Source organism: Antennarius striatus, chromosome 14 (genome assembly GCF_040054535.1).
Source record: "Antennarius striatus isolate MH-2024 chromosome 14, ASM4005453v1, whole genome shotgun sequence".
Classification (NCBI taxonomy): domain Eukaryota; kingdom Metazoa; phylum Chordata; class Actinopteri; order Lophiiformes; family Antennariidae; genus Antennarius; species Antennarius striatus.
Genome location: NC_090789.1, coordinates 17,696,627 through 17,755,658, shown reverse-complemented (window position 1 = coordinate 17,755,658; position 59,032 = coordinate 17,696,627). Strand labels below are relative to the sequence as shown.

General features: G+C 42.0%; 2 protein-coding genes across 4 annotated transcripts; one reads left to right on the top strand and one right to left on the bottom strand.

Annotated features, from left to right (window-relative positions):
* The first annotated feature begins 2,959 nt into the window (after positions 1-2,959).
* On the top strand, positions 2,960-39,070 carry nfatc1 (nuclear factor of activated T cells 1). 2 transcript variants are annotated; one of them, XM_068333886.1, is made up of 11 exons: positions 2,960-3,429; positions 5,225-6,272; positions 6,563-6,722; positions 11,793-11,995; positions 14,520-14,692; positions 16,763-16,903; positions 25,433-25,488; positions 28,440-28,572; positions 31,427-32,026; positions 36,262-36,349; positions 38,916-39,070. In XM_068333886.1, the coding sequence occupies exons 1-11, from the start codon at positions 3,411-3,413 to the stop codon at positions 38,920-38,922; spliced, it is 2,628 nt and encodes an 875-aa protein (XP_068189987.1). In that variant the 5' UTR covers positions 2,960-3,410; the 3' UTR covers positions 38,923-39,070. The 2 variants fall into 2 exon arrangements, with proteins under 2 accessions (XP_068189987.1, XP_068189988.1); XM_068333887.1 differs by lacking the exon at positions 36,262-36,349 and having other exon boundaries at positions 2,965-3,429.
* Positions 39,071-51,075: 12,005 nt separating this feature from the next.
* slc52a3-2a (solute carrier family 52 member 3-2a) lies at positions 51,076-57,441 on the bottom strand. Of its 2 annotated transcripts, none has more exons than XM_068333853.1 (4): positions 57,308-57,441; positions 52,214-53,243; positions 51,867-51,990; positions 51,076-51,753 (listed from the first exon to the last, which is right to left on the bottom strand). In XM_068333853.1, exons 2-4 carry the CDS (start codon positions 53,224-53,226, stop codon positions 51,544-51,546), a joined length of 1,347 nt encoding a protein of 448 aa, XP_068189954.1. In that variant the 5' UTR covers positions 53,227-53,243; positions 57,308-57,441; the 3' UTR covers positions 51,076-51,543. The 2 variants fall into 2 exon arrangements, with proteins under 2 accessions (XP_068189954.1, XP_068189955.1); XM_068333854.1 differs by lacking the exon at positions 57,308-57,441 and adding an exon at positions 55,034-55,079.
* Between the last annotated feature and the right edge of the window lie 1,591 nt (positions 57,442-59,032).

Genomic DNA, 59,032 nt, shown 5'->3' with positions numbered 1-59,032 from the left:
AGTCTCCCTGAACAGTCCAGGGATTACGATTATCACACATCATCTGCTGCACTGGACAATCATCTTGATCAAAACCAACAGGTAGACGTGAAAACCAGTCCTTTGTGTTGTGGCTGTGGACACCTCCGGCCTTCCGGTCCGTGTTACGAAGGTGTCCTCTAACCAGCACCAGGCTTAGCTGGAAAAACTCCCCATCAGCACCGTCCTGACGTAGACGGGTCCACGAGTCAATCAGCAGCGCAGCTATTTATTAACTGCTGGCGGCTAGAAGTGTTTACTGCAGCACATGTGTCAGTTACACATAACTGTGATGTCCTCCCCTACACCCCCACCCCCCTCAACCCCCCATCAAGCCCCATGAGAGATTTCCATGAGGTCAAAGAAACAAGTGGGAGGACTGGGAGGCCGCTGAGCCACATCCCCATGATGAAACGGAGAGCTGGGATTTCTCAAGTGTCCTCGCTCTTTTTGGCGGGAAGCTTTGCCAAAATACGAGCCCGTTGGTTTAATTTAAATGTGGGACATGCATGTGATGCATTCTGGGGCTCCGTGGGGACAAATGGGTTGATCCCTCCGATATGGAAATAAAGGGAAAGACCACGTAAATTCTCTTGTAATTTGTCCCGTCATACAGATCTGAAACAGTTCATTCTGTAGCTTTTGCATTTCAGATGACTCCTTTGCACATTTGTTGGTGTTTTGCAGGTTCCACAATTTCTAAAAAAAGAGTTAAACCATCAGTTAAACCAGCCTAGACAGCCGCTGTTATCAAATAAAAAGAGAAACTCAGTTCATGCAGGACGCTTTTTAAGGTGTGGCTCTTTGAATGTTGGGTTTTTTTTTTCATTCAAGCTCAAGTATTTTTAAATCTAAATGTCAACAGGGGATGATTCTTACTGACTTACTCACATACTCACCTCCCCCCCCACCTCCATTATCACTATGAGGTTGCATTTTGTGTTTTAAGGAGTGTCTATTGGATAAATTGCCATAAAATTTAGTGCAGAGTTTCCTTAAAGATGAATTGTTGTAACTTGGGTGAACTTCTTACTTTTCATCCAGTCTGCAGGGAGCTCCTCGTTTACAACTTATTGACCTACTTCAACAATTTTTTCCAAATTTATTCACTGTTTGAAGCTACATGGAGGTGAATCCTGGAGAACCCCCACCACCACCACCACCACCAACCTATCGTTTCCAAGTTGTATTATTGTTGGCATCGCCGTTGGACAGACAAGGAGATCGCTAAAGTTAGCTTCCAGAAACAGAAACTGGTTGTTTGAAACACATCATGTTTGTTTCGTTTGTTGCTGACCTCTTTGCAGCCCCTATTTTTTTTATTTTTTTTTCCAGGCTGTCAGTGTTAATTATCAGTGGTGTTAAGAACATGGTTACCCCTAGCAACTGGGCTACAGTTTGGACCAGGAAGTAACCGCTAGAGTCCAAAACTAATTCTGATAAAGCAGAAGTTGGTTGGATGGTGGGTTACTTTGATTTAGTCTTTATAATTATATATTATAATAAAAAAAGAAAAAGAAAAGATCAACAAACTAGACTTCGACACAACAAATACTGTTCCTGTCTTGACAAAAATCTCTTCCTGACATGGTGGTATATCAGATACAGAATTGATTCATGGTGATTCACCAATCAGCAGGCATCAGCATGGCAGTAAAACCAGGGGAGGGGTGAAAACACACCGAGGTGTTTGATGCCATACATGGATTTGCTGCTAGTGTGAGACCTCTCACATTAAAAATGTAGTAACTAATCATTTAAAAAAATACATTTAAGTCGACGAGTCGACGACTATTGTCACCACAGAAACCGTGTCTGTGCTGCCAGCTGCTGAAAGATCCGCGCCTGCCAAACATAGCAACAAGACAGAGACCAAATAAGTCTCCAGCAACCGCAGAGAGCAGCGCATGAAAAACCCTCTGAAGGCTCTCAGCTCAGCATGTCAAATGACTGGGTATGAGAGCTGATTTTTTTTAATTTTTTTATATAGCACTTCTATGCAAGTATGTATAATTATGTGCTTTTTGCCCCACAGATATGCAGCCTGTCAGGTGGAAGTGGAAAAGCAATTATTTTTATTTGTAAGAGCTTTCAGAACCCCGTGACACGCTGCACACATCTAAAGAGAGACTCATGTTTTACATGCGGGCGTGGGATGTGTCATGATTGTGTTACATGCTACATGCTAAATGCTACATGCTCTGGCACATTAGCTTCAGCTCACAATCTGGAAAACCCAGAAGCCTTTAGCTCATGGGGGAGGGGGGCATATAGATACCCGTACTAATGCAAATGACATGTAAAATCCATAATAATTCCATTTAACTATACAGTTTAAAAAAATTTAAAGGGCCGGATTACAATGCCTAAAGGGCCGGACACGGCCCGCGGGCCGTAGCTCGCCCATGCCTGCTTTAGCTGATCATCCTGCTGGAGGCTGATGATGAACGGCTCTTCCAGGGTGAAAACGGCAGCAGTTGAAGGTGAAGTGCTCAGGAGGATTAGTCTGCTCGTTACTCTTTCTTTAGGAGTGTCCACGTGTTGTGTTGCTGATGACTCCTCTTTAAATGATGCCAATGGAAACACAGACAGTAGAAGAAAAAATAGACGGAAAGATTAATGCTGGTCCTGCTCATTAAGTCAGTCATGGATCATGTGGGACAGAAGCTTTTATTTAACATCTGTCTTCTAACTAATCAGAGCGCTCAGCGCCACCGGAACTCCATTTCTTTCCCCGTTCAGATGGATGTTGACCCTCCATCCCGCCGGGTCGGCTTTAACAAGCGCTGGATAAAAAATGCTTTCCAATCACTGGAGGTTTGCGTTTGGCTGTCCTATGGACAAGCTTATTTTATCCAGGCGCCACTGCCAACTTTTCTGATTGGCCTTCCACACGGCTGGAAACCCCGGCGAGGATCTCCTTTGGACTCATCTGGTGGTCGGCTGTGCGTCAGAGCGCGGAGGGGCGGCGCGTCGCCGCCGCCGAGGTGATTCCCGAGTTTAAAAAGCGCACAAGTCCTGTGCGCGCTGGAGAAGTGCGTCACGGAGACCCAGCAGCTCCAGGATCCCCCAGCATCTCAACGCAGCGACCAAAATAGCTTCCAAAAGAGATCACGACTCGGTCTCGATACTGCTCCGCGCGTTTTGAGACGATTTTCTCATTTTTGGATGCGACTTTGACCCCCTTTTAGAAGTGGCAGCTGTTTCTCCCAGCGCAGCCTTATTTGACACTTGTTTCTCATTGTCGTTGTTTATCTGTGGTCAAACAGCGAGAGAGGATCCAGAGCAACAGCTGGGGACTACACAAACTCCGCTATATGGAGACGGAATTACTCCCATCTGCTCCTGCACTCAGAGTTTGAGCTCAGACGTTTCTCTCTGCGCAAAAGATCATGAAATCAGCTGAAGAGGGTATGTATGACTCTACTCCTGGTGGAAACTCTTCCTTCTTGTGATTTGTTCAAATTTACCCTCAGTGTTGATTCAGTAAACGACTTATAGTCGATTCAAGTCGTTGCCGCACTTTCCTCCAGATGAATGTCTCTATTCATCGCTGGAGCAGTCAGGCTGACGGCAGTGGCGGAGGTAGACTCTGGGAGGCCCGGGTCCTGCCCCATCACCTACCCCCCCACAAACCCCACCGCCCCACCGCCTGAAATACACAGACATCATCAGTGGACTGTGTCAAAACAAAACTAATATAATAAAAAACTAATATAATTATAACAAAAAATACTAACTAATATAATAATAACTTATATAATAATTGGACACAGGACCTATAAAATGTAGTGTATATATATGTATATGCTTGTATATGTGTATGTGTGGGAGTGTGTCTATGTGTATGTATGTGTTGGTCAATGTACTGTACAGTATATACAGTATATATACTGTATATATATGTGTGTGTGTATGTACTGTATGTATACACACACACACACACACGTGTGTGTGTGTATATATATGTATATTATATACATATATTTACAAATATGTACCGTATATATGTATATGTATATATGTACATATGTGTCTTGCCCCAGTCAGTAACACCACTAAGTCATTGAGGGTTTTCGGAGTGGGACGCTCCCCGCTGCTTTGGGCTAGCTGGGTGTGCCTCTGCATTTGTGAGCCTCTTACAGTGAGGAAGAGTAGCCGAAACTGAACCTGGGCTAACAACTGACATGGCATTGTGGGTAATTTTGATGCCAGTGCTCAACCGTGCCATTTGATGGTGTAGGACCCCTCAGGCTACCTGTCAGGATATCTGTTAATTCACAGCAGGCTAATTATAGAACATTTCATTGGTAGTGTGTCACACACCACAACCAGCTATAAATGCAAACATCATTTTCTTTTATTACAAGCAGTCATATGGTGTAGCACTGATGTCATGGTCTTTACAACGGGGCCCCTAACTCTTGTTAATTTACTGCAGACAGGAGCCGTGGTGATTGTCTGACTGCAACTGTCTGTCCCTAAAAGCCGCCTCCATCAGAATCAATGCTCTTCACTGTGGTTACTTTCAGCCATAGAACCACAACTCCCGTTCCCATGCCCCCCGCCCCCCCGTCCCCGTCCTCCTCCTCTGGCCCAGATTGTGACCTCAGCCTTTTGCCACAACATGTGCAGCTTCATGCTAACCAGCAGGAGGATGAAGCTGGGAAACCATGAGCCTCACCAGGCTGGGCGCAGTGTGCCCAGCATGCAAATAAACCAATCATGTCCCATCTTGTGTTTATTTTCAATGGCTGTTATAATATGGGACTGGCCAACAAAAGCATCAGCGTGTGTTTTCATAACATTACAGTTTATGGGCGGCAGCATATGCATTAAGTGGTTTAAATCTGGCCTCTTGAAATGGAAAAAAAAAAATCGAAGCTATTTTTAGACTCCTCCTGTATTCTTCCTTCTCACCTTCCTTGTAAATAAACTGAGCAGATACCTGATTCATAGATGTTTTATATTGATGGCTTTAGTGTGTTTTGGGGATCCCCGTCATGTGAGGCACACATTTGAACTCTTCTAGCTTCTGCATCAGGAAATATCTGAGGCCTGAATCTGGTAAGCAAGCTGTTCTTTCGCCATTATAGGCAACAGCTCTCAGAAGACTCCGCTTGGCAGCTGTCTCCGTGTCGGTGAGGGAGCCAGCGAATGTGTGTTTGATTATCATGGTAACAAACTCTCTCTGTTTGCCTTCCAGATGCATATGGCTACACGCCAAATGTCAGTCTCTCCCTTCCACTGGGTAACCCCTGTCTTCCCTCCCAGTACCACAGCCTCCAGTCCAGCCCCACTATATCTGTTTCTGGTACTGAACCTCACGCTTACGACACTCAGGATGACTTGAGAGCGGCCGCATACTTTTCGTCCTCAAGCATCCGCCCGAGCGGAGCCCCGACCCTGGAGAGCCCTCGCATTGAGATCACAGCCTATGGTCAGTTTCCTGAAGATGAGGTAGAGGAGGACAACCTTCCTGTGGCCAAGCGGGTCAACTCCATCGTGACGTTGACCCTCCCCAGTGCAGACGGCTATCGTGATCCCAGCTGCCTGAGTCCGACCAGCAGCCTATCATCTCGTAGCTGCCACTCTGACGCCTCCTCCTACGAGTCAAGCTTTTCCTACAACTACGACAACTCGCCACAGAACTCCCCCTGGCAGTCACCCTCCGTGTCCCCCAAGGGGTCCACCCTCACGCTTCCAGGTGACGGCTGCACCTCTGGCGGTTCCCCTCGTCACTCCCCTTCCACTTCCCCTCGCACTGGTCAGACAGAAGACATCTGGATTGGTCAGCGTGGGTCCAGGCCCAACTCCCCTTGCGGCGCAAAGCGGAAGTACAGTCTCAACGGCAGCGTGTCGACACATAAACCCTTCCCGTACTCGCCCACCCACTCCCCCGGACTGTCCCCGCAGACGTCCCCTCGCCTCAGTATTACCGACGAGACGTGGCTGCCCAACACCAACCAGTACACCAACTCGGCCATCCTGGCGGCCATCAATGCGTTGACCACAGATGGAGTGGCTGACATTGGAGAAGGAATCCCCTTGAAGGCCCGTAAGACCAGCCAGGAGCTCAGCCCCACCGTTGGGCTGAAGGTGGAGCCTGGAGGGGAGGAGCTGAGTCCAGGGGAGTTCTGTCTGGATGATCAACCGTCGAACCGCCTGCCGCTAAAGAAAGAGGGCTACTGTGGCGGCTTTCTTGATGTTCCACAACACCCATACTCCTGGTCCAAACCCAAACAGTACGTCAGGTAAGCAACTGGTCTAGAGCTGAACATCTGTTCAAAGCCTTCAAAAGTGGATTTCTAAGTGTACAAAGTATATAAAAATAATAAAGAGTCTCTTTTCCACTTGTTTTAGAGTAGTATTTGAAAAGTTGATTAAAGTCACAGATTTGCTGAGTATTCTGTGACAGTAGTACAAGTTTATCATAGCTCTGACGTATGACATTCTGCACATTCTACCTTGATTATTGTAACTAAACCAAGCCGTCCTTCTACCTCGTTGAGTTTACATGTCGTACATGTTTTCCCACCGACAGCCCGTCCCTGCCAGCCCTGGACTGGCAGCTGCCATCCAGCTCTGGACCATACAGCCTGCAGATAGACGTCCAACCCAAGTCCCACCATCGAGCCCACTATGAGACGGAGGGCAGCAGGGGGGCGGTGAAGGCCCTGGCTGGAGGACACCCAGTCGTCCAGGTTTGATAAACTTTTGATTCTCATGGGGTTTTTTGTCTTCATAAAAGCCAGTATCAAACTGTGATGTCCAAACATGGGTGGGACATCTGTCTGGCTATGTTCTAGGAGGATATTACTGAGATATTTCAAAAGAATAGTGACTTTTTAACAATCATCATTTTCTTACTCCATTGCCCCATTGACTTTCATTGCAACACCCCCTCCCCTCCTCAGAGGCTTAAACCATATGTTGAGAACCACTGAGCTGGACTGAGTAGTTTCCTGTGATGATTACACACATGGTGTAACCATTAGACTCCTTTTCACTGTTGCTTCTCACCTCTGCACCTCTGTGTTTTCTACCTCTTATGTTGCAACAGACCGGTGCGACATGCTTGTCATGACGCTCCTGATATGTGAGTCAAAGTTGTCACATTTCTGAATGGAATACCAAAGATATGCTTGTAGACAGACCAGTCCACTCAGCCAGTTCCTGTCCAGACAAGGTGACTCAGACTTTTCCATTACAGTACAGACAGTTACCCAGCGATGCTGCGTGGCCAGTAAGAGCTTAGTCATGAGCTTTAACCGCAGTAGCTCTGGTGGTCGAGGCCAAAGAAAAAAATTTGGACAACTGCAGATATGTTTTGGTTAGGAACCCGTCTGGTCCCCGACTGTTACCCCACACCACCGACCTCAGTCTCTGAACAAATAAAGGAGCTGGATCAGGCAGTGGCGAGCCAGGCTGTGGCTGTAACTGATACCTTTGATATTTTATTATCTCCTCCCACCAACAAAGATAGACACGATTTAGCAACCGTCCAACCGCCTGCCGTCACTAAAGGAGTTATAATATTATATTATAATATGATACAATATTTTTTCATTAAACTTTGTTCACCCGTTAACCATAAAAAAGTAACTGGCAGTATTTAGGGACTTCTGTCATTTTTATTTTCATTGTTTCCATGGTTACAAGTCGGGTTTAGGCTAATATTGGGAGGGAGTTTTGTTTCCAGAGAAGATCTCAGATACTGAAGAGAGGACTTTTTGAGGAAGTTTTATCTTTTGTATTTTTTTTTTTTCTATGGTTACCAGTTGGATTTTGGCTCATTCTGAGCAAGTCTGCTTCTGCCCCATAGGGTCAGGGGCATAACTCAGAAGCTATTTTTTTTGTTTCATTTTCTTTTCCGTGAATTAATATATATATATATATATATATATATATATATATATATATATATATATATATATCCAACTCAAGTTGGACAAAAAATTTCGTAAAATTTCATACAAATATATACTGTATATATATATATATATATATATATATATATATATATATATATATATATATATATATATATATATATATATATATATACAGTATATATTTGTATGAAATTTTACGAAATTTTTTGTCCAACTTGAGTCTCAAACCGGCAACTTCTGGTCTTAGACTCAGTGGACTGAGCTACTGTCACCCAAAGAACATGGAATGTTCTTTGTATCATTTGTGATATTTTGGAGATTTTAAGTATTTTCTTTTTCTCCTTTTTGGATTTGTAAAATGTAAAATTTCTTACATATTCAGAGATACAATTAACACAAATTTATTGATTCAGCATCAACTTTTCTTAAAGTAAATTTTTTTAACAATATAAAAACACTGTTGGCAAAATACGAGTATTTCTTGCTTTTAATTTTCTATTTCATAATAATATATTTCTTTTAATTGAATTAATATTCTTTCATGAAGAGACAAACCCAAGAAAATGAAAAACTTTTATGTTTTTTTTCAAATGTTTTTGTTTTTGTCTCTCCATGAAATAATATTCATAATATCAAAATACACATATTTTTATTAAATAAATTTTTTATTAATTATTACTAGTTTTTGTGTTAAAACAAATAGATCTTTTATGGGTCCAGCTTTCACATGACAAAACAATCTCTGTTCTTCTCGTGAGTCTTTTATGGTTTTGTATAACTGTTGGATTTAAACACATAGGACAGATAACACAAACGTTGTATTCATGTCCAGCAGCGGAATAACACATGTTTGAGAGACAAAAACACGTTGTACTCTTGGTTGAGCCGTGTGTGTTTGTCCGTGTGAAGGTGCTAATGATTTAAGAAGGGTCCGAGTTCACCCCAGCTGAAAAAGAGGCTGTGTGTTCTCTTCAATCCAAACCTCCTCTCCCCCCCCACCAGCCTTTCCGGGAGCTACCACCCCAACCACACAGACTTCCCTTTGTTTGGGAAAGTTCCCGTGTGTACGGATGACATCATCGCGAGCTACGTCCTGCAGAGGCGGGAGAGGCTAAACCACACACGTTTCTGGCGGGCGGTGATGGAGATGTCAGAAAGGGCATCTCTGTGACTTCCTGATTACATGTTACCCTTGGCGGTGCAGGCCCTCCGGGGCTCGTCCCGTCACTTCTCTGCCTCAAACCCTGGCCAGACGTTGCTGAGTTTATTCTGGATGACGCTTTTCTGTGGTGGATTTTTTTTTCTTTTTTTTCTGCATGTCCAGCATCCAACACAGCTAAGCTGGCTATTTTCTGTCCTTTTTAATGCCATAGCTGCTGCCTGTCTCAACCACACCCGCTCTTACACCAGCAGCAGACTGAAGTATGCCCCCTTCTGCAGTGCTGTGTGCAGTCCCAGGGTTTAATGCCCAGGGTTTCATGCTGTTCTCCGGCCGAGAGGAAATACCGTTATTCAAGTCTGTGAGATCATCGTTTTCCTCCCCCTGTCTTAAATCCTCTTGCTTCGAAACAATTGAAAAGGTTTTCAAAAGTACATTTTAGTTCTTCTTTGAGAGTCATGCCCCTTTTTTTGGCGTTTGTATTTGTGCCACCATGCATTTTACGAAAATATCATGCAAACTAAAGCACGATAGTGTGTGTGTTTGTATATGATCAACCTTTCACAATCGGAATGGAGATGGTGTCTTCCTCACTCCTCTCTCCTCCTCTTCGGTGCCTTGAGCAGCCGGAGTCTCTGCATTCCTGCAGTGGGTGATAGTATGTAGGGAGGGGTGGTTGCATTGCCAGTGTCAAAGTGTTAGGGTGGAGCTGCAGGAGGTTTACATGAAATTGTATCACCGTGATTTTAGTGCATCAACAAATCATGACCGTTGTCTGTTGCAGCTGCTCCATAAAACAGACGATTCACATCCCAGAGTGAAAAAGAGACGTTCCTTGATTCAGCATCGCCTCTTCAACACTTCAGTTTACACAAACATTAGTTTTAAAGTTTTGGAAATAACAGAAAAGATTGAAATTGTTCAATCTGACATGATCAAATTTCATTTTTGTAGTGTTTCTTTTTTCTTTTTTTTTTGCCAGGACTTGATAATAATTCAAAGCAGCTAATCAGTGGCTGTAATCACGGCTTGAAGGTAACTGCGAGCGGGCTACCGCACTTCATCACACTCCTTCCTGCTGCCTAAATAAACAGCATTGCTAGGCAGCAATCCATTTCCTTTCACAAATACACAGGCCTTCTGGAGCTCTTAGCCCTGACAGGGAGCCTCCTCCAAATCACATGTTCCTCACCGCCGGTCCGAGCCTCTCCCTCTCCTCCTTGCCTCAAATGCCCTTCATGTCATATATAACTGAAGACTGTGCTCTTCATTTTGACATTTCACTGTGGTTTCAGGCGATAGCCATATCCTCAGTGGTGTATCAGCAGGTGGAGGTCAGTGTCTGCCTGTATTACACAGGTCTCTGAAAGGTGATGTCTACTATAGCTGTCCAGTTTTTGTATTTTAACTCAAAATGTCTCATCTTTTCTTTACGTAACTTTTCTATATTTTAAATCAAGCACTTAATCACATCAGCAGACATTTCAAAGTGCTTTAACAGACAGAGAAACCCAACAGGATTCTCCAGAGCAAGCATAAGTGACAGCAGCAGGGAAAAAAACTCCTTCATTGAGGAAGAAACTCCAGGCAGAACCCAGATCCATATTTTTTCTATATCCTTTGACTAAGGATAAATACTAATTCCATCAGATGTGCTATTAGCTCTCTTCAAGTGCAGTATAATTGCTAAAGGAAAACAGAAATGATGTAAACATAACTGTAAAAAAAACCCATTAATTTAAAATACTGAAAGATTGGAACATGCTCTGCCAAAAATATAAGGATAATGGGAAAAAGCAATGACTTGAATGAAATGAATGAGATACTATTTAATTGAAGGTGCTGCAAAATTTACAGAAACTTGTATTTTTTTAAATGTTAGGTCAGGCCTGTTGTACCTCACATATTGGTTCATGGATTTATGAGATTTTCCCTAGTCCATATAATCTCCACATTTAATTTGGTACATTTCAATTTTGGGCTCCGGGATTTTTTTTTGTTGAGTTTCCTTTTGTTCGACCTCAAAAAGCTGAGTATCCTGCTCTAATCCCTCTGTGGCACAGAGTATGGAGAACATACATAACTCTCAGTGTGTCAGAAGTAGCCGCTGTTTTCGGATTTCACCCCGCTGGTCGGGCTTCATGCCTGCCGTGTGGGTAGCTGAGGTCATGTTGTCACGAGGCCTCTTGTCAAGCAACACCTATGGAGGTCTGGGAGTACTTTAGAAGTCTGGGTTGAGCCCACAAGCTACACCACCAAGCACTTCTGTGCCTTTCCGGCTCCGTCATGCAGGATCATTTTACTGATAAAAATAAGAGCAGGATCACTACTGTGAGTTTGTCTTAACCCTGGATGTCGGGGGCTTGGACTTGACATGACCTTGATTTTTCTTTTGAAACTCGAGCTTAATCTCATCACAAGGCAAATGCAGCGTTCACAAATCACCAGGCTGTAGATGGTTTTTACTTCTGTCTGGCGGCGGCTGCTCCCGAGATTCAGCTACTTGTCGGATCAACGTCTTGGCAGGTTTGACAAAGGCTGATGAAGGAAGTGTGAACGGGCCATTGGTAGTAAATTAACCAAGATAAAAAGGACGATTATGTCATCTTAAATTGGTACTTTGTTTAAAAAAAACTGACTCTCTGAAGGATTATTCCTATTTTAACAGCATAAATTGGATGAGACGTGGTCTTAAACACAACTTCGTCTTTCTCTCTCAGCTTCATGGCTACATGGAGAGCGAGCCTCTGACTCTGCAGCTGTTCATTGGCACCGCTGACGACCGGCTGCTCAGACCCCACGCCTTCTACCAGGTCCACCGTATCACCGGGAAGACCGTGTCCACTCCGAGCCACGAGGCCCTGCACAACAACACCAAGGTCCTGGAGATCCCACTGCTGCCGGAGAACAACATGCGGGCCATGTGAGTACCAGGGGTCAAAATGTCAGGAAGTTTACGACGGGCTCAATCTGCAGTTAATCCTAAACCTTCTGGCTAAAATCCAAGTTAAACCTTAAAAAAAATTAAGGCTTTGCTCTGATGTCATTTATGGATCATTCCTGAATTGATATCGAACAGCCTGAGACTTGGATTGGCCTCAAAAGATGAAGAGCTGAAGGTTCGGAGTTGCAAAATCTGGTAATTTTGGCAAAGTCAGCATCAAACCTGACATTTTCTGAGGCAAAGTCTCAGTCAGATTTCAACAAGTTTTGTGGATATAAATGGAGCCCAGGACAAGTCTCCAGTTCTTTCATCAGAGTGAAGTCATGTGTTATTTGAAGCAAATCCAACCTTGAAACTACTGTATTCAAACAAGTAACAGTTCTTTTTTTGCTTACTAATTTTTAACTAAATCCGGAAAAAAAACTGCATAACTGGTTGCAGCTGGACTAGTTAAACCCAGGCCTAATCAGTACCAGCTCTTTTCAATCAAATCATCACTCAAACAGGCCAAAGGCATAAAATTGACTTAGGTCTCAGTAGCAGAACATGATGATGAAAAACTAAAGGAAGAAATGGAGAAGAAAGTCACCCGTGACAGACGGGTCATGAAGCCATTTGTAAGTCTTTAGGATCCTCTACAAACGGAGAAAACTTGGAACAATAGTGAATATTAGCAGAAGTGGCATTACCTCTAAAAATTCCTCCACAAGCACAGAAAAAACCCAAAGAGGCGACTCAGTAAACTGCAGATCTCAGTTCAATACATTTTTGGGGTTCCACGACTCCAAAGACACTGAGATAACATCACAGGAGACCCAGAAGAACGTTCAGGCTTTGTAACATCACCCCTTGATGCTCCTCAGAGCTTTTGAGAGAGTATTCTACGGACTGATGGGTCTAAAGTTAAACCGTTTGAAGCCATCACATCTGGTGTAAACACGGCATACCACTAGAAGGACATTATACCTACAGTCAAACAGGAAGGATGTGTAAGATGTTGGGATGTTCTTTGGGACCTGGATGACTTTCCATAATTAGAAAGAAATGAATTCTGATCACAAAGTGTATTCTGAAGCAGAAATCGTGTCGTGTCTGGTCCTGCAGCAGGACAGTGGTCCCAAGAGAACGTCCATCGTTGAGCTTCTTAAAGCCCAGTTTGGACCTGAACCCACTGAGATGCTGTTGGGGGGACCTGAAAAACAACCTCATCCGCAGAGATTCTCTAATATTTGCTTGTTAAAGCTGCACAAACCAGTGACATTTTGAAAATGTGTTATTTCTGTTTGCCTCTGTTTATAGTGTCAAGTAAATTTAGACTTCTTGTATGTAGCAAAATGTATTTGCTACACACAATCCATCAATGACTAGCAGAGAGCTACAAAGCTGCGTGTTGAGTTCACATGTAAGATTACTTCATCACCGTGATTGTTTTGGTCTAAGAAACATTAAGATTCTAGCAATTAAATGTTAAACAGTTCGGAAACTATGCACAGCATTCTGTGCGTCTTTGGGGTGTGTATGGGTTGTGTGTTGCCCTCTGCACACATTTATAAGCGTCAGAGATCAGATTACTGGGGAAGCTGTGGGCTGCTAACTGGGACCCGGGGTCTGCAACTTGCTTACCTCAGCACTTTCTCAGCGTTTTAATGGATGTAGCACACAAGCTACCCTTATACAACAACATCACCTCAGGATATGGTTTCTCTTCTCATCACGTGGAGGAGAATACAGGCCTTGGACATCTATTCATCGAGCGCTTTAGCTCTCTTTTTTTTTTAGCATTAAAGAGGTGACTTCTCTTATTGGGATTGCGATTTCTCCTATAAAACTTCTTCTCGGTTCCTGAACAGACGTCTCAGTATGTGGTTTTTCACTCGTCTGCGTGGGCGGAGAGCGGAGCAGCTGGGGTTCTCAGCATCAACACCTGATTACTTCGCCAGCGAAGCAGACCCTGGTGTCTGCCGAGAAGAATGTTAGGGAGTGTTCAAAATGTGTGTAAAAGTTGACATTAACTAGGCTTTGAGGAATGCGGCATCAAGTAGCACGGCAATGGAAATGCCAGAAACCGTTTGGAGAGGCTAGAAGTATTAGAGGTATCAAAAAGTGTGTGGGGAGGGGGGGGTTTATTAGGCGTCTAATGAAGACTGAGACTGTAAAAAGAAATCTTATAGAAAACATGTAGATGTGAGATTCGTGGAAGCGTTTTTCTGGAGCCATCTGCCACAGATCCTAACAAACATATAATGAATGTTCCCAGCCAAGAGTTGGAGCACTGAGGTGTGAAGGTCCTGCTGGGGGGGTCATGATGATCTGTTGACACGAGCGCAGCCTCCGTTGACGGACACTAGAAATCACGTCTGATCTGGCTGCAGCGCTGCATGAATCACAGCCTGATTAACTGTGAGAGCAGATGTCACCGGTGCTCACGCTGATGTGCTTTTTAGACAGGCAGACTTTGGCACAACTAACTAACTAACTTCATCCCGTGTTTCCACAAACACAGAATTGACTGCGCAGGCATCTTAAAGCTGCGCAATTCAGACATCGAGCTCAGGAAGGGGGAGACCGACATCGGACGCAAGAACACGCGTGTGCGGATGGTTTTCCGAGTCCACATCAACCAGGCCACGGGGAGAACGGTGTCCCTGCAGGCTGCATCCAACCCAATCGAGTGCTGTGAGTGCATCTTCTCATGTTCGCTTTTTTTCCTTAACCTCTACAGCTCATCCTAAATACAGTATTTTCCGTGCGACAAGACGCACCTACAAGCTTTTATTTTTCTCAAAAACCAACAGTGAGCCTTATAGTCCAGTGAGCCTTATAGTCCAGTGAGCCTTATAGTCCAGTGAGCCTTATAGTCCAGTGAGCCTTATAGTCCAGTGAGCCTTATAGTCCAGTGAGCCTTATAGTCCAGTGAACCTTATAGTCCAGTGAGCCTTATAGTCCAGTGAGCCTTATAGTCCAGTGAGCCTTATAGTCCAGAAACTATTGTAATGATAAAAAGCTCATATTGATCAGGTCTGTAATGTAGACCACATCACTGGTGGGCTCAACATCCTTAAGGGGTCTGATGATATATTGGATGGTTTGTTTGCCTTTTTTTGTCTTAATTTTTTTGTAATTATGCTGCTGGACATATTTCCATTTTAGTGTGTATTTATTTTTCCTTATTTTTCCTTTGGCATAAAGTCAGAAATTGAATTTCTGGAGTGCTTTTTTTTGCAGAGTTAAGGAATTCCCATTATTTGCTAATTTGCAAAGTGCAGGTATACTAATACACAACAGGGGATTACAGATGAAAACTAGCCTTCTGCTAATTCTGGCTTTTTTAACCATGTATAATCATGGGTTTTTATGAAATTACATTGATCCCTCAGATAAACTAAACTAAACTAAATTAAATAAAAACTAAACTAAACTAAACTAAACTAAACTAAACTAAACTAAACTAAACTAAACTAAACTACATAAAGGGGGAGGACATGATAAGGGGGTAATCCCTTCTTGACATTAACCTGTTTACATCGTCATTTTGAACATGACAACATGAGTGAACATCTCTCACAGAATAGCTCCATAATTTAAGGCTTCTACTATTTATTCAAATCAGTCTAAAGGGTTAAGAGGAGAGCTGGTAGGTAACATTCCATTCAAAAAAGCTGCTTCCTGAATCAATCAGTGGGGAAAATACTTGTCTCTGGTTCAGACTTCACAAATTAACATTGTTGTGTTTTTTCTGGACGAGAACGGTTTGAAGACTTGTTGCTGTTTTTTTTTTTTTTTGCCAGATTAGAGACAAAACATGAAGTGTTTAAAAGATAATCATTGGATTAATCAATAACGATATTAATCATATGAGGCAGGTTCTGGTTCATGTGACTGAGATTAAAAAAGGCTGCAGTTGATAAATTCCATTGACTCTCTCGTCTGCACTGGATCTGACCTTTCACTGGTCTGGGATAAACTCAACCAGTTCATGCTGTTCTGGTGCTGAGAGCTGCCAGGAGATGAAGTCTTCTGAGCTAAAATGAAAGACAGTAGTTAAACCCTGATTTCAGCATCTTGAAATAGAGCTTTTGTTACTTTCTGAACAATCGCCACAGAACAATTGTTTCTGACCAAAATATAATTGTGTGCATGTGTGTGTGTGTGTGCATGTGTGTGTGCGTGTGTGTGTGTGTGTGTGTGTGTGTGTGAGGCTAAACGACAGCCAGACTGAGGAAGAAGAACAGAGAGATGTCGAAAGTAATGAAAGATTTCCAGGAGAGAATTAGTTTTATCAAAATCAGAAAGCAGGAGCATCAAATTACTAAAAGATGATAATCCAAATATTTCTGTTACGCAGTCGATCAAAGTATACAGTAATTACCGAAATCTTTCACCAGAGACATCGAGTTCAGACTGAAAAGATGTGCAAATATTTCATAAGAAGGAGTATTATTTCTGAAAAGCAGAGAGCGAGCTAGGAATGAGACGTTAAGTCAGAAGGTAAGGAAGAGCAGTGCAAAAATAAATATTTGAAACAGATCATCCTCAGTAATTTTTAGGATAACACAAATAAACTCAAAGCAGTGCTTCCCTCTTCTTTCGGTTTGACTCTGACGTAAAGAGCAGGAGGTTAGCGGCTCCGTGAAAGTCGTCTAGGTAGTGATTCAGCTTTGGTCTGGATGCTCAGGTCTGCATGGGGAGTAGGTGTGTATTAGCTGAAACGATGAGGCCGATTCCTCTTCTCCTCCTCCCACACAGCCCAGAGATCGGCCCAGGAGCTGCCACTGGTGGATAAGCAGAGCCTGGAGACGTGTCCCGCCTCCGGAGGGGAGAGGATGCTCCTCGACGGACACAACTTCCAGCACGACTCCAAGGTGGTGTTCGTGGAAAAGGCTCAAGGTAAAAAAAAAAAAAGGAGTGCTGGAATTAGCTTTCTGTACAGCTGTGTGTGTATATACGTGTGTGTTTGTGTGTGTGTGTGTGTGTGTGTGTGTGTGTGTGTGTGTGTGTGTGTGTGTGTCTCCCTCTCTCCGCTGTTGGAGAAACCCCAGGACTGCAGCCCTCCTCTCTCTCTCTCTCTCTGAAATCTCCCCCCGCCGCCAAAATATCCTCCATGCTGCCAGAGTGCCACATGTGGTGCACATTAATGTGCTGTATTTTTAACCCAGCAGATTTACATTTGCAGAAGTTTCCATTGCCTGTTCAGCAGAGGAATGAATCACAAAATGCAGTGTGTGCGGCATGTGTGTGTGTGTGTGTTTGTGGTGTGTGTGTGTGTGTGTGTGTGTGTGTGTGTGTGTGTGTGTGTGTGTGCCATGCCTCAGTATTTGTTTCTCTTTTTCTTACTTTAAGCTGTTTGGGTTTGGAGGGAGAGACGACTGCTCCCAGATGTCGATACCAGGAGGTTTACAAACAGCAATTTCCTTGATTAGCGCCCCCCCCCCCAACCCAAAAAAAAAAAAAAAGCAACGTGAGGCAGAGTTTGGGGCCAAGGCTGAGCCGCGTAAACACGTGCAATCCTATCAGGCCGTGACTCATTCAAGAGCACAGGGAAGCCTTTTCATTGTTCCACCTGTGAAGGGAAGAATTCAAGGCCGTCCGGGATAACATGTTAGAGTAGTTGTTTATGGAGTTCTAGGGGTGATTAGAGTCGAGACGTCTTCCCCTTTGATTCACCTGATCTCTTCCTGAGAGGACGGCGGACCGAGGGTTTCAGTTTATGTGTGGCAGATCATTAGCTTAACCAGCTAACCATGTGTTTATTCGAGCTTACCCGACATCCTGTTTGGATTTTTATTTTTTTTTTGGAAGCTTTTTGTTGCTTTTGCAGCGATCTTCATTTTTCAGCATTGATTCCTAATGAAGTATTTTACATTTTAGTCTCGTTTTATTCAATGGAGAGGTTGGGATTTAGTCTTTCCTCTGAGATATTAGGTTATTATTCACATTTCACTGAATCTAGTTGAGCCAAAACCAATAATTTTTGTCGTTTTCCTTCTTATTTTCACTGATTTCACATCAGATTTCTCTGATCTTTATCTGATGAAAAGCATCTGACCCTGTTATCCAGTCTGATCACTGAACTTTGTCTTCATGTCAATCAACTCTTTAGAATAGCTGTTGTTTACAAAGTTAATACAATGAAGTAATAAACTGTCAAATAGTTTTACTCTGACATTTACCTCTTGATTCTAAGAGTTTTCACCTTTCTGCCAAGTAAAAACTCATAATTACCTTTTTTCTTCTTATTTTTCTGATAAACTGGAGGATTTATGATTAAATTATTGAAATGATTTATGATTATTCTTATCGGATCTGTTGTCTGAGCTCATAAAAAGGGCAGAGATACAGATTGTGTTATGATAGTAATGCACAGCTGTAGGGGAAACTAGCCAGCAGCATGTAAAGGAGGTGACTTTAGATTAAAACATCCACTAGCAAAATGCAGCACCAATATTAATACTAAACATCACATATAGTAGCACTGAGAACATTTTATTTAACAAAGAATACTTTTACTTTCATACTTCAAGTGACTTTAGCAGATAGTGCTAACAAACATTGATTTAACACTTAATATTTAATACTCACCCTTAAAAGATTTACCAGACACTAGAACACCCTCATAAGACAGCTGAAAAAAAGTATGAATTTAACAAATAATTTGTGGAGGATAAGGTAAAATAATTACTCAAATCAGAATGAAGAACTTTAGACACCTCAAACTATTAGAATTATTTTCTTACCATTAGTGACGTGCAGTAAAAGAAGCAGAAGAGCATGGAATTAATCTGAATAAAACAAATGTCATTGTTCCCCCTTCATGCTCTCATTTTCAAAGATCTGAAAAATAATTCTGTACTAAAAAATCTTCTCATAAATTTCATAAAGATCCTTTAAACTTCATCTGTTGAAAAATAGAAGAAGTGAGTTTGAAGTGGAGTTTTTATCCTGTTTAATTAGTTACCAAAACTCTTCCTTAACTCCGTTCCCTAAAATAAACCACCAAATGAGTTAACATCTAACTTGTTGACCGGAGCTGAGTCACATCAGGACACAAGAACGTCTTCTCCGGGTCAGAATCTTCTCTGACTCCTTCTCATCTCCAAACCCGTCTGACTTTAGGACCATGTGTGGCCCCTGGACCGGTGCTGATGGGTGGGTGTGCTCCCCTTGTTTTGGATGAGGGTTTCCCCACGTCTGGCACCAGCATTCAGATTCCTGGGCAATCCTACCATGGAAACACCCTTGAGCCAGGCTTCCACAACACTGCTCTCCCTCTCCTTCCCTCTCTCCTTCCACCGTTTCATCCCAGATCCTTCTTTTCCACTCGCTCTCAGTTCATTAACTCGTCTCCCCACGGATTCTTACTGGGTCCTCTTTACAGCTGCTCTCTGTATAAATAGATGCAGCAGAGACATTGATTATCTCTGGGGCTACATGGCGTCATTGGTGAAATAACATACAGTACAATCAGGCTGAACAACAGATGCAATACAACTAATCTGACTGGAACTCCTCTCCGCTGTCACTCCTCTCATAGAACTTTAATACTCTTTTATTGATATTTTACACAAAGCAAAGCTCTGAGAAACAGTTTTAATGATCAAACTCATAAATCTTAAGTTGTTGGTTTTGTTGCCATAAAGAGGCTCAGCATTTTATTTTACCAATGGACAATTTTCCTGTAAATTTTCCAATTAAGAAGACTCAAAAGATCCTTCTCTGAGTTGTGGTTTCAGAACATGTGGGTATCGACATGCTGTGTGTGTGCTTGCATCCTGTACTTATAAGGCCTGTGTGTGTTTTTCCCCTATAATTATAAGCAGAAGATGTTGCCAACACTCTAGTTTCATTTGTTTTGGTTTTTATTTTATTGTCCAATGGTCTACTTTGCTGACAAATGTGTTTCTTTGGGAAAACAACACATACATACATGTGTTTAAGCATTCAGTTTCACATTTGTCTCTCTGAGCGTGTGGTAGTCGCTGCCCGTGACTCACGCAGTAGGAAATCCCTGGTTTCCCCCCCATGGAGCTGTCCTCTGTCACCTGTTCCTCAGTCAACATCTGAAAACAGTAACGGCTCCATCACGCCTTCCTGCCCCTCCTGTCTCCATGCCTCTGCTGAAGCCATCAAGATAGCATCGCTTCACTTTGTTTCTCCTGACGACAGCCAATCAGTCAAAGCCGATTACTGTACGGCCTGGAATCTAAACTCCAACTCACCTTGCTGTCGTTTTCCTCGGCATGCCCTGAAGATGCCATCTCTGATAAATCACAGTTGCTCCATTTGGGAAATTAAGTTCCTCCGACCGCCATTCACCTGTGTTTTCTTTGTGTGTGTGTGTGAGTGAGTGTGTGTGTGCTTTAGTGTTCTCATTAAAGGCAGAGTGCTGTGTAAAGAGTAAACCTAAAAACTCTTGCTGGTCAGGAAGTGAATAGCGGTGAGACCACAAGACTAGAGAACCATCTAAGTGACTGTTGGAGTTCTTTTCCATGTTTTTGGGGAATGAAAACACAAACTTTTGAAAACCAGTTCCAGAATGGAATCATTTCAGAAACTTGCCATTATAAATAAGCAAAACACACAACTCTTCTAAAAACGACAATGACACAGCCAGTACAATTTGCTCAAACAAACAACTCTCTGGACAGCGCACAACAAAACGCGATGCCAGACGGTTATGTTGCGGACTTTGCTGAATTTTTTAAATCGTTGCTATGCTATAATCTTACTCTGTGGAGTTGATTTGAAAAGGTGGCGCCGCCACCTACTGCTCTGGCATGCATACTGCAGTGTTTTCAAATGTTGCTGATCTGTGTGGAAAACAACAATGGAACAATTATCTCTAAAATACTCTTTTCAGCCCAATGGTTGTTGTGTACATGGGGTGAGGTACCACTGAAGTCTGATATTATTGTTTTATCGTGGAATTTCCACAGTTTCCCGCTAGTTTTGGAATCTTTTATGAAGTTTTCATTTGGGATCTAGTTTGGTCACGTACAATGATATAATTATGAAGGAAGCCTGCAGTTTTTAGTTGTTTTATTACTAATACACACCTTCTAGATGCAGGAAATATTAGTGTAGAGATAGTCTATAGAGTAGATTTAGAGTTGGGATCAGGGTTAAGGTTAGGATTAGGGTTAGGGTTAGGAATAGGATTAGAATTAGGGCTAGGGTTAGGGTTAGAGTTAAGGTTAGGTTTAGGATTAGGGTTAGAGATATGGTTAGGGTAAGGATTAGGATTAGGATTAGTGTTAGGATTAGGATTAAGATTAGGGTTAGGGTTAGGTTCGTAGACAGTCACCTTGTAAGAAAAAGAAAATGTTTTCATTTAAATTTCATCCCGCTGTGGCTGAAGATAATTCTCTCAGTCCTTTCACTCCCATCTCCTGAAGGCTCCTTCGTGAACATCCTCTTGGTGAATCGCAGATCATTTCAGTACAATGGATGAGTAGCTGTTTGTAGAAGGGCTGTGCCAACACTGTATAATAACCGTTATACTACATTTTCCAACATTATACAGTCCATTGTGTACTGATTTTCTCTGTGGCCATGTTTTGTGACCGACCTCTTCCTCATTTGGTTACTTTCAACGTGGTTGATGTTAGTTGAATTTGATAGCAAGACCATGAAGAAAACTTTCACAGTGCGAGAGTCCTTTAGTGAAAAGCGCACTTTCACATCTGGCCTGTTACACTGGACAGTTTCCTGGTTTTGCTGCATTCAGTTTCAGTCAGAACGACCATGTTTCTGATCCACAACACTCTCCTGAAGTCGCTGCGCGTCGTTCAACCCTCTCCTCCACCAGCCAACAAGCGTTCTTATCTGGACGAGCTTTACACGCATGATGTGTTCAATTATTCTCATCCAGAGCAGCTCATGTAAGAGGACCTGAAAAGTGAATCGTGAGGATTATCTGCCAGATGGTGTCTGGAGTTACCTGCAGAAAATTACAGATAACCAGACGATAATGTAGCAGCATAAGGAATGATTTCAGCATGAATCACGACGTAGCGGCGTTAGCTGTGGTTTGGTTTTTGAGGGAGGGGGCTTGGTCAACGGCCCCTTCATCGAACAATGACTTCCACTTGAGGCCGTTAAGCGGTTTGGCTGCCTTTGACGCTTCAGAGAACAATAAATGTGTTCATAAACAAGCCCATTACAGCCGCATAAACAGTAGGGATTATGTTTTCAGAAATTACAGCGTATGATTCTTAAAAATCACAGGCCTGTACGGCAAACCATATCTCATCCAGATGACAGGCGCCATGTCGATGATGAATACTCCGCCACTCCCAATTTATCAGCTAAGGCCGCCGCCCCACCCCTGACTACAGTGACCTGCGTTCAACTTCCAAATTTCACGTGTTTGCAGGGCAGCAGGAAGGAAGAAGTCTCAGTAATCAGTCGGAGGACAAGGGAAGTCTTTCAGCGTGCCACATGGACCCGGGTAGAGCATGTGTTTGTATTTACTGTACGCTATGAGGACTTGGGCAGATGCCACCCTGCTGTTTCACTCTGGGCACCGACGTTTCACTCCACCCAGCTCCAAATTAAGGAGCACAAGGAGCTGCTTGATTCCCCTTTAGAAACCCAACATGACAAATAACTGTATTGTATATTGTGAGTTCCCCTCGCATGCCAGGACTCTGTACAGCGCTCCACCACTGTGCCATTGACTGATCTGTGTTATGTCTGTTCAGAGAATGTAATGATTTGTGTAAACCATCAGTAACGAATTGTGAATCGTAAGACCTTCTGCGAGGCTGGGCTGCAGCCAAGGCGAGCAGAGCTCTGGACGTTGTGAGACTTGGAGAGGGTACTGGGTTTATATGGTTGGGGTGGTTTGGGAGAGAGTTGTTTCACTTAGATAATATTGGACATCAGCCAGCACAGTGGGCCAGAGAGTTAGAAACCATATTGTGCCTGTTGTAATTTGGTAGGAGGGGGGGGGGTGGGATCTGGAGAGAAGCGGCTGCTCAGGTTTTTTCATTGGATCAGTGCAGGCGTTGTGCAGATGTTGCAGTAGAACTCTGGAACATTCTGCGGTTATCAATTACATTCTGTGGTTATCAATTACATTCTGTGGTTATCAATTATGCAGTTCACTCTTTTCAAATGAAGGCATCCCACGCATTTAACTTTGCAAGCTTTTTTTTTTTTTTTTTTCATCCTAAGAAGTTTCCTGGCAATAAGTTGCTGGACACAGACAACAAAGTGCTAAATTGACTTCTTCTATTTTTGCACTGATGTGAAAAATGTTATGAGTGAGAGTCAAGAGACAAGAGAAAGCATACGGGGGGGATGGGGGGGTGAGATCTGAAAAACATGTTAACCTCCTGTGGATCAACAGCGACTGCAAAGGCTTCCCTTCTGGAGAGTGAAGAGAGGAGAACAGAGAGGTGGAAAAAGGACAAGAGATGGACAGATTGATGTTTCAGTCAAACAAACATTTTTTAGACAAGAGCTTCTTTCACTGAGAAAGAAATCCTCCCATTGGCCGAGCCGAAGTTCCATTTTTTTTTTGCTTTTGAAAATTTTTTTTTTCTTTTCTCAGATGTCAGAATATAAATCATAAACCTTCTAGATGGTACACACTGAAAAGGTTGTTTTTATGCTTTGCCAGATTTTTGCACCTCGCTGGGCAGCCGTCATTTTTCTTGCTGCTTTGCCCAGAAAATGCCATACTTTTATTTTCACTCAGTTTTATGTTTGTTTAATCAGAAATTTCCACTTTTTAATTTTCTTCTGGGATTTTTTTTTTTGACGTTGCATAATCGGGCCTATCTATCGCATGGAATCAAGGCTTCCAAAGTCCATTTAAGATTCTCAGCTGAAACCCTTTTGTCTTTCTTCAGTGTTAGTCCATAAATAAGAAAAAGATTGTTTCTTCAGTAGCACTGAATTTACCAGGTTCCCTTTCAACCACTACTTAGTAAAATCAATCATTCTATCTGAAAGGTTTTTGGTTTTTTTAAAAGAAAACTAGAAAAAAATCCAGATTTTAAAAATAAATTACAAAAAATAGAAATATCTTTTCATCACGTCTGCACAAACTGGCAGCACAGAAGTTCTTCAGGCATGGGAAGAATTACTGTAGATAATAAACTGTGTATAAATAATGTGAAACACATTTCAATGACGACTGGGGAGGGACAACATGGTTTTTTACTCCAGATTTATCTATTTGATGTGCAGAAAATGCTGCCAAACAATATGGATGATGAGACCATAAATCATAAATTCCATTTAATTATCAACAGGTGTTAGGATAAAAGTCACCAAATTAAATGTTCTCCAGAAAGAAGCGTTATTATTGGTTTGCTGGCATATTGACAGTCTCTTCTGGCTCTGGGAGCAGATTTCTTTTTGGGTGAAGCATCACAGAGTTAACGTCTCCCTGGAGACCAGCAGCCAATGGTTCGATCCTGCCGACGGACGAGGAGAGAAAGGAAAGGGAGAGTGAGATCACCGGCGCGGTCAAGCGGTTTTTGGTGTCTTCTCAGACGTAATAGGAGCTGTCTGAGCACCGCCTCCATCTTTGCCACCTCACAACTCCAACTGCTACCCAATCCATCCACACAGCACCGCCTGCTCCAGTCGAGCGCTCCGTTTATCAAGCTGCTGACAGCCTGTTGGGCAACGCGGCGCTCAGTCCGAAAGATTTACCACAGCTGACCTTTGTCTTTTCCACGTCAAGTCATTCTCATGGTCATTAAATATCATTTCAGGGGCTTGTTAATGAGACAGAAGTCTAAAAAAAAATAGCAGATGTTTTCATTCGGTGTCTCATAAGTTGGTAAAATAAAGTTTTACTCCCATCTCATTTGGCAAAATCACACTCACTTTCTTGCAGGCTTGTGTTTTCCAGCAGCTCACATGATGCATTCCTTTTATTGCTTAATGAGAAAGCCCCTCTTTATTGTGGAGAAAAAAAACACATGCCCAGAAAAAATAAATAAATAAAAAATACAGATACTTTTAACAATCGTTGTATAGGAATAACAGAAGGATCCCTATGAGAACACAAGGAGTTAGAAGTTTCCAGTTGTTTTGTATTAATGAGCCGACCAGCTGCTTCGGCGTGTTGGGATTCCTTCGCTGCGCTATAGAGTTAAAGCTTCTCTCATCCACCAAAGATGTCGCTCATGTCTCTGGTATGACCTGAGGTTTTTGAGGATTGCATCAGATTTCACCGTCCTCCTCTGTCTCAGGGTTTTCTCAGACTGAGGATATGAGCTCATTAGAGGCAGGTCAGACTGCATGATGTGTCTTATTCTCACCTCTCCGTGGCTGTTCTTAATCACACTTAGAATTTCACTCCTTCCATTTCTTTATTTGTGTTGAGGCCTAAATAAGTGGATTATTTTCTAATTTGTCATTTAAAGGAGTTTTCCTTTTTTTCCCCTTCCCACTTAGATGGTCACCACCTCTGGGAGTCCGAGGCCAAGGTTGATAGAGACGCCTCCAAGACTGTAAGTGATACATGTGACGCTGTTGTTCCGACCAATCCGGTTTGAGTTTGGGATTAAAACAGCTGTTCTCTCTCATTTGATGTGGAAAAATCATTTTCAACCATTACTCGAAAAGTCTAAACCAAATCTGCTGAGAGTAATGAATAAAATATCTATTTACCCTTTACATTACATTACTTTAAATACAATTTGTGTATTTCCACTGATATGTCCATCTATGAATTTTTTTATTTCTACCCAGTAAGTATAAATCTTTTTTGTTGGTAGCCTCACAAACAAAATTCCAATTATCTTACATCAGAATGGATTTCTAAAAAACATGCACGCCGTGTCCAGGAGAAACCACCTGCATGGCTAGATTTCATTAGAAATAAAAGATAAAATATGTTTTGTTGTAAATTCTAAACTTATAATTTTTACCTTTCATCCTTTATATTCTTTTATCCTCACTCCAGAACTCTTATTGCATTCTTTTGGAATGGATTTAAGTTATTTTCTTTTTATACTACAGGCATAAAAGATGAACTCAAACACAACTGTGAAACATCCAGGTCATGTGGACAGTACCCATGATCCTTTGCTGTTTGTCTCACCTCTTTCACTCCAGGTTTCTTTGTTTCGCTCTCCAGCTGCCGTACTAAAAATGTTAAGACGTCGGACATTTGATCGTAATTGACTCGTCTTTGAGAAGATAAATGAATGGATGAATGGATGGATGGATGAATGAATGACTGAATGAATGATGAATAAATGATTGAATGAATGAATGATGAATGAATGATTGAATGAATGATGAATGAATGATGAATGAATGATGAATGAATGAATGATGAATGAATGATTAAATGAATGAATGAATGATGAATGAATGATGAACAAATGATCAATTGAATGAATGATGACTAAATGATTGAATGAATGATTGATGAATGAATGATTGATTGAATGAATGAATGAATGAATGATGAATGAATGATTAAATGAATGAATAATGAATGAATGATGAATGAATGAATGAATGAATGAATGAATGAATGAATGAATGAATGAGGGGAGACAGCAGTGAAATGTCTGTAAAGTTCAGCCTCGGTCGGTGTGAGTTTGTTCTTGGCAGTGTGTGAGATCGTAGGTCGAGATGGATGGGGGGGATTAAAGGGGGTCCATGTGAGGCACAGCACCTGCTCCCACTGTCTTCCTATTGCACAGCACACACACACACACACACACACACACACACACACACACACACACACACACACACACACACACACACACACACACCTACTGCATCTGCTGGGACACATCTGTCTGCTTGAATAGACAGTGGTGTCCCTCCTCCCCCAGCCCAGTCTGCTGGACTCGTCCCATTTTAAACACAGACGTTGCCTTGAACATCTTTAACCTCTGCCGTTCCACCCCGACGCAGAACAAAGCACAAACTCCAGAATACCTCTCTGCCTCCGTCACCTGCACAGACTGACCTCCCCAGGAGAGAAACGCATGAAGGAGAAGAGGAATGAAGTAGTCAAGAATTACTGACAATTATATGAGATTTCTTATATAAACGTAGACAAATGGTCTGGAAAGACTAACTTGAGGAGTCCAGAAAACTCTTCTTCATTTTCATTTTGTCACTTTTTTTCCTCCTCCCTCCACACGAGAGAAATAACGCTTGTCAGGTAAAAATAACAGCACCGGTTTTCATCTTTTTTACGTAAACCCAGGACTGATTTGATCCTCAGCGGGTTTGAAGCGACTTCACAACACATGTGCCAGTAAAACTTTCAAAACTTATGTGAATGATGTCACTTGTGCGTGTTGTGCATGTTTTTGGATTCAAAATTAAGCCTGTTTCTTATCAGTATGTGTAAATTGGCAACAGCAGAACAAGTGAAAACTGTTTCCAGAGTTCCTATCAGCTAATTCTCTGAAGGACAGACGGATGGTGATGAATAAGAGACGGCGAGAAGCCTCATCTGGCTTCACTTGACTTTACGACTGCTGTGATTTAATATAACGTGTGTCTGCTTGCTCCTGTACGCGTCGGGGCCAGCCGGCCTCCAAAAACAGTTTGAGATGACTTCCTCCCCAGCTGCTAAACAGCCCTTTGTGTCTTTCTTTATCAATCTGTATCTATATCTATCTATTATATAGAACACTCATATATATGTGTGTGTGTGTTCATAACCACACAAACAATCACAAACACCGATATCGTTCTCTCCTATCAACACGACAAGTAACTCCTCTGGAGAAGTAAATTATCTGGAGAATCCTGACTTCATGAATTCCCGTTTTGAGTTATTGACTGTGCAAATAATTACAACTCTATATAACCTTCACGGTCCTTCTGAGGCTGCCTTCCTCAGGATTACAACCAGATTTTTCAGATTTTATCCTACGCCCAGGAAAACACTCACGATTTAAAGCCGCGGATTCAAAAGCATGAAGAAGTAATGTTTCTCCGTCTTGAGCCGCACACACGTCTCAAGGGTAAACGCGTGTGTAATGTTTAGATTATGGCCAACACAAGCGTGTGTCCCAGACATGTGACTTCATTCATCCATGAGAGAATAAAAGTGATGAATAGAGCACACTTTGGTGCTCTGAAAGTGTTGCAGTTTGTTTTTGACTCATATTCTTTTCAGGGTGGTATTGTATGTGAAGGTGTCTCAGCATTCCTTCAGCTTCATGTCATTGTGCAAATAAATTTAGGATGCATGCAGATACAGTAGGTTTGTCAGTGCACAGGGTCAAACGCAAACACACATCGAAACAAAAACACACATTCTTAATCACAATCAAGTTCAAGTTACCAATTCACCTGAATTGTATGTTTTTAGAAGTGTGAAGAAGCCAGAGAACATGCAAATTCTGCACAGAAAGGTCGCTGGTGGAATTGATCATAGATGAATGATGTGATTTCAATGAAATCCTTTTTGTGTTTGCAGAATTCGCTCCTGGTTGAGATCCCCCCCTATCGGAACCAAAGACTCTCCACTCCAGTCCACGTCAACTTCTACGTCTGCAACGGCAAGAGGAAAAGAAGCCAGTACCAGCGCTTCACCTACGTCCCCGCCAGCGGTAAGTCATCCCGCTAACGCTCTGAGGATTGATTTGTGTTTGAAGAAATCTGTCTGTTAAAGAAAAAAGATGGAGTTTTGGCCAGTTTTTGTTAATACTGTTATGTACAAACAGTTTTCAAAAGAGGCTGGTTGGAACTGGACTGCAAACCAGTCAGAACACTAAATAAATGCTACACAAAACTGTTATAAAAAAGCTAAAATATGTCAGACCTGATCAGTTCATAAAGTTAAAAAAGCATACAGTGCTTAATTTTGAACAAAAGAGAATCCTATGAAATGTGGTCTTTTTGGAATAGCTTACCCTGAATGCTACAATAGCAGCCAGCATCCTGGTGGCCATTACATCATCACCATAGCAACACACAACAGCAACACAAATGGATTGATCACTTACTAATCAATAAGAAATGCAAATTCAACCAGTGTAATTTTGTGTGCTATTATTATTAATTATTATTATTATTATTATTATTATTATTATTAATAATAATAATAATTAGTATTGTTATTAGTAGTATTATTATTATTAATAATAATAATACTAATAATAGTAATAATAATAATAATAATAATTATTATTAGTATTGTTATTAGTATTATTATTATTAATAATAATAATAATGAAGCATGTGACCAAGGAACCTAAGATAGACCAAGGACAGATCCTGTCCCAATGAACTGGTTGATGAAATGACACCAGTTGAAAACAAAGACGTCATACTGGATTGTTCCATCCTGGATGATTTATAGAATAGGGTATAAACTAGTTACAATTTAATCAGATGTTCTAATTTAAGTCAACAGACTCAATGTCTTCCCATGAAGATATTTTTCTTTTATTTTTAGTTTTGTAAAAAAAGGGGGAAAAAAACAATTGTTTTGGATAGTTTTCATGCTGTCACCCTTTTATTATTTCACTTAACGAAGGCACTTTTTATTTTTTACGAGTTCTTCAAAGACTTTGATTCCTGCTCATTACCGCTGAGCCTTCGGCGCATCCACACATATTTTGTCTGTCCTGTCACCGCCACGGCTCTTCACCGCCCTCTTCTTCATCATTTTCACCAGACCAGACTAACTACAAACATTTTTTTAAACTCAAATCTTACCAAAACAGGAGAAAAAAATATTTTGTTTTCTTTTTTCAGTCCAGTGGTTTTCTAGGGAGGAACAAAGAAACACTATTATTCCACCCATCTATAAAATCTTTTCTTCTCCGTACCTGTATCTACATGAATGCTGCACTGACTGGATACACATGGGTGGAGAAAGGGGGCCTGGGAAAAGTGTGTTATTTAAATAGAGAAGCTATTGCCAAGCTAAATATAAACAGTGACCCACCAACTGAAATCTAAAAAACCGCTGCTAATTACGCTGCGGGCTTGGAGAGAAAATCCAGTGGGTAGTTCAAAGCTGGGATTCAAATGAACAACCCGGCCCTGTGCGTGGGTGACGGAGCGCCCCGCTGTGAAAGTGGAGCATTGTCCAGAATACAGAGAGTGTAAGGGAGGGGGGGGAGACACCAGGTGACAGCTAGTCTGGTCAGCGTCTCCTACTGGGGGGGGATCTGTCATGTGGACAATATGAGCCAACACTCCCCGAGAGAACAAGGGAAAGCAATAAATAATAATAATTTAAAAAAAAAAAATCTATTAAATTGGCAAAGTTGAAAAATAATATGATTCTTTTTATTTATTTATTTTTATTTGTCTATTTCTGCAGCAGCAGGTGTTAGGGTTGAGGTTAAAACAAGGATATTTTTGAATGTGTCGCACAAAATGCTGATTTTCAGGACACACACACACACACATTCACCCATTTTTAAGTCTTTCCTCCAACACACACACACACACACACACACACACACACACACACACACACACACACACACACACACACACACACACACACTTCCTGTCAACAAGACAAAAATAGACTTTGATGAAGTTCCTCTTTTACACATGTTGAGAGCGGATGCTTCAGTCGATGACCTCTTTGTTCAGTCTCTCATATTTAGGCCTGTAAAGATGAAAAATATCATCTATCAAATATCAATTATTATTTTCATATTAAAAAATGATAACATAAATCACTAAAGGATGGGTAGAGGACAAAGTATTATAAGTATTATAAGCACATACTTTGTGTTATGATGTAAAACTGCTTTAGAAAAGAAGAAGAAGAAGAATAGATCTTGTTTAATGTCACAAGGAAGACGTTTGGGTTCAGAACCGGGATGTCGAAGCACAAGTTATTCAAGATGGATAATGTGTTTGCAGTTGCAGAATGTGAGCCCACATTTTAGAACTCAGCATCATGCTGCTGCGATGCTGCTGACGGAGACACAAATCCGGCCCCATTTGATCTCAGCTTTGGTCCTGAAGTCGCCATGTTGTCTGTTTCTGCTCTCACATTCAAACCTCTTCTCTTTGTCTCAGTAAGTGACTGTAATTCATTTTAAATAACCGAACCCTGCTGAGTATGAAGCGGCGGCGCGGGTCAAAAGCACATATTAAGTGAGTATTAGCACCAAAAACAGGATCCAAAGAAAATTGTCGAAGCAGCTGGATGTTTCTGGTGTTGATGACTCATCCCTTTTTTCCTCCTTTTTTTTTTTTTTTGACTTTTGTGAATATTTTCGTCGGGGTGGGAGAGAGCTCCGGCTCAGACACAGAGTCTCATTGATGAGAGTGTTTGTTTGGCAGCGGGTATCCTAGCCACAAACCACACACACACACACACACACACACACACACACACACACACACACACACACACACACACACACACACACACACACACACACACACACACGAAATATATATTCATTGAGCCTTTTTGCCTTCTTTCAGTTCCAACCATAAAGATGGAGCCTCGGGACGACTACGACGCTCCGCTGGGGTGCACCCAGCATGCATCTGTTCTGCCCATGCAACCAAAGCCATATTTCCCCCCGCAGGTCATGACCCCCATGATGACCTCCGATCTCAGGCCGTGCATGGTAGGCGGGGCTTACTCCATCAGCCAGCAAAGATTGGCAGCCAAGTCCTCCTCCTCTCCGAGCACCAGCCCCAAACTGCACGACTTGGCCCCGTTCACCAAGTGCCTCCCCGCCAGCGCGGGGGCCCAACTCTCCCCGAACCCCCATGTCTCCATCATCCAGGAAACGCCCGTCCACTACCAGCCTCCAACCCTCAACCCGCCCAACGGCTCCTCCTCCTCCACGCCGACCTCGCAGCCGTCCACCCCCACCGACGGCCCTTTCTCTCCCATCCACTGCGTCACACCAGCGCCGCCGGTCGGTGATAGAGCCAGCCCGGGGGCCCAGCAGCAGCAGCCCAAGGGGTCTGAGAGGGGGCGGGTCACCCTTCAGGTAGACGGCAGCCCCCCAATGCTCGCTGTCAGCATCAAACAAGAACCACAGGAGCTGGACCAGATGTACCTGGATGATGGTGAGTTCCAGTGCTCATTTCACAAAATGCAGTATTTTCTGCACTAAAAGGTGCACATAAAAACCTTTAATATTCACAAAAACTGAAAGTGCACCTTATGAATGAAAAGTTTTTAAAAGGTGCGCCTTATAGTCCAGTGCGCCTTATAGTGCAGAAAATACTGTAATGTTTCCCTTAATTTAATAATCCAGACAAATAAATAGGAAACAAATGACCCAAGACGTGTGTGTGTGTGTGTGTGTGTGTGTGTGTGTGTGTGTGTGTGTGTGTGTGTGTGTGTGTGTGTGTGTGTGTGTGTGTGTGTGTGTGTGTGTGTGTGTGTGTGTGTACGTGTGGATTTCTGATCTGATCATTGATCAGTCGGACCAGAAGACTTTTACAATCAGCTTCATCCTACAAAATAAATCTTCAAACATTCCAAGGAAACAAGATATTTTGATATAGAGTGGTACCTCTACTTACGAAATTAATTGGTTCCGGAAGAAATTTCATGCAAACGCCCTAATCCGTTCCAAGCCCCCCAAAATTCAGACATAAATGTTTTATGAAGCATAAAAATGCATCAAAACATGTAACAAATACATGTTACAATTAGATTATTACACAATAAATGAGAGTTGTGCATAATGTAAAAAACAAAGAATAGCGTAAAGAATAAAAATGATGGTCATTTACCTTTTAACTGCTGTCCTCATTGTTTTTTGCCCTCTTTGGTTCATGCCCTCTTGCCCCACCATGAACAACAGAGTGAATTCCAGTCCTCCTTCTGAACTTCTCCAACCACCCACGCAACGCCTTAAACTCCTTAAACTTCCTTTTGTTTTAATAACGTGGTGATTGTAGATGCATTACGGCCATATTCTTTGGTGAGATCAACCAAACGCATCCCTTTTTCAGGCTTTTCTATGATCTCTTGTTTTGTTTGTACGGACAAAAAAACTCTTTTCTTCGTCTTTTCTGTTCCTCTTTTCTCCGTCACTTTCTTGGGGTCCATAGTGAATACTCTAAAAGTTAAATATATTTGTGTAAAACTATCAGAACACCTCATGGGTCGAGGGCTGAATGACAAGAACGCAGCATAGACACCTATCTAGCTACACACAGAGGTCCCTCTTAGCCAATGGGATGCCAGGATACAAGGTAATAGCCAATGGCAGAGCAGCTATGAGAATGTTGCATTCAGGAACCTGTGGAAGCTGCGAGTATCAGCCCACACTGTATTTTTACCTTACGTAAGTCGAAATTTCTTTCGTAACTAGTGGCAATATTTTCCTGTTGAGGCGGTTCGTAAGTAGAAAATTTTGTAAGTAGAGGTGTTCGTAAGTAGAGGTACCGCTGTAAGGCTCAACATTTAGGTTGAGTGGTTTCACTTTCATTTTGCTGAAACAAGTGGAAACAGTCACCAGTTTATCCTGTACAAAATATAAGTGAAGGAATTACATAGTTTTCTGCAGAGTTCTATGTATTTCGCCAAAAAGCTAACAAGTACTCAATGAAGGTCAAACATATTTTATGTCGTTCCTGGTTTTTTTCCCGTAATTTAAAATCCATAAAGTTTCCCTCTAATCAGAGCTGGTTTACCTCTGTAGAGGGTGTTTCTGTTGGACAGCATGCTATCTTGTCTTATTGTGAAACTATGCTACCTCTCGTGTCCCTAACAGGCCTCTGTAGGAGTAGGAGTGCTGACTTTGCCAAAAAGTTTTTTCCAAGTCTTGCTTTACTTAAACAGAGGCTGATAAAAGACCCGCGTTTTTCATATCTCTTTACAAACTCTGTCTGTTTTTACGGCGCTTCTTTCCATCGCTGTCAGCTCTCTCTTCGTCTTCTGTCTTTTTTAGGTTGTATCAAAGAAACTCGGTGGTCTGTTAGATATATACGGCTGTAAAGCCTGAATGAGACAACCCTGCTTTAAGCCTGCAGATATAATAAAAACTGTTTTGTGACCCCCTTCATTTATCTCGGGGGGGAGAGAGAGTGGGCTTTTAGGAGCATGATCTCACCGCTCTGACTCTCGGCGCTCGCCGCTGAGGTTCGGGGAGCTGTCCGCTCTGCACCGCGGTGATTTAAAATAAATTGGATAACTGATCTTCCTTGGGGCAAAAAAAGAAACAGTTCCTGACTGTGCGTTGGTCCTGTGGCTGGGGGGGCGGGGGCGCAGACACTAACCAGCAGCTATCAGCGGACTGAGCTGCAGGACTTTGAACCGCCACCGGAGGCCCTTGCTTGAACGGTCTGGGCGAGCTTCCTGGAGACGGAGACGTCGTCGTGCGCCGCAGACTGTACGACTCAGACTGTTCCCATGCCACTTCCTCTGAACAGTCTGGGTAAATACATTAACACTATTTAACCCTGGGTGGGGGGCGGGGGGTTAGTTGGCTGGCTTTCAGCTAAAGATCTCATTCTCTCACTGGTGCCACCGTTCTTCACGTCTCTTGAGGATTTATAGATTTATAGTTTCAAACCAGGTGTAGTCAAATTTTGAAGAAAAAAAAAAAGAAGATTTTGATAATGTTCCACCAAAATGGATATTTCTGAAATGCTACGCCTCGGATATCGTTTGTTTTCACTGGCAGAATGAAGCATTCCAAACTTAAAGTGGCTTCTCACTTCATTAAAGTCTTTGGCGGCGTTTCGTATGACTTCAGTCAGGTGTGTTGTTATGGCAACGTGACGTTGACCATATTCTCATTAAAAGTCACACTGAAGCTCCTGAAGTTTAAGTAAGCTGCGGCACAAAAATTCAACAAATTCAGAATTGTCGGGTTTAATACTGTGTATCTCATCCTCACCTGTTGCTCTTTAGTCAGAGCTGATATCTCTTCCCTGTTGAAGACCTCATATTTTCAGCTCTGGACATTTCCCATGAGAAGTCGCAAAAATTTCTTCTCGTGGAAAGAATGAATAGCGTTGTTCTGGCCTGGAATCAGGGCCATAGGGTGTACAGTTTGAACTCCTCCACCACTAAAGACTGAGGGAGATAAAGTCCAGCCGCGATGCAGTAAAACTACCTGACAGGAGAGGTTTGCACGCTTCCCTCTGGCTCACAGAGAAGACGCGGTGGCCAAAGTCATACGTTATTCAGAAGTTGTGTTCTGAAGACTTTTGTCAGCGGTGAGGTAACGCGAGCTTCATCTGAGCCTATTTTCATTTCACAATTAATTTTATGATGTGTGGCTGCCTTGTTGGATGTCAAAAGAGACTAGAGACCTCAAATGATCATAGGAAAAGTATTTTATGGCGCTATTTGTGACAAATATCTAAGTGAAGGCTCTTGTTGACGCTGATTTCAACAGTAAACTCACTTTCTTCTTCAGATTATATGCAGCCACAACTTGTGAACATAGTAATTTAATGAGCAATGCTAATCATTTAATTTATGAGATCATGACAAAACATTTCCCTTAGACTGTTAACATGTTTATTACAGTAAACAGTGCTGTCCTCCTGATTGTACGGGGGTTCCTCACGGGTTTCCTGGCCTGTATCAGTGAGCTCCAGACGACAGGAAACCAGTTCCTGTGTTATTCCATTAAAAAAAATCCAGCCTTCCTTACCCATGAATTACTTCATACAAATTCTACAATAAATTTAATCAGAGATATTTGTGGGAACATAAAGTCTCAATTCAATTCTCAATTCAATTCTTTTTTTTCTTTCTTGCTTTCTCACTTTCAAATATTATTTGGCCCCCTCATTCATCTATCCCTTCAACGCAGGCAGAAAACGTGACACGGATGTCACACTGGTGCAGCTCCTATTCCGAGGTCTTTGTTGTGAGCACATTTAGGGATCAATACATTGACTTTTTTTCAATTAGATCCTCAGCACCAAATGTGACGCCACAATGAAAAGTGGGCCATAGCAACCATAAGTGTAAACAGTAAATGTGACCTCAGTGGGGTAAAAGACATTTTTACCGCCTGGTCTTTATTTTTTCCAACACGTGAGTGTAGATAAGTAAAAATATGAAGAAAATGAAAGTTTTAAATTGCTTCAGGACTAGTGATGACATCCTCTAGAGGTTTCACTGGGTCTTGATGTCCTGAATTTGCAGCTGGAGTGTGTTTTTGGAGTGTGTGTTTGGTGTGTGTGTGTGTGTGTGTGTGTGTGTGTGTGTGTGTGTGTGTGTGTGTGTGTGTGTGTGTGTGTGTGTAGAGGTTTTATCGTTGTCGTGTTATAAATGTCCACTGAGGTTAACGTTCACACATCATATCCTTCCACCTTCACATATTCAGGAGGTAGAACCCAGATGAACCAGAGGACTGCTGGTCAGTCAGTTCAGAGCTGGGATGAACCCACATGGCAGCAGAGGGTGGAGATGAGGTCTGGGTGTTTATTTCTTCTAGTAGAACTATTTTCTTTTGGTAACATTAGTCACATTCTAACATTTGCATGGCCGGTGGCAGCCGGCTCTCTTCTGATGAGCAATGTCAGAAAGTATTTGCATTAACATATACAAAGAAAAGACAATCAATCCATTGTAATCCCAATGTTAGGTATAGATAATGAACAAATACAGTAGATCTACTTATTTATCCATCATGATTTACACACACACACACACACACAAAAATGCAGGTCAAAAACAAAAACACAAGTGAGTTATGTTTATTTATCACAATCATTATCCCGTCATCTCTATTCAGTCATCAGAGGCGGAATCAGAATCAGAATCAGAAAATAGTTTATTGTCAGGTACAGTAAAGCTTACCGCACGAGGAACTTGACTGTGCATTAAAAGGTGGAAGAGAAGCAATAAGGAATAAAAAAAATATTTACAATTTACATTTAAGGTGAGGTATATATATATATATATATATATATATATATATATATATATATATATATATATATATGAGGCAATTTACTTTAAGGTGAGGCTCAGTATTTTTGCATAAGCATGCATCTGTGAACAGAGGCCATTGAATGCAACACGTGTCCTTGAATGCACCATTGTTGAGTCCTGACAATTAACAAGATAAAAACTATACATAAATACAAAAAACTACACATATACATGAAAACTGAAAGAAACGTTAAGAAAAGAACCTCATATATCGCAATAATTGTGGATACACTGACTGTTCATGTTTTTTTCACGACTGTTGTGTACTGATGTCTTTATGTGTTTTCGCATTTCAATTCCAAAAGTCTTGTGCCTCACAATGATTACAACAAAAAAATGCATATCCCCACAATGAAACCAACATCATCAGCGACCTTTTTAAGAGAACACTTTTGGGCTCAGATGATGAGTTTATCCTTTTTTGGCCCTCGGCTGAATGAAGAGAAAGTGATTTAGAGAACCTGAGTATAAATTTCTCCGCTGTTTTGACAAGTGTCTTCCACGCTGCCAAGTTTCTTCTCAAAGACGTAGTGCTGCGAACCTCACCCCGTCCTCTCAGAGTCGTTTAATAGGTTCAGTGTGTCCGTGTGTTTCTGTCACACACTCATGAGATCGCTGATGTACCGTAGTTATCAGACCTCTCAAGAGATCTTCCTGTTCCTTTATTAATAGGAGCCAGTGAGCAAGCCAAACACATTAACTGCATGTACACACAACTGTCGTGTCTCGCTCGGTGCTCTGTAATTGTGAACAGCTACAGAATTACATTTCTGATTTCACCTTTCCTTATTTAAAATCTTTGACATATTCATTTGTTTTTGTTGGGGGTTTTTTTTCACCATGGCAGCCTGAAGATTGTTTTTGCGCACGACCGTTTGGAAGCACGTACGCCCCATTATCTTTGTCATGATAGGAAGAGAGTGGTATTTCTAGAAGGAAGCGGCTGTGCCAGTGTTCAGTCGCCAAGGGAACGGCCGCTCCGACGCCCGCTCTGATGAAAATATTTTTTTTTCTAGCTGTTCCATTGTGTTCAAGGGGAATCTTTTGGTTTCCAGGCTGCTTTTCCAGCATCCAGTCAATCAAAGGGAATTCCTCTGTCCGCCCGCTGGCTCCGTTTGTCCAGGGGGCCCGGCTCCAGTGGTGTTCCCCTTCCCCCTGGCTCATCTCTCATGTCTCATCCTTGTGAGAGCCCAGGGGCCTGATCCTGAAACCTGGAGGCTGGCTATGAAGTGAGAAGCTGATTAGAGTGGAGATAAATGAGGTCACGGTGAAAATTGATGAAAGATGAACTTTCTTAATCCCCCTCTGGGATAAAAAAAAGGATGATTTGTCCTTTTTTTTGTTTTTTTTTTGTTATCGGTGCACTGATATGTTTAAAACTTTCCTGGTTGAGCTTCAATCAGTCTGTTAGTGGCTGTTGGATCACCCTCCCCTCCGTGTGCCAAAGAACACAGCTGATGAAAACAGATAAACAAGCGCACCTGGATCCTTCAGAGACCACAGGAGGTTGCCTCATCTCTCTTGTGGACAAAAGCCTCAGGGGAGCTCAGATATAGAATGACTCTATTATGTTGACGCGGACAAAATAACCTGGAGAATTAAACTCACTGTGGCTGAAACTGACGGGACTAATAGATTTCCAGTTATAGACAGTGTCCTTGTCCTGGTTGGATTCACTCTCACCACTGATCACACTCATTTCCAGCAGCATTTTTCCGACCAAAGTAATATCTCTGATGAACACACTGTACCCTGCCCAGAGCCAAATAGTTACCAGACACAGCTAGCGATGAGACGGTGAACATAGTGAAGCGTTTAGTAGATAAAAACTCGGATGTTTCCCTCGGAGGCGATTGGAGGCCTAAAATCGAAGATAGTGAAAATTAGCTGACTATCAATCGTAGGTGAACATTTTCAGAAAATATCATTATAGCATTATGATAATGTTTCTGTATCAGTACACACACACACACACACACACACACATGCACACACAGATACCAATATACTGATGACCCTTTCCTCTCTTTCTCTCTTTTGCAGTCAATGAGATCATCAGGAACGACCTGTCAAGCATCTCCGTCCACAGCCACGCATAGTTTCCTGTCGCTAAAACGGACACAGGAAGCATTAAAAAAAAAAGGGAAACACCAGACAAAACTTTACGTTTATGTTTTTCATGCTCGGACTACAGCATGCAGGAAGGAATAAAAAGACATTCAAGGAGAACAAATGTATTTTTTTTTCTTTTTCCAAATGACCAGGGTCCAACGTGTGCCTTGTTTTTCATATATAATGCCTTTACACAGAATTTATTCGAGGAGTACGTCACGTGATTTTTAAGTTGTGTAAATTCAGTATGTAGCAAACTCATCCCCCCCAAAAATACATTTTTTTAGTGGACCAAATATGATTTTTTTTAACGTCATTTTTGCTGCAGTTTGTAAATGTTCCAGTGCCTATGAGGTGTGTAGTTTGTATATACAGTATCTGTTTTTCATATCTGCTTTTACAAAGAGACAATTTAAAGGGGAAATGCCTTCTGACTGGAAAAAGGAAAATATGGTATGAGATTATCTAAAAAAAAGTTTGTACTCAAAATGAGAATTGCTTTTTATAAACCAATGTATTTTTTGCTGTATAGTGATGATTAATGCCAAAAAACCCACAACAGGTGCACAAGTGGAGGATTGTCTGAAAGACAGCTAAGTTTTCATTAGCTGTCATTTGGGATATAAAATTAATTGTTAAAGGAAACCAAAGGATTTTATATGCAATGTGTAACTGAATTAATCAGGGGTTTATTTTTTTTATTTCAGTTCGGCTTTTCATATGAGACAGAAAGAATATGTCTTTTTTTTTTTTTCTTTCAAACATGTATAGTCTCATTTAAAATCCTGTTAGGTTAGGATGTCTCTGTAGGCGTTTCAAAAAATTAAATAAAGATGAATCAAACTAAATCAATTATCTGTATTCATATCCAGGTACTTAGTTGTTAAACCTGCGGTATTACTTTTAGTTATTCCATTAAACCAGAGTTACTGTTTATTCAAATGTTCCAGCAATAGCAAAACGGTTCACATGAAATTTTAAGCCAACAGGAGAGAAAAAAATCATCAAAAATGAGTTGTTTTATGTCACTTATAAATACCATGAATAAAAACTACATCCTGACTTTAATATAACATAAACTCTGAATTCAACTGACGACAGGTCTGGTTTATAAATTAGAAATCATCTCAGTGTTGACAAAGATGGACTTTTATCTGATTGAAGTTATGCACAGTGAAGAAAGCATGAATTAATCTCACATTTAAAACTGACATGATCTCCAGTACGATCAGTGCAGATTATATTTGAATTTAAGAATATTTGAAAATTCCAATGAGTATTGCTTTTGTCCAACCAACTTTTTAGAAAATCCCTTTCAGAAATGGAAGAGAAAAGCAGCCCATGTATTATTTTCAAGCTAAAAACCAGCTTCTGTCATTTTTATTGGACAAAATAATCATCAGAATATATGTATCTGAATTTCTCTTGAATTTTATTCCTTTTAGTTGAACAATCATTTCAGCACTACAGAATACTCAACAATAGACATCAATACATACATATAAATCCATTATTTGTTGTATTTATTCTTTTAGCATGTGCTTTGTTTATTCATGTTTATCATACGGATTCTTTTACACGCTAACCTACATACTTATTTGTACTCTTATAGTAAAACTGAATGGATTTCTGCACTTATTCCCAGTTTTCTATGTATTTATGAGTCTTAATCGTTGTAACTGAAGGCCATGGAAGAAGCCATACTGAAATGTTTACCAAGAAAGTTATTGTTAGTCTGCAACTCATATTTCTGCTTTGTGATCCATTTTGTGTATTTGTCAATAAAATGCCTTCATCTCCATCATCTGAATGATCTGTGTCTTGGATCAGGAAGGACATGAAATCGATCAGTGCTTCCCAGTCAGATTAGTTTAATAATGAAATTGCACAAAAACCAACGGTTCTTGTGTAAATTTTCATTCCTCATTCCCATAAATAGATAGAGCTCCACTCAGAAAGACTTTTGGACCATTCTTCCAAGAGGAATTAAGGCATTTAAGGCAATCCTGGTATTTAGTGACAGGATTTCAGGATATCTTCCCACTTATAGGTGCTCTTTGTGTTTGCTTTTTCACTACAAACCAGGGTTCCCACGTACTGAAAATGTGTGTGCACTAAAAAACATGACATACTCTCCTTTATACTGCAAAATTCAGATGTATCAAGAATGAAGTTGCTGTAGAAATGTGCCATGCCTCACGCCAACTTTGTGGCTGCTGTGCTCACGTCTCTACGGCTGCTGATCCTTTGGCGACACTTAGAGGTGATGCTGGGAAGCTGTTAAAATAAATAAATGTTAAAAGAATTAGTCTTCAGTGTGTCCAAGAGAGGAGGTCCAACTACTTCAATTCCTGCACTCAATTTATGTGTAAATAAATTGACAAATTTTACGATAAAGTCCGACAGGGGCTTTCCCCTTCTTTAAAAGACCAGCAGCTGCCACCGTCTGTACTGGTGTTTTGGTTCATCTCATTTTAAAGCTGAAACATCGTCACTTATTTACATCCTCAAAAAATAAATCATACATCAAGAGCAGTCCTGACACCAGCCGTCGTCTGAGTTATGCAAAACAGAATTACCACTCGGACGTCTGTGCTCCCTGGTGAACTCATGATGAATGATACCAGCTGTTAGGAAAATCAGGACATGGTTGTTTGTTTGTTTGTTTGGTTTATTTATTTATTTTGCTCAGCTGGTTTGCACCTGTCTCACATCTGCTAAGAAAATCAGCTGTCATATTTGCCATTTGTCAGTGGATTGTATGGAAACGTTTGCCATTCCTTGTTAGAATTGGGCAACAACTGGTAAGTGCTGAATGTTAATATATGATATATGTTGGCAGGAATCAGCAGCAGCTGAAGAAGCTTGAGATAGAGTGACAAAACATTTGACTGTTTCATTGTGCAAGTTCAGTTTTTAATGTTTAGGTTAAAAGTATGATTACATTGAAGAAATCTCTGTTATCAGGTGTCTGTAAAATCCTAAAAAATCTCACTTCAGAAGAGAGAAAAAAAGAGGAAAGAAAAAGAAGAGGGTGAATAAACAGAACCAAAGAACTCTGCAGGCACAGCAAGGTATATTACACTTTTCCACAAACACTTCTCTCTTTATTCCTATGCAGTTACCTGCAGTTACCTCGTTTTCTGTTTGACTTTAAGGGGCTGTCTTATTTTTATTCAAATAATTATTTTTACTAAATCAGAATTGAATTGATTGAATTTGAATGACTAATTAGAATAGAGTAATTCAAATTGCATCAAAGATACCATACTTATGAAATATTTACCCACATAATTACACAATTAACACTAGGACAATGAAGAAATCTCAAATGTCTGTACTGATGTATATTAACATCTCATTCAGCATTTTTTTTCTCTGGTGATTTTTCTTTCAGTGTTGAACACCTACCTGGAATAAGATGGAGAATTTAACCAATGTCTCTCTTCAAGAAAAGCCCTGTAGTAATGGCCATAATGCTGTAGTCGCTTTCTCACTCATCGATGTTGTCCCTCTTCTCGTGTTGGTGCCGGTGACGGCAAAACTGCTGTGGATCACCTGCACATCCAAGAAGACATTTGACATTCTGAATTGTAATTTGGCCGTTTTCCTCAGCTTGCAGCACTTGATCTCCATTGTGCATATATTTTTCCTGCATTTGCAGCCAACGCTCCATAGAAAAATCCTCAGTCTTCTACTTACTTACGGACAAATAGGTGGACCAATGAGCTTGACTTTAATCTGCATTGAGAGATACATAGCTGTCATCCATCCCTCTTCTTATCCTCTGCTGAAGAAATATAGATTCAAAGAAGTTGGTGCCGTCATGGTGTGGATGCTTTCTTTGTCCCTTACTTTTGCAAATGTTTTTGTCCCAGTGACTAACTTGGACGTCAGAGAGAACATCTTCATTAGTCTTCCAGTCATATGGCTTATGTTCATGACTTCTGTGATAGTGAACTGCAGCAGAAGCATCTCAAAAACTCTAAAGAAGTCAGGTCCAGCTCGAGAAACAATGCATCCCGCCAAGAAGAGAGCCTTAAAAATTGTGTACGGCACCTCAGTCATCACTTTCATCTGTTATGCTCCGCTTAGTATGCTACAAAGAATGACATTCCTCGATAAATGTACGTTTGACAATGTAGTTATACCTGTCTGTTTATTATTGTTGTCTGTTGCAAGTGTTGTGCATCCACTGTTTTACCTCTCAGCTCAAGGCCAGTTAACCCTATCGAAGTTCAGGATAGAATGCCTTTTTAAAAACATTTTTTAAAAATTAAAAAAACTGTTTTTTGAAAAATTTTTTACAAATTTTTTTTTATGCAAAGGCCACCACAGATGGATCCATCATGTGTCTGGCTCTTACCATCACATGGCTGTGTTGAAACTGATGCCACTGAAATGCTGATTCCTCTGACAAATAAATGATATTGTATGTAACACAGTGGAGCCTCTTATTCCCAGAGCTCTTCAGTCATATATGAATACCAATAATTGTAAATTGTGTTCATTGTGATTGTCAAAGCTTCCAGAGATTATGAAATAAAAATAAGAAATTTATAAGATTTATGAGATAGCACCGTATTAGTAAATAGTGAAGTGAAACGCATGGCTACCACATATTTTTCATTTTATTTCAGCTCATTTATTACAATTGGTCCATGGGTGTAACAAAGAGAGGCCCAATGTTTTCCCACACACTTTCAATATATTCAGTATACAATATTATACATAAACTATCTGTAAGTAACTGTTGCTTGTTTTTTTGTTATGACAATAAATTCCATAAGAAAGAGTGTAAGATATGACAAATTTCCCCATTGCTGTGTTGAAGCTTGGAAAATGGAGACTTCCTTTGTTTTTATGGCGTGTACTCTCGGTATGAAAAGTCAACTGACAGTAGTTTGTTAGAATTTGTGGTAAATCCTTTAAAGGTCCCATATTATGTATTTTTAACTTAATGTCATTCAGCTGCCAGATGTCCAACTAGACTGTATTCCAAATATTTTGACCTAAAGTGATCTGTGGTCCTAAATATCAGGTTTTCAAAATCGCTCATCTGAGCTCCTCACAAAACGCTTCGTTTCAGGCCTCTGGCTGCAGTATGCTAATGAGCTCCGCTGGTCCACGCCTCCTTCACCTGGGCCACGCCCTTCTGAAGGAGAGCGTTAGGCTAGCAGGAAACTGACCGGCATTACACTTGTTATCATTATGGCATTCAGAGGCCCCATCGTGTTGCCGTACATTTATGACCCTGAGTGGGACCCAGAAGCGGGGGCTCCTGACGAAACACCGACTGTGCGGCTGCAGCAGGACGTTTCTGAATGGTTAGTCCGTGTGGCAGTGTAGGTTAGCAGCCGTCTGCAGGAGGTTGATGAGGTTCCGTGCATGACTCAACATCCTGGGTTCCAGCCTGTGTGCCTAAACGTGTACACCCTACAAATGGCCAATCACGTACTGAGGGCTGAGTGAGTATGGCCCTTCACGTCTGAGATGAATACATCGGTAAGTCGTTCTTTGAAAAATGTCACAGACTAAAAACTAGTTATGTTTTATTTTGCTTCATCAGGCAATTCATTAATGTGGTAACACATGACATATATAGGTACAACACCTTTGCGACACCTTGATTTTTGTCTTATTAATAGACATGTTGAACATTTTTTGGTATTCACAATCCATTTCTGTTAACATGTACAAGCATTTATTTACATGAAACAACACGTCCAATAACAATAATGAGAACACAGAGCCATCCTGTCAGGAAATCAACAACAGTTGTAATACTCAGGATTGAAAACATTGTGAAATAATTTTGTGTCCTTTTTCTGTAGATGGTGCAGACATCTGGCCTATCGCACCTTTGTTGGCTGGTGCTGGGGCTACTTAGGACGCAGAATCCAGGTCGTCATTCCAGCCTGTGTGGTCTTTCACATACACCAGGAGTTTCCTGAGGACAAAGGCCACTACGCTGGATTTAGACTGAGTCAAATATGAGGTCCAACATGTCACCTACAAAACCTGTTCAATAAAACACAAAGATATACCTTTACTGTTATTGATATTGTTTGATTCATTTCTTTGTTTAGTAAAATTTTGTCCAAAATACATCCTGTTGCTTGCTACTAATTTATTTATTTGTATGGTTACTTTTTACTGTGTTTTGTTGTGAGCAATTACCAGCAGAAGGAGCACAAACAATACATGACATACAAATTTTTTTATACTAAACTCTTCACTTCACTTACTGTCTTGCTGGAATATTCTAATACACAACACTATTATTTTTTACTGAACTACTATCAACACATGTGCACTCACTTAAACCTGTAGACAACAATATTTAGAAAATTAGTCTATTTAACCAATTTGATAAAACATTGTATGGAAAATGACTTGTACATACCTTTACTTTTATAGTGGGAATGAAGAGTCCTGAAGGACAGCTGCGTACCAACAGTATGAGTGTCCACTGGGTCAGTTTGGCATGGCATGTCCTTTGAAGCTGCAGGCTGAAAGGATGCACAATAAGAAGAATAAGAAGAAGGATAAGAAGAAGGACAGACCTACTGTATGTGTGTTGTCGCTATGACGCCAAACAATTGACTAACACGTGCACACACAATACAAAACAAAGCACAACTCCCTACGTAGCCTAGCATAAGTTGACTTTATTTATGCTGACAAATATTAGTGTTACGTGGATGAGGTTTAACATGGAATGACAAAATCTGAAGTAGGGAATCTAATCACAAAAGCCATTTACATTACACATACGTTAGTCACATTCACAGTGGAGTCTGATGAAAACAGAAGTATATGTCAGTCGTGGTGCCATAATGACGGTTCCCAGCTCCCCCCGCACGGCATGCTGGGAAGTCCTCGGGCACCATTCTCCAAGACACGCTACACAGCCCCCTCCTAGCCGGTTAGCTGTCCCCAGCAACCCCGGTGTCCACCACATAATCCCAGAGGTGTGAGGGGAGTCGACCTTGCCGTTGGGTCCTCCTTGGTCCCTCGGTGGTGTGACCCGGCAGATGGGTGATGTGAGATGACTCCAGATCCTCTTCCGCAGGGGGCACCAGTGGCTGGTAGGGTGCCAGCCGGTCCCGTTGGAGCACCACGACTCTGTTCCTCTTGACCAGTCGCACCCGGTACACCACGTACGACAGTCTCTCAAGGACTATACAAGGGCCAGTCCAGTGGATCATCAGCTTGGGCGAGAGGCCTCTCTTCCTCTCCGGACTGTAGACCCACACCAATGCCCCCGCCGTGAAGTCCTGACCTCTGGAGCGGGAATCATAGGTCCGCTTCTGCCAGCATGCTGCAGCAGTAAGTTCATGCCTGGTGAGCTCATGCACATTCCGGAGCCGCTCTTGAAGCAGGTAGTAATAGTCCAGGCCAGGAGTACCTGCCACCTCTGGTTCCGGAGGTGGCCGAAACAACAGGTCCACAGGGTGCGAAGCTCCTGTCCAAACATCAGAGCTGCCGGGGTGCATTTGGTAGAGTCCTGTATCGCAGTCATGTATGCCCACAGGACCAGGGGCAGGTGCACATCCCAATCCTGTTGCTGCTGGCTGGTGAGAATGGCGAGTTGAGTGGCCAGGGTGCGGTTGAAAATCTCCACCAAGCCATCGCTCTGTGGATGCAGCGGTGTGGTCTGGGTTTTCTGGATGCTCAGGCGTCGGCAGACCTCGATGAACACCTGGGCCTCAAAGTTGCGCCCTTGGTCGCTGTGAAGCTCCTCCGGGGCACCGAACCGGCAGAACATCTCGTTCACCAGGCACTCGGCGGTGGTGAATGCACTCTGGTCAGGCACTGCATAGGCTTCGGGCCACTTGCTTAAGTAGTCCATGGCGACCACAACGTAACGATTGCCTCGTTCTGTGAGGGGAAATGGGCCCAGCACAGCGACAGCCACCCGCTCCATGGGGGCCTCCACCTGATATTGCTGTAGGGATGCATGCGAGCGCCGGGTGGGCCCCTTTTTGGCAGTGCAGGCATCACACCGGTGCACAAACATTTCCACATCATGACGGCATCCCGGCCAAAAGAACCGTGACCTTAGGCGATAGAGGGTCTTGGTCACCCCAAAGTGCCCTGCTCCCACTGACCCATGAACCAACTGTAGGACAGTATGATGAAGGCTTCGGGGCACCAGCAACTGAAGTACTTCGCGGCTGCCATTAGGAGTTTACCAGCGGCGGTGCAGGAGGCCACCCCGTACGGTAAGCGTGGACCACTGAGAGTACAAGGCCTTGGTTTCTGTGTCAAGGGGAGAGACTTCCGCCCAGCTCGGCCTCCGGCCCGCCTCCATCCAGTCCAGTACACAAGTGAGAGCGGGATCCTGGCTCTGTCCATGATGAAGCTCCTCAGGTTCCAGGTCTGTGAAGCCCGATGGCGTCAGGGGGTCTCCTGCATCACTGTCCAGGGATTGACCACCCCTGGCTGCTGATGGGTTTCTCAAGGCGGCCACCCGGGGAGTAACTGCGCTTCGATCCTCAGCCCGCTGGCATGGCCGACAGTCTTGTTCCATGCACGGGCGTCGAGACAATGCATCAGCATTCATGTGCAGTCGCCCTGGCCGATGGCAAATCTCAAAGTAATAGTCCTGCAGTATCTCTAGCCATCTTTCCAGTTGTCCTTCTGGCTCTTTGAAATTGAGAAGCCAGGTGAGCGACGCGTGGTCCGTGCGCAGGAGGAATCTCTACCCATATAGGTATGGACGGAAGTGGCCAAGACCCAGGACGACAGCTAGCAATTCCAGCCGAGCGACGCAGTAGTTCCTCTCCGGCCGTCTAAGTGAACGACTGAAATAGGCGACGGCCTGTTCACCATGCTCCCCTTCCTGAGACAATACAGCACTGACTTCCACATTGCTGGCGTCAGTGTCCACGATGAACTGTTTCTGTGGAGCCGGGTATGCCAACATTGGTGCCCTGGTGAGTGTGGATTGGAGTTGAGTGAAGGCTTGGGCACAGTCCTCATTCCAGCAAAACACCTGGCCCTTCTGTGTCAACCAGTGCAGGGGGCTGGCGACAGTGGCGGAATCCTTTACAAACCGCCGGTAGTATGATGCGAGGCCCAGGAAACTCTGGAGCTCCCCTACATTGCGCGGTACTGGCCACTCTGCCACTGCTGCAACTTTCGCTGGATCGATAGCCATCTCTACCGCACTAACCGCGTGCCCCAGAAAAGATGTCTCCCGCTGGAACCGATGACATTTCTTGGGATGGAGGCGCAGCCCAGCCCGTCGAATGGAATCGAACACTGCTTCCAAGTTGGTAAGTTCAGCCTCAAAGTCAGTCGCATGGACGAGGAGATCATCCAGATAGACCAAACACTGCTGCCGAGGGATGTTTGACAAAACCCTTTCCATCAGGCGTTCAAAGGTCGCTGGGGCGTTGCACAGCCCGAAGGGCATCACCCTGAACTGCCACAGTCCCTGGCTGATGGAAAAGGCGGTCTTTGGCCCTGTATCTGGCGCCAAATCCACTTGACAATAACCACTGCGAAGGTTAAGGGTACCGAACCATCAGGACCCCGCCACACAGTCAAGGGTGTCGTCCACCCGCGGTGGGGGGTACGAGTCCTTCCTGTTGACCACTTTGAGGCGTCGGTAATCCAGAACCGCCAAGTGCCATCTTTCTTTTTGACCAAAACCACCGGGGCTGCCCAGGGGCTTGTGGAGGGCTCAATCACTCCAGCCTCTGCCATTTCCTTGAGTTTCTCCTCTGCTGAAGCTCACTTGGCCAAGGGCAACCGACGAGGATGAAGACGGATGGGGCATGACGTACCAGTGTCGATGTGATGCTGCACTAGATTGGTTTGGGTGCAGTCCTCATCTCTAGCCACAAAGATGTCACAGAATTTGTCCAAAAGTCCTCTCAGCTGGGTCTTCTGATTCTGCTCCAACCTGTCACAGCTCCGGTGGAACAGGTCATCTATTGCCTGCTTGGTCTCTTCTGACTTTGGTTGCGGGGTCAGATGTACCTGGTTCCTGGGCCCGGTGTGCTCAGGGTCGCCATTGTTAGCAGCTGGAAGCAGGGTCGACTCTTTGGTCGTTGGGAGACCTGCCACATGCCCGTTTGCCATTGTTGGTGATGTGTAGACTTTTCCTCTTTCCTCATCAGCTGTATGAAGCTTCACAGCCTTGGTTCCCAGTTAGAGAACTGCTGCTGAGACATCCACCACAGCCTCCCATTTTCTCAGCAGGTCCAGTCCTATTATGCAGGGTTCATGCATCTTCGCCAGCCAAAACTGGCGGTCAGTGACATGGCCATCGACTATCACTCGAACTGACTTCTCTCCCAGCATTCTCGTGTGCTCACCAGTGACTGTTGTGACACAAAGCTCAGTGCGTCTCCAACCTTGAAACCTTTGGCCATCAGTGCCGGGCAGGATACCCGGCCGGATCAAGGAAATGGTGGACCCTGTGTCGACCAGGGCTCGGCACCGGGTGCCGTCTATATCACAATTCACATACAGCCCATGGACGTGGCCCAGGCGACCCACTTAAAGTTGTGTCATAGCCTAGCATAACATGACTTCATTCATGCTAACAGACAACAGGAAAAAAGATAAAATGAGAGCCCAACTTATGTGCGTTGTACCTAGATACTGTAGGTTTAGCATGCACACGTGTTGGAGCGCACACACGCAAATGCGAAACAAAGCAGTACTACCTAATTAGCCAAATAGAACTTGATCACTCATGCTAACAGACAACTGCTAAAAGATAAATGTGGTGAGACTTACCTGTAACCGGGGTGCAGTTCCTTGGTCCCGTATGGTTGGGATACTTGAATGAGGATCAGTCTCAGGCAAAGCCCCGTCTGTACTGAACCTCATTGCTAAAACAGGCTGGAGTGAAGTGGTTCACACACACAAACAAACGTGCAGGTGATGTAGCTGCACATTGCCATTAAAATGAAATACAACCACGCTCTCTTCTGTTCTTCATTGGATGGGATTAAAAATAAACACTGGTGTTGATTCGTACAATCAACAACTACCTTGTCTCCTTCTCACGGAAGCCATTTCAACAGACTGCTGCCTCACCTCCGATGCAAAGAATCCGTCTTGGGGATGGCCACGCCTTTGGGCATGTCAACCAATCCATATTATCCACGCCCTTGAGCATGTCCACCAATCCATATCGTCCAATACTCTGTCCCATAGCACAGAGTGCATAGTCTGACGTCAAGAATACCTATTCTAGCGCTTTATAATCGATTGGAGTCGTTCAGAGCCATGACTTCCTAAAACTCCAAATATCTATTGATGCAGGAAGTGTTTGTTTACCAGATTCTAGGAGTTGGTCGGGTTAGGGAGGACCTCTATGTATATGTAGGGACCTGAAAAAGTGTGATTTTCATAATAGGGCCCCTTTAATAAATCATACATGAAGCTTGTGTAATTAAAAACAAATGTGCAATTTGATGACTGATGGAGCTGTGTGCTGTGAAATCATTAAATTTTCTGTCTGCCTTTTTTGGATGCCATGGTAACGGGTTGATTCCCATTCCCATTGATTGTTAAATGTGGCTGAATAAGAGTTTTGTAAGTGAAGTGAGTGTAGAGGTGGGTGGAAAGAATTTGAGCTTAAATAGAATTTTTAAAAAATTTGACAGTGGAGGTTATCACCTGAATTATCTCCACTGTCACTGGTTTTACCAATGACTACGCTGTGATTGAGGAATTGATATAACACATCATTGGTTTTAATACATTCTTAATAGACTTTTCTACAAACTCATCAAGTATCATCAATTAGAGTAGATATGTTTACAATCAACATACCAAACAGTCACATAAATCTAGCAAAACATACACTGGTTGAAGTAAATAAGAGACAGTAATAGTGTTTATGTGTTTGTGAGGTCAGACATCACAACTATCTCTAGTGATGCTAATAACAGTCAGGCATCACTGAATTTGTCACTGATTGCTAATTTATCTGTACAAAGGGTATACTTACCCCTTGGCTCACACAACGCACACACACACACACACACACATATGTATATATATGTGTGTATATATATATATATATATATATATATATATGTATACACATGTGTGTGTGTGTGTGTGTGTGTGCGTGCGTGCGTGTGTTTGTGTGTGTGTGTGTGTGTGCATGTGTGGGTGTGTCTGTGTGTGTATGTGTGTGTTATGTGAGCCAACTACACTTTCAATTGCACTAAGATTTTTTGAATTTGAATTTACACCAAATTACAAATGTGAGTTCAAACAAATGAGAAACAAACAAACAATCAAACAAATTCCAAAAGATGAAGACAATTCCTCTTGATTGTGGTAGCAGAGACTGAAGGCCATGCAGAAAGTGAGTACCTCCCCCTCCACTATGCGACAAGAGTTTATTCCTTGGGAGTACATCCACACGTTCTGCTTTCCAGGTAGATCTATTAGTCCACAGATTAAACTTTCCTGAAGTCCAAACACAACTTTCAGCAGCATTCAACATTGTCATCGTGCCTCAGTCAGACTCCATGACAGTTACCCATCAGATGTGTTTGTAGTTCACAGTTTATGACTTTTAAGGACATTTTGTGTTACACGGGTCCCCTGATGTAAAGTAACTGTACACACTAACCAGTGGAAACATAGTCACAGCACCCAGCAGGGACCCAAGCTGCACTACAGCCCCACACCACACGAGGGCACTGTGACCTTCATCACGCAGGATCACCCCAATGATCACCTTAACGTATGACAGAGTGAGAACGAAGAGGATCCAGACCAACACCTGTGGAGCAGGTGGAGCAACGTTTACAACCTGCTCCCTTTTCATTATGAATGCAATATGTATTTATGTATAAATGAATTTTAAGTTAATGAAAATGTTTTCTTTTTACTTACAATGATGACTCCACCTGAAAATTCCTTAAGGAGAAGTGGACATGGACTCAGCACTGCCATGCCCATTAAATAAGCTCCAGCTCCACTGCCAATCACTGTGAGTGCACCCATCAACAGCAGAGATCTACAGAGTGAAAATGACATAATGACTGTTCATGGTTTTGATGAAGATCACAACATCTATTAATGTTTAAATCTAAATACCAAAACAAAAGAAAGACCATACCGTAACATCACAGTGATATTACAATATGGTGTAGTGCACATTTTATTCTTGTACAAATCATTGCCTGTCTAATGAAATTGATTAACTTTTATAAAATCATGTCAACACACAGTTAACTGACCTCATAGGCAAGAACAAGGCAATGAAGCAGGCCACAGGGTTTGACACGGCGGCCATGGTGGCAGATAAGTGATAGATGTTATTCCCATAAGGCATGCATGAGTAGGACTGAACCGAGGGAAGCACCACGTTGGTCAGAGCATTCGACCAGGCCAGGATTACGTAGATATAAAACACCTCCATCCAACTGTAAAAACCAGTGCCAAAGCTGCTCCTGGACTTGTGGTTCTGAGATCTATATGGATCCATCATATGTTTCTGCTCAGCCCGCTTCTTATTCTTCCAAGATCCCTCTCTCACCCCATTGGTGTATTCACCACTAGGACGCTCCCTGGCCACAGATGGGTGGTAGTTCAGCAGCAGGAATGCCACTAGGCACACCAGCATCATGGCACTCAGGAAGAAGAAAAACACCTCAGCTGAGAAGTTGGCAGGCTGGTAGTGGGCCTGGAGGTCCAAGGTCACGGAGCTGTTGGATGAGTTCAGCGTGAGATTCATAATTTGGGTGTTGTTTAAGCAGTGGACTACCCCTACGCCCTGAACCAGTGCTACCAGAGCAGGCAGCAGGCCGCTGACACCCTCCCCGATGTAGTAGGTGGTCAGGAACTGGGGCTTCAGACGCATCATGAAGGGCAGGAAGGTGACAGAAGACGTGCAGTCAACAGCTGAGAGGAAGAAGGTCAAGACGAGCAGGGCTACACTGCGGGGTACACCGGCAACAATGACTGTCTCCTTCCAGAAGAAACCTAGCAGAAAGCTCGCCACAGTACCCAGAGCGATGATCGTGTATATGACCGCCGTTTCGTTCAGGACGCCGGGACGGAAACGATGCATGAGGGTCACGAAGAGAGGCCCAATGTTTGCCATTTGGATGAGGACAGAGAGGTACGAGGGCAGATACCAGCCCTCTGGGATCTGGGGAACAATGAGGGGCAGCTCTACCCACAGACCATTGATGGAGATCCAGGAGCCCATCCCAAACAGGCACGCCAACAGGTGGGTGAGAAGCGACATGTTGGAGGTGTGATTCTCTAGAAAAGAGAAGAAGGTTTAACACATGAGTACAAGGTTGTTCATCAGTTGAACTTTGACTTTTCAAGTCGCTATTAAATTCAGTGCTGTGAAAAAGTAGTTACCCCCAAATGAATTTTTTCAGTTTTTGCTTTTGATGCTTAAATGTTTCAGATCATCAAACTAGTTTTTAATCAGGAAAAAACAATGTGAATGACCACAAAATGCAATTTGTATATGATCGTTCCATTCAGTGAGGGTAAACAGATATTCAAAACCTACATCATCAAAGTGAAAGTATTTGCCCCCCAAAACTTAATAAATGAAAATGAAACTATTTATTTATTCCTGTAGTGAAATTATTTTATCTGGTTTTCACACATGTATACAGTATATGTACAGGCCCTAACACAAACACACACACACACACACACACACACACACACACACACACACACACACACACACACACACACACACACACACACACACATGGGGTAGTATTAGTGTCAAAGCATGGAAAGAGGAGAAGGTGATGGCAGTGCTGTGGGCAGCCATGTTCTGCCCAGTGAGCAACTTGTGAGAGAATGGTGTCTTGCTCAAGGGCACCTCGGCAGTGCTGTCCAACTCTTAGTTTACACTCCAAATTATTTTGGTCCACGGGGGCCCTGAACCGGCCACCCTCGTCATAAAACATTTTGTTTGAATTCATTTTTGTGATTTAGAAGTGGACCTGTTGGTGTGTTTGGGCTCGTTGTCCTACTTGCATAACCTAATTGTACTTAAGGTCTCAAAATGATGGCTGAATAGTCTTCAGAGGGATTTTCTGGTTGAAATCAGAAGTCATGGTCCCGTCAGTTCCTACAAGTCATCCAGGTCCTGAAGAAGCAACGGGCTGCAGACCATCACAACAGTTTTAAACCAAATGTAATGGGACGCTGACCTTTCTGTCTTGTCAGTTCCCAGAATATTTTCCCCCAAAATTCAGAGGATCATCAGGTTGTTTTGGGGAGAAATATGACACAAAACATGATATTTGTATCAGTTTTGCTTCGCAGTGGCATTTGAGCATTGGGAGCTCAGTCCAATGGCAGATTTTGCAAGTGAAGTCAAAAGACAATTTGACAAGACAGCAACAATTTTCTTGGAATTCTCTTGGAAGTCTGATGTTAATTTGGTGCAAGAAGTAGGGAAAAATAACAGGTCATTTCAGATCTCCTGGTACAATAGAATGAAAGACCTGACTAGAAGTTCTGTGATAAAGAAAGGGTACTGTTTGCCAAATGTCGAATGCAGCCACAAGAGGGCACAAGCCAGTGTCTTAATGTGCCGGTCCCAAGCCCAGATAAATACAGAGGGTTGTGTCAGGAAGAGCCTCCCAGGTAAAACTTTTGCCAAATCAAACATGCAAATCAAATCTATGACGTCCATACCGGATTGGTATAGGCTCGGGTTAATAACAACCGCCATCAGTGCTGATCACCTACAGAGTCAGTCAGTCAGTCATTTTCAGATTACCACTGCTGTATCCGCTGCAGCGGGTCACGAGGAGCCGGAGCCTATCTCGGCGGCATAGGGCGCGAGGCGGGGGACACTCCGGGCACGATGCCAGTGCACCGCGGAGCCACACATAAAGACATACAACCATGCACACACACACTCATTCCTACGGGCAATTTGGATGAGAGAAAACAAAGACCAGAAGACGTGGCTGTTGTGGACCAGGATGTAGCAAAGATTAGTCAGGATGAAGTGAGGAGGGCACTGAAGAGGATGAAGAGTGGAAAGGCACTTGGTCCTGATGATATACCTGTGGAGGTATGGAAGTGTCTAGGAGAGGTGGCAGTAGAGTTTCTGACTGGGTTTCTGACTGGGTTGTTCAACAGGATCTTAGTGAGAAGATACCTGAGGAATGGAGTAAAAGTGTGCTGGTACCCATTTTTAAGAATTTGTGAGCATTTGTGAGCAGCAGTATGCTTTCTTGCCAAAAAAAGAGTACTACAGATGCAGCATTTACTTTGAGGATGTTGATAGAGAAGTACAGAGAAGGTCAAACGGAGCCGCATTGTGTTTTTGTAGATCTGGAGTGCTAGCATGACTTTAAATGCTTGTTAATACCAAAAAAAGATATTTTAAAAGCCAAATTAAATGTAAGTGTTGTAGCTGCTGTTTTCATGCTGTATGTAAAGGTACAGTTCAACCCAAACCACAAATAAACATAATAAGTCCATATACTTTTAGCAAGTGTTAGGCATTGTGGTCACAATCTAATGGCTGCTAAAGCCCTTCAGTGTCAGACTCTTTGGTGACTACTTATTTTCTACCTGTAAAAACCCACAACAATAGAACTTGATGACTATTGTTCTCTCTGTGCAGTGGCATCAAAATGATTACACCTTGTGATTTCTAGTACTGGCCAGCTGTTATGTATCATAATAATGAACAATAAAGTCTTTGTTCAATTAGGATAATCCAAAGCAATGGATTTGAATGAATTAAGAGTCTTATGTTAGTCACAACTAGTCAATGATAGTTTTGCTTTCAGGCAAGTGTTTTATTTTTATGTCCGCAATTTTCCAAAAATAAATTCATGTTGAAATTATTTTTACTTGAAGCTGTCTTAACAAAAAAAATAAGATAATTTCCTTTTAATCAATACTGGAATACAATGGAATCAGATGAGTCCATTATATTTCACTTAAATGAAATATAATTTGTTTGTGGGCTTGTCATCTTGTTTGTAGGTATGTCATCTTACTTTTCCTAGAAAAGCTTTGTAATAATAATCCTTGAGTGATTGAGGAACAGCTCAACTCTGCACTCACCAGAGTGGAGACAGAGGATACACATAATTCCCTTTAAAAATGTTTGTGGGACACAAACCATCCATAAAAATAGAAAGTCAGCCATTATTTCCTCATGTTTGTCAGACAAGTTTCTCTGTGTCTTCATTTAAATGACAGAAGATGATGAGGACTGATGTAAACTGAAGTAAATGAAGGGTTTCATAAAACTCACTAGGTGTAACACAGGTCGATTGTAGCTGTAATGGTGAACACTCCTGGTCCTCACAAATCAATTTGAAAATCTGTGCTTCTGAATATTTGGATTACAACTAACAAAACTTTTTAATTTTTTTTTCCCAGTTTTAAAACAGCTACCCAACTTCTTCAGTGCTGTTCTTTTATGTTAATAACTGACAAGCAGCTTCACAAGTCAATATGTACAAAGGGCATAAATGTTACATCATAAAAATATAATGGTTTTGATAAAAAAAATTGCTATCTTTTTATTTTTAATCTTGCCTACATGTGTGGATCTCATTGTACAGTATTCAATTTAAAGAAGACATTTTGTGTACAGCAGAAATATATTTAGTACTTTTTTTAGGTGATTTTTAGGTGAATTTTAATCCAAATTATATAGTGGGTTAAGTTACAAAGTTAGGAACAAAGAGTTAGTTATGAAGAGTGATTTCTGTATAAGTCTATTTTTGCATTTTAGAATCTGTGTGTATTAATTAAAGGTGAGATGTTTCCTTTTTTTTTTTTAATAGATTGTCAGGGGAGACTTAGTAAATACAATTATGTACTTATGTAACACCAGAAACAGCAGAGGAAACACAACACAAAACACAATGACATCAGTAAATCTTGAGCATTACTAATTGACAAAACAATCTGCACACACAATGACAGAAATAAGAAACAATCAGGACTTTTTCAACATTAATAAAGAAAATCATATCAGATCTAGAAGTGTCCTCATTGTTATCCATCCATCTTCTTGAAGACCAGACAATCACATTGTGTTGTCTACAACTGCTCATCTGTCTTTATGAATCACCTTGTCCGCATTATAATGAAGAATTTAAAGTTATCATTAGACTGAAGTGTGGAATTCTTGATTCATAAACATCGGACTATACTAGAATCATTTAAAAAAAATGATATTACAAAATAACCTCTTCCCGTTGTAAACAAATTTTAAACTTTCTTAAAAAAATTTTAATTAAAAAAATATCAAATTAAAAATAATTACTTTAAAAAAAAGGAGGACAGTAATCATCCGTTCAGATACTCACCTGTTGTTTGTTGGAGACTTTAATGTTTTATGGAGAGAGAATAAGCCAAAGTCCTGCGATATACTGTGTGTATGAGCACCAAAGGATTAAGTCCTCCTCGGAGTGAGTGGGTGTGAGAGCACATAGCCAACCATTTCATGTTTAGTTAACTAATTATTGTCTCAACTTGACATTCCTTCACTGTCAGGACCCTTCGGATTAACAATAAACATCACATGTTTGACTTTCACTGCTAGCATCCCCACTTGTTGGCCCCTTGAAGCCATTTCTGAATAAGAAGCATTCACAGCTCAGCAGAATTCCTTAATTCTGCTTAAGGCGACCACGGAAGGAGGAGTGACAACCAGTGTTTTCACTACTCTGTTGTAGGGATACACGTTTCTCTAGCTAGCTTGTTGTGGAAAACATCTGAACACGAGACACAAAAATCCTAATCAACAAAAAACAACAATGCTTTAATTAAAATAGTAAAAGCAATACTAGTGGTTGCCATGTTGGGTCTTTCCCTGCTCTTCCTGGAAGGTGCCTTGATGTAACTTTTTATGATCTGGTGCTGCACATAAAGTAAAATGATTTGATTACAGTACTTCAGAATTATGGGTATTTCATAAATTTGATTTATTGTCAAAAAATGAGATTGTCATATCTGTTGAGCAATTCTACTTAGCTTAGTATAAAGGCTATAAACTTTGTAAGGGGTTAGCCTAAATTTACCATCCCATGAAGTAAGCAGATGAGCACACAACCATGGAGGTAGACTTTGTGACTTTTAGACAGAGGCTGATTTTATGCTAAGCTAAATGCTGCTAACTTAAGCCTCATATCTACTGCAGCTATGATTTTCTTTTTTACATATATTTAAACCTTTATGAATAACGTCGTTATTGGAATCCTGTGGAGGGGTAGATGTTGGACAGAAGGAGGAGTTCACATCTGGAGGCTGATCTGAGATTGAGATACATTTAGGATTTTTTCTTCTTTTCGTCTTACAATCTTAGGATCATCATTATCTGCGCTGACTTCCATGACCGTTTCAGATGCTGTTGTTCCTGCTTGTACAAAGTCACTGACTTAAAATCGAGGTAATTGCTCTTCATCAGCGATGACTGAGTAACTTTGTATTTAATATCTAATCACATCAAGAACCACCAAAATATCCCGAACACTTGTTCTGACCACAACTTTAGTCTTCTGACATCACATGCATCCATAACAATCAACTGAAAACAAACACGAGAAAAAAAATCCATAGTCATAAAAATCCCTACCCACACAACAAATCATAATATTAGTACAACAGTAAATTTAAAAATTAGTAAATTACAAATAAAAAAATGGCAGGTTAACAACAGTAGAGTTAAGGCATTCTTCCACTGTACACTTCTTCAGAGTCTCATGAGGCTTTAAATTGGATCTATTGCAACAACATGGATAAATTATTGAATAACATATAAGTTATTAGTGCACATCAAAGATATACATCAGTATTAGCTTCAAGAAATGACATTATCTGTTGTTTACCAAAAGTATTCACTCAGCTTTTTACAGTTCATCACTTTTACCCTTAAGGCATAAAAACAAAACTCTACATTTGGAAAGAATGTAAACTGATTCATCAGATATGTGTAGGTCCTCAGAACATAAAATTGTGAAAACAGTTTTGTAAATATTGTAAAGGCACATAAAAGTAATTTTGACGTGAAATCAATGAGTCACTGCTTGTAG

Excerpts from the sequence above, each read along its gene's own strand:
- nfatc1 (XM_068333886.1), top strand. Across the intron at positions 14,693-16,762 it reads ATCCAACCCAATCGAGTGCT|CCCAGAGATCGGCCCAGGAG; the intron begins GTGAGTGCATCT and ends CCTCCCACACAG. Across the intron at positions 32,027-36,261 it reads CCAGATGTACCTGGATGATG|GAGGTAGAACCCAGATGAAC; the intron begins GTGAGTTCCAGT and ends TCACATATTCAG.
- slc52a3-2a (XM_068333853.1), bottom strand. The coding sequence starts at position 53,226 with ATGTCGCTTCTCACCCACCTGTTGGCGTGCCTGTTTGGGATGGGCTCC. Across the intron at positions 51,991-52,213 it reads GCCTTGTTCTTGCCTATGAG|ATCTCTGCTGTTGATGGGTG; the intron begins GTCAGTTAACTG and ends TTCACTCTGTAG. Across the intron at positions 51,754-51,866 it reads TTTCAGGTGGAGTCATCATT|GTGTTGGTCTGGATCCTCTT; the intron begins GTAAGTAAAAAG and ends CCTGCTCCACAG.